The 60,948-nt window shown below is 41.4% G+C and overlaps 4 protein-coding genes across 8 annotated transcripts; 1 reads left to right on the top strand and 3 right to left on the bottom strand.

Annotated features, from left to right (window-relative positions):
• Positions 1–2,288: 2,288 nt before the first annotated feature.
• LOC118365371 (C1q-related factor-like) lies at positions 2,289–13,610 on the bottom strand. The gene is made up of 2 exons (XM_035747542.2): positions 12,650–13,610; positions 2,289–6,587 (listed from the first exon to the last, which is right to left on the bottom strand). Exons 1-2 carry the CDS (start codon positions 13,268–13,270, stop codon positions 6,408–6,410), a joined length of 801 nt encoding a protein of 266 aa, XP_035603435.1. The 5' UTR covers positions 13,271–13,610; the 3' UTR covers positions 2,289–6,407.
• Positions 13,611–25,432: 11,822 nt separating this feature from the next.
• On the bottom strand, positions 25,433–28,168 carry LOC118365366 (endonuclease domain-containing 1 protein-like). Its single transcript, XM_035747529.2, has 2 exons — positions 27,577–28,168; positions 25,433–26,350 (listed from the first exon to the last, which is right to left on the bottom strand). The coding sequence occupies exons 1-2, from the start codon at positions 27,868–27,870 to the stop codon at positions 25,724–25,726; spliced, it is 921 nt and encodes a 306-aa protein (XP_035603422.1). The 5' UTR covers positions 27,871–28,168; the 3' UTR covers positions 25,433–25,723.
• A 673-nt stretch (positions 28,169–28,841) lies between these two features.
• On the bottom strand, positions 28,842–35,218 carry LOC127913865 (uncharacterized). Of its 2 annotated transcripts, none has more exons than XR_008087031.1 (2): positions 29,060–35,218; positions 28,842–28,902 (listed from the first exon to the last, which is right to left on the bottom strand). XR_008087031.1 is itself a non-coding variant. In XM_052487391.1 (2 exons), the coding sequence occupies exon 2, from the start codon at positions 34,029–34,031 to the stop codon at positions 29,652–29,654; it is 4,380 nt and encodes a 1,459-aa protein (XP_052343351.1). In that variant the 5' UTR covers positions 34,032–34,759; positions 34,917–35,218; the 3' UTR covers positions 28,842–29,651. The 2 variants fall into 2 exon arrangements, 1 of the variants encoding a protein (XP_052343351.1); XM_052487391.1 differs by having other exon boundaries at positions 28,842–34,759; positions 34,917–35,218.
• Positions 35,219–41,147: 5,929 nt separating this feature from the next.
• On the top strand, positions 41,148–44,734 carry LOC118365189 (UDP-glucuronosyltransferase 2A2-like). 4 transcript variants are annotated; one of them, XM_035747196.2, is made up of 2 exons: positions 41,148–41,308; positions 42,795–44,734. In XM_035747196.2, the coding sequence occupies exon 2, from the start codon at positions 42,804–42,806 to the stop codon at positions 44,409–44,411; it is 1,608 nt and encodes a 535-aa protein (XP_035603089.1). In that variant the 5' UTR covers positions 41,148–41,308; positions 42,795–42,803; the 3' UTR covers positions 44,412–44,734. The 4 variants fall into 4 exon arrangements, with proteins under 4 accessions (XP_035603089.1, XP_035603078.1, XP_052343367.1 ...); XM_035747185.2 differs by having other exon boundaries at positions 41,148–41,313; positions 42,800–44,734; XM_052487407.1 differs by having other exon boundaries at positions 41,149–41,308; positions 42,800–44,734.
• The last annotated feature ends 16,214 nt before the right edge of the window (positions 44,735–60,948 follow it).

Below are 60,948 nucleotides of genomic sequence, written 5' to 3'. Positions count from 1 at the left end.
TAACCTATAAAGGCGCCATTGACATAGCATCAGACCTTTGAGTAGAACAGCTCTCACTAAGCCTATACTGGGAAACTGAGCTCCACTTACACCTCACACACAGTGCTATCCTGATAAGACCCAAGCCTCACCAGTTGCCAAGCCTCAACATTTGGTAGCTGCAAATGTTAACCCCATGCACTTCCACACACAGGCAAGGAGTGAGTGTGCAAATTATGATTTCCATTTATTTGCCTACAAGGGGATTTCCTATATTTAAATAGTTCAGGAGTTTGAGAATGGATCCCTTGAACATTTAGCCGAATATCTTTGTGCTGGGTAGGTTTAGCCACTGTCAAAACCCAGCTAAGAGGAAGCTGTTTTTCCCCTGTGCACTCAAACACAATCACCGGAGTCTGGAATTAAAGATGGTGCCCGACAAGAGAGATAACAGAACATTAGTCAGACTTGGGAAAGGGGGATGAACGTTCTAAGCCTAAGGCATGGTAGCGAGAAGATAGTAGTTAGCATTGCATTGCTAACTAGGGTTATTTGTGACCTTGCTAATGAGTTGGGATTTACATTGCCACTGCAGTCTGATGGTTAAATGATTGACCATGGTGTGATCCTCGGGGGATATCGTTGTGCTATTGACTGCCTCCTAGTAAGCCACTGTACTGTATGGTCAGTATTTCAAGGAGTCCAGCTGTTGTCTATTAGCCATAGCAATAAAGCTCTGTTCGCTGAGTCAATGTCTGCACAACATCATAAGGTAAAATGTGACATTGTACGAGCTTTGTTCTGCGGGCATTTTTACAGCGTAAAGACAACGCTATGTTAAATCTTGACAAGATTGGCTTCTAAGCCTAGCCGGACTTCCGACTTAGCTTCTTTCCAATCACGGCTCACAATTTAGCGCAGTGGAAGTTGTGAAAGTTAAAAGAGTTTTAGAAAGTACAGATGTTGCCACTTGCCGCTGATGTTCAGTTCAGCGTGTTTGTAGAACAGAAGCTAGTTCTCTCAGAAGACGGAGGGGCTTTTGCCTTTGACATGGTGACATGAAGTCACTAATTTGACGATGTGCTCACATGCCCTCGCCCCCCGGGATAAGTGACCTCTGCATTGGAAAAGGACCCTCAGTTCTAATTGTGTCCAGAGGATTTCTGCTGTCTCTGAGACTCTAAAGAGAAGCTGAAGTTTTGAACCTGGAGGCCTCGGAAGCTCTCGGAATCTCTGAGCGTACTGCAGTTGGGAAGACACAGAGAGAGCTGAAGCACGAGCATGGTATGCTAATAGGCCACCCGCTTTCCAAGAATAGTGAATAGTAAGGTTGAATTTTAATGTAGATGTATGTGTGCTTTTCACAACAATTCTTGACCTTTCAAGAATAACATTTTCAAGCCAACTATAATTTAATATTTATCACCTTCATGTCTTTCATAAACCATGCTGCTTGAACAGTGTATTCAATTTTACATTTGAATTCTAAATCTTGATATAAAATTACATTAGGTCAGTTACATTTAATTGACTGTATTATGATTCATGCAGGATTAATGTTTTTCATTGTCGTGTTTTGGTAGCCACCAGCAAGATAATCATATTTCAAACATAAAAATATTACACCAAAGCAAACTCCTCACGCAAAGGATTTGTCCGGTTAACAGGTATGGTGTCTTAACAACATACAGTGTCGTCCTGTGTGGCTTAGTTGGTTGTGCATGGCGCTTGCAACATCAGAGACCGGTTCGAATCCTGCTGGGGCCACGCAATGCGAAAATGTTTACACGCACTGCTGTAAGTCGTCTTTCATAAAAGCGTCCACGAAATGGCATATGAAAATAAGCCATTTGAATGCGCTTGGTTTTGTTATTGAGGAACCTAATTTCCCACTCCACCAGGCCTGATCTGATCTCTGCCGGGATTTTTGCTCAAACAACACCCGTCCCTCCCTCTTCTTCCCCACTGTGCCTCCCGGCAACTCAACACGTATCTTCCTCACCCATTAGGAAAGGAACGATAGCTTCCCTTTGATTGTGATAGGCAATTATGTCTTTAGTTGTTTGGCATTTAACACAGCTGTGAGCTCCCCTCGCTTTCTCTCTCTCTTTATCTCTCTTCTGATCAGAGTCTCGCTGTGCTGTTTTGATATGACTCAATCTCATCCTTCACCTTCTAGTGTGTGAGAATGCCAACAGCCGAGGTCTGCATGGGTCCTTGGAAGTGCGAAGCTGATCGGACGGACCAATTTCTGATAGATAAAACAGGAGGAGAGCGTGAATAAAAGGAGTGACATTAACCAGGGGACGTGAGAGGAGAAGCAAAAAATCCCATTTATTACCAAAAGTCATGAACGATTAAAGCATGAAATAGAAAAAGCACACAAAACTCCCTTCCACTCCCTGCCATCAATTGCATTGTCATTGGCCGACATCTTAGCTAACTTTCATTGGTTGAAACGGATAACATTGACTAGAAAACAAAATATGCATGCACTATCAGAATCAATGGCTTTTGGTAGATGGATGTGGTGAACATCAAAATGCAAGTACCACTCACTTGTGACATTTTACATCAATATCCTAAATGGCTGCATCATTTATTAGCCTGGGTACCAGTCTATTTGTACTATCATGCCTCTCCTTGTCACTCCTTTTCATGCCAAGGAGTACTCCTTTTCACTCCTTTTCAACAAGGAGTTGGCATAATACCACAAACAGATCTGAGAACAGGTGAATCATGTAATAAGGATATTTATATACACTGAGTGTACAAAACATTACATTTCCACTACATAGACTAACCAGGTGAAAGCTATGTTCCCTTATTGATGTCACTTGTTAAATCTACTTCAATCAGTGTAGATGAAGGGGAGGAGACAGTTTAAAGAAGGATTTTTAAGCCTTGAGACAATTGAGAGATGGATTGTGTATGTGTGCCATTCAGAGGGTGAATGGGCAAGACAAAAGATTTAAGTGCCTTTGAACGGGGGTATGGTAGTAGGTGCCAGGTGCACCGCTTTGAGTGTGTCAAGAACTGCAACGCTGCTGGGTTTTTCACACTCAACAATTTGCTGTGTGTATCAAGAATGGTAGAATGTTCCACCACCCAAGGAACATCCAGCCAACTTGACACAACTGTGGGAAGCATTAGAGTCAACATGGGCCAGCATCCCTGTGGAACCCTTGACGCCATGTAAAGTCCACGCCCCGACAAATTGAAGCTGTTCTAAGAGGAAAGGGGGTTGTGACAAAATATTAGGAAGGTATGCCTAATGTTTTGAACACTCAGTGTATGTCAATTATAGTGGGGTCCATCGTTATTGACATCCTTGATAAAAATATGGGAAAAAACACAGGGTAAAGTAAATAATACAACTACTGAGCTATATTGTGTGCAAAAAAATGACAATAATATTATTTCATACTAATACAATTGCTCAGAGATTTTGCTTAAAAATAGCTTTTTGGCCACACACACACAAGTGGTGGGTTTGGCGTCTACAAACAGAAGCATATGCAGAAAAGTACCTCGTGCCTACAAAATAAATATGGTGCTGGATCTTTGATTTTACGGGGATATTTAGCTGTTACTGTTCCTAAGGCCCTTGTTAAGGTCAAAGGCATCATGAACTTTACCAGAGAGGAAGAGGCGAAGGTCAATGCGAAGGTCAATTTCCTAAGTGAGGCTTATTTGAACAAATAGAAATTAAGTAATGGTTAGGTTGTTTACGAATGCACAAAATATAAGTGGACGTGACATTTCGGCAACTTACCCAAATACGACTTTAAAATCGAAGTTGTGCCTGTTGTCATATAGATAGATAGAGGACTCATCGTGTTTTAGCATGAACATTGCCATTGAGGGCTTTCACCATTTTAAAGTAGTCAACTGGGTGGGGATTCCTATGAGTGAGCAAGCGGCCAATGAAGAAGAAAGCCTCTGCTGTCACAGATGCTATAATGGCACAGATACAAAGATGAGTCCTCTATCTATCTCAATGGTCTGGTATTCACACTCATATCTGCCCTGTCATTGGCTAGAATGGTCCCACCTGAGCACGCCTCCTACCGCCTGCCTTCCATCTTTGAGGACATGTATTTCCATTGTTTGAGTGGTCACTAGAATATTTTGTCAATGTAAAAGCAATCTTTGACTTTACCAAGTACCAGGACATTTTAGTCAAAACCCTGTTTGCATCTGCCAGGAGGCTGACACTAGGCCACAAGTGGATCATCCAGCAAGACAATAAACTGAAACACTAATCAAATTTCACAAATAAATCATTAAAATGTTACACAAAATCAACATTTTGCATTTGCCATCTCAGTCTCCAGACATTTCAGAAAAAGGCTCAGTGTCGTTATCCTCACAAGTCTATTGAGTTTTGAAGAGTATTGAAAACAGGGGAGTCAAAAAAATGTTACGCCTATCTTTTAGAGATTTTTTTTATATTACTTGTTAAACAAAGTCTCGTTCTCTGAGCAATTGTATAAAATAATATAATTGTCCACTTTTTTTGGCATACAATATAGCTCAGTATTTGTATTATTTATTTTATAGTCTTTTTTGCTCATTTTTTATCAAGGGTGTCAATAATTATGGACCCCAGTGTATATTGCATGCACTGAGTGTACAAACCATTAGGAACACCTTCCTAATATTGAGTTGCATCCCCCTTTGCCCTCAGAACAGCCTCAATTCGTTGGGGCACGGATTTACAAGGTGTCGAATGCATTCTACAGTGATGCTGGCCAATGTTGACTCCAATGCTTTCCACAGTTGTATCAAGTTGGCTGGATGTCCTTTGGGTGGTGGACCATTCTTGATACACATGAGAAACTGATGAGTGTGAAAAACCCAGCAGTGTTGCAGTTCTTGACACTCAAACCAGTGATTCTGGAAACTACTACAATACCTCGTTCAAAGGCACTTAAATATTTTGTCTTGCCCATTCACCCTCTGAATGGCACATATAGACAATCCATGTCTCAATGCTCTCGAGACGTAAACATCCTTCTTTAACCTGTATCCTCTCTTTCATCTACATTGACTGAAGTGGATTTAACAGGTGACATCAATAAGGGATCAGAACTTTCACCTGGATTCGCCTGGTCAGTCTATGTACACTATAATTGTATTTATATACACACAGGGTTATAAGTGCAGTACAGGCACTGCTCCAATCAGTGTTGGAGTCAATTCGAATTGAAGGCACTCAATTCAGGAAGTGATTTGAATAAACAATTCTAAAACTTAACCACTTATGGAATAAATAGCTTCTACTTTTTAGTTGATTGAGAATTCAGTAAAAATAGAGGCCCTTTTTTCAATTATTGAATGGGAATTTCAGTTTAGTTTCTGTATTGAATTCCTTCAATTTGAATTGACCCGAACCCTGGTGTTTGCACATTGATATTTATTTACATAGAAATAAATGAATAATATTTAAAAATGTACTGGGTAATATTACAAGATCTCTTATTCATCAGACAACACTGGGTTAAAAAACTCGGTGGGTTTAATGACACGTGTCTTAATTCCAAAATCGCTCTAACATAAAGAGACCCAATGGACCTCAATTTTGACAACGTGAAAAAGCAATGCTAGTGTCAAAAAATACTATTTGTTTTCACCAATACTTGTAAGCTAGTAGCATAATTCACCCAAAATATAAACGTGACTTCCTTACCCTGTAAACAGTCGTTGATTTGGGTATGAAGTGTAAAACATGCTAATTTGGCAGACATTGGCGTGACATTAATCTGAAATGGTTTTTGGACAAAAATACTAAAGGTAGCAATTGGTGACCGCAGCCTGGTAAACAAAACCAAAGCATAGATTGCTGTCTCCAAAGACTGCTTACAGGGAAAGGAAAAACATATCTATTTTGTAATTTGGTTGAACTATCCCTTTAATGTGGGTTTACCATGTAACAATACCAGACCAGGGGTTTAATTCATATTAGTATCTTTTGAAAAACTTTGAGCATTTGATTGAGACTGTCTTTAGTGACAGATGCACTTTTAAGATTCAATTCAAGATTCAACTCATTCCACTGTGCCAGGGGAGCTCAAGTTTTTGAAGGAAAACAGTACTATTTGAACCCAGGTCTGAACGATGGAGGTTATTGATACACAATACAGTCACGTAACCATTGAATTCCAGACGTACATTTGAAGTGATGCAGGTTTAGGTTGACAACAGCGCTGCTTTTCTGCACTGTCAAAATGTCACCCTTACATCAGCGTCATAACTGAAAGAACAACCATAAGTGAACCACTATTGTCGATAGACCTCCCTGCATCTTCACAATGATAATAGGCAACCCATTAAAAAAAATGGAGCTTAATATGGAGAATGAATGAGAGCGAGGAGTGAAAGACAGGAAGTGAATGCCCTGTAAACCATGACCTACGACCCCCTAATCAGTCAGCATAGAGGATGAACCCTGAGAAGGTGCTGTATTTGTTGCTGTTGCCCCCGTGGGCCTTGCCCCCGTCCAGTTTGATGAAGACCGCATCCCCGGCATCCAAATGAAGGATGACACTGTTGCTGGCGTAGTCATAACTCTGGTCCTGGTCTTGGGCTATGGCACTGGCCCTGACCTGAAAAAGATACAGCACGTGTGTAAGAGAGGGGGAGAGAAAGAGAGTGAGTGAAGGAAGGAGAGAGAGGGGGAAAAGAGAGTGAAGGAGAGAGAGTGAGAGAGTAGGAGAGAGAGAAAGCAAGATTTTAACAATGACATTAAAACAGATCACATTGAATTGCACAAAAGAAGTCCTGGGTGTATTTAGTTTTGCTGTACTTTACAGGAGTAAAAGAAAAAGGTATCCATGACCAAAAACGAATAACAATGACGTGCATCTAATTCAAACACCGTTTACCAACGACAAACAACTAATTAGAAACGGCAAAAACAATGGTGGCATTGGTTTTCCAGTGACGCACACCCAGTGAAAAGTGGTTAACTGACTGAAGCACGTCGACCAACGCCACACCTATGAATGTCTTTCGCAAAGACTAATAGATAGTTTTGGGGAAGGGCTGGACTGATTGAATAAGAAGTCAAGTCATCAAGATGTCTGTGTAAAACTGTCCCCCACGGCAAATCCCTTGTTTTTATCCACCGTGAATAAGGCCTATGACTCAATTGGAAAAATGTGCCCTATTTTCTCTACTATTACCCCAGATTTACAGTCAGACCTCCGATATTTCAAGGTTGAACACAGAAAATCAGTGTCCGGTGCTTTCGAGAGAGTTTCAAAAGCAGCCTTGGAGATATTGCTCTTTGCTAAGAATATATTTTTTGGGGACTAATCACAAGGTACTTAATTGTTACCCAGAAATGACCTAATATTGAGATAGAAATATCTGCATTGGACCTTTTAATCACAACTGCGCTAAATCTGGAGCAAAGTGTCTTGAACCGCTTTCACACATTCTGAGTCGACGTCGGAATAAAAGTGACACTGTGTGACTTCAAGGCACTTTTCCAACACTGAAGAACATACAAATAGTTTTTTAAAAACCTATTAGTTAAGAGCTGGTGTTGCCAGGTTGGAGTGCGCTAAAATCTGCCACACTGTAGCCTAGGCAAGATAACTTCTCTGGACTGTTTTGCACTGTCTAATCCAACTAGCCCTCCGGGGGAGACTGTCTTGCTGCCTGTTTCAGAGCGAGGAACAAAACAAAAGCATGGGGTTGTAATTAGTGCTGGCTGAACGAGGATGTAAAAAGCAAAATATCATGAGCCCTGGAGGCTCCTGGGAGATGGCTTGGTCAGAGTGACAGGACGATGACGGATGTCAGTACATGGATGATTGGTGACATGACATGGCTGTACCCTTCCCTCCCTGTCATCAAGAATATAAACACTTGGCAAAATAATCTACTGCAAGGTTCCCCAACTGGCGGCCCATGAGCCGAATTTGTCCCGCGGGTGGTTTTATTTGGCCCCTCAAGTTTTCTGAGCAAACAATGATATATGGTTGGACATAAAATACTGTAAAAACACCAGGAAGTCAGCTCCAATTTCTTTTCATTTTGGAAATCTGTTCCCAGGTATTCACACACATAATAGAGACGTGAGGCTTGAAATTATTATAATTTAGTCAAATATTATATCTGTTTGGGCTTCTTGAGGTCAATTTGCAGTCTACAAATTATTTGTAATTATGCTCTGGCCCATCGACCACCCGCTCAAGAAAAAATCAGCCCATGGCTGAATCTAGTTGATGAACCCTGTGATATATAGTACTGTATTACGATAAGGTTTGTGTAATGTAAAAGGCCCCTTAAAATATTTTCCAAAGGAAGTAAACCTATTGGAGTAGTGGTTAGCAAGTTTACCTATGGGCTGGGGGACCAAGGTTTGTGATCTGCAAGGGGAAATGCACTGTCTCTGTCCACTACAATGTATTTATGTTCTTCACAATAATGAATAATAAGGACTCTGGCAACAGCAGTAACACATAATTATATAAATACACAATTAATGATACATTGTAAAAGTATGACAATTACATAAGAATTGGCCTAGCTATAATAAAAAATATTATAATAATTTTGTAAATGGGCTCCAGAGTGGCGCAGCGGTCTAAGGCACTGCATCTCAGTGTAAGAGGTGTCACTAGAGTACCGGCTGTGATTGGGAGTCCCATAGGGCGGCGCACAATTGGCCCTGTGTCGTCTGGGCTTGACTGGAGTAGGCCGTCATTGTAAATAAGAATTTGTTCTTAATTGACTTGCCTAGTTAAATGAAGGTTTAAATAAAAAAGTATGACAACTACATAAGAACTATTGGCCTAGCTATATATATGTGCCCTTGACCAAGGCACTTAACCCTCATTTTCCCTGTATATCGCTCTGGATATGAGCATCCGCTAAATTACTCAAATGTAATGCTAATCTATAATATAAAGTGTGTCCTATAAAGCTTATGGTGGACTGCACCGTTAAGGTTTCCCTCTGTGTCAGTTACATTTACAATGTCTGTGATATGTCTGTGATATGTCTGCACTCAGAGCAATAAAACCAGAACATTATTGGGTAACTTAAAATCAGATTTAAAAAAAAACTACACCGTGTGGAACAGCGCGGACTGTGGAGACACACACACACACACACAGGCGCAGACACACACATACACAAACACATGCTAACACACGCACTACACACACGTACATATAGATTTTGTGTTGTAGATATGTTGCAATAGTGTGTAATAATGTGTTGTGAAGTGTAATATTTCATTGTATGCAAATTGCCTTAATATTGCTGAACGGCAGGAAACATCCATAATAAAATACAACTACAAAACACTAATCTAAAAGCCAATATTCAATATCTACTAGCCTACACATTGAACGGGTTGATATACAATTTAACAGTTATGCACACTGGCAATGTATCATTGATTATGGTCTGTTTTAATTGAACTATGTCCAGGGGCTGTATTAGAGTGTGTGTGTGTGTGTGTGTGTGTGTGTGTGTGTGTGTGTGTGTGTGTGTGTGTGTGTGTGTGTGTGTGTGTGTGTGTGTGTGTGTGTGTGTGTGTGTGTGTGTGTGTGTGTGTGTGTGTGTGTGTGTGTGTAACTGAGATATTTATATCCTGTTGACATGTCTCAGGAAGCATCATTCAACGATAATCATGTTCCTACAGCTCTGGGGTGAAGTTTAGGATCAGCTGATCTGGGATCAGCTTCCCCTCCCCTATCACTACTTTAACCATGAATGGGAGAAATGCAACTGACCCAGGATCAGCGTCTAGCGGCAACTTCACCCTCTAATCCATTTTTACAGTACATGAAGATACACACGCTCTCTTTCACAATTTCCCACCGCGATTTCCCACCGTCTTCTAGTGATGAACGGACCGTGCCACTGCCAGCCTATGATCACGACACTCATGTATCTCAATTCATCATATTAGGCACCGAGACCCCCATTAAATTGCAAGTAAATGCGAGGCCCATGTTCGGAATGTAATCTTATCGTGGCTGTTCCGATAGGGATCATGAAAGGTGCGAGCAATTTTGTAAGGCTACATTGTATCATTGTTTCTTCTTCAGAGCTCACTGTTGAGCGAGTTCCCTTCACCTTGAGAACCACACGTTTTTAAGTTTAGCACTGTATCCACACATTGTTCTGGTGTTCCTACATTTTGTATTATACAATTGGAATCACCTTCACAATTATTTAAGAAATTAACTCGAGATTTGTATAAACAAATGACGTGTAGGCTACGTTAGATGTCATTGGAGTGTTATACATTTTTCTTACGTGAACTGTTTTGCATTTTCCTTCATCCCTTTGACCGTCATTATTCAAATACATTGATTCAAATACATTACATTCAATGTATCATCTTATTTTGGAAAGAACATGCTGATATTTTCTGCCATCTTTGGCGCAAGATTGCAATAACTATTTACCGATTGTGGACTAAACTGTTGGCATAAATTCTGCATAGGTTTGTTGCATATTATGATGAGTGTGAATGGGCTAGTTGATATACAAGGCGCAGTGCACAGCTGGTGGTGCTTGAAATAGCAAGGCGGTGCTGAAATAGCAAGGCGGTGCTGAAATAGCAAGGCTCCACTGCGTTTTCTTTGCAATGTTCGTGGTCCTGAAACTGTATGGGCTGGCACCGTTTCAAGGGTTACCACAGGTTAGTGAGAAGCATGAGCTGGCGCACACCCCAAAACGGTTAGTATCGGTGCTGGCTAACGGAGCGTAAACTGTACACTATACATTAATGGGCGCTTATATATGTTATAGATAGAGTGTAGGACTCGCTTTATTTTCTATAGTATATGGTTACATTAGGCTAACATCAGTATTATGGGGCCTTCTACTTATTTTTTTAGCTTACAATATTTACATTTACATTTAAGTCATTTAGCAGACGCTCTTATCCAGAGCGACTTACAAATATGTCAAAGTTGAAGTGCATTGCGGTTGTATTCCCCATTATTGTAATCTTGCCGCTTCGGGAAACATTTGAGTGAGGACTGGGCCTATTATACAAGTTCAGCAAACCGAGTGACATTTTGACCAACTAACATGAACTTTAATTTGATCATGCTCTGTAGGTAATGTAACAGTTACATTCAAACTGTGTTTTGTGGATTTAGGCTAGCTAGCCTATGCGGCCTAACAATTGTTTTCTGGAAATGTGTATTTTAAACCATGTATGGCTATAGTGGCGTATGAACGCAATTATAACGGGTTATAGGCCTAGAGCAAACAAAGCCATCATCACAACATACATTAGATTGTAATATGGCATTTGTCCTGGTTTGACTCCCCTAGTGATTTTACCCACGTACGCTACTGCCTTCAAAACGCAGGGCTCACGGTTATTCAAATGACATATTCACTGCAGTTTACAGACTAGAGTTTTGTACTCACTTGAAAACAAAAATACAATTCATCATTGCATTGTATTATTGGATAGGGCGAATACTTGGAGAGTCTGGAGAGCGCACAGAGTGCACCTGTCTTTTGATAATCAGATGTTCTTGTTGTTTTTTACATTTGCGACTAGATTATCTGCAGTAGGCCTCGTCTACCGTATGTAGGCCCACTGTTTCTAAAAGATATAGCAAAATAAATAGCCTATCTCAAATAACATGTAGCCTACCGGATCATGTGAAGACACAATGTATGAAATGAACTGAAGAAGAAAGTCTGAAGTGATGATGAAGACGAACTTTAAGACAAAAATGATATGCCATCTATCCTGTAGCCTATAAATAATTATCCGCAATTTATAAAAAAAAATTTAAAGCAGGTGGTTAAATGTTGACACTATTTGATTGCGATAGTATGCTCTGCCCTCGCACCTTTTTTTAAACATTTTTTTTTTTTTTTTACATTTAATTTGTGGAACACTGAAGCAGAGTTTAAATAACGCGGGCATATTTTTAGGAGAAGGACTGATCATGTTTCCCACTGAATTTGGTCAGGCTGACCTGATTGCATTTACATGGAGCTGGAACACAATGCGAGCTAATCCACCTCTGGAGGTGGTTAGGCAAATCTGTTTACATTTTGAACACGCGCATTGTGCGCATATAGACCTTGCATTAACATGTGTTTCTTGTTATGCGAATGCCAATGTGCATACAGCTCGCATTTTTTTATGCAAGGTTTAAATGGGGTGTGAGTGTGCCCACACTTGTGATTATTTCATGTGCATGTCCACACGAATCATCATTTTAATCGTGCCTACTGTAACCAGCCCCTCGTGGAGTACAGCGAAGGTCTAACACCCTCACACCTACCAGTCTGTTTGAGTTATACTTCCACTCCTTGTCACTCCTTGTCATGGTAAATACACATTGTCTACAGGGAATGGAATGTTACCAAAACAGGTTCTGGATTTCACACTACACCAGGGTTAGGGTCAAATTTGAATAGAAGTCAGTCAATGAAGGAAGTTATTTGAATAAAACATAAAAAAGTGGAAAAACATACACTTAAATAAATAGCTTCCCCTTTTCAGTTTATTGAAAAGTCATTGAAAATGGATGCCCTTTTTAGCCTCTTTCATGGATGACTGACTTTCGTAATTGTCTCAAGAATCATGTGTGCCACTGTATTTTCAGAGAGAAAAGAGGGAAAAGGCAAGTAAAAAGAGTTAAAGTGTGACAGTGTCACCCACCAGACCGTTCTTCATCAGGTCCGCCCACATGCTGGTGCCATCCCCTCCCCTCATCAGCACATTGTAGATGAAGAAGTAGGTGCCGGGGATCTTGCACGTGAACTTGCCAAGCGAGCTGTCGTAGTTATCCCCCAGGTTTGTGACCACATCGTCAAACTTCAGGACCTCGTAACCCTCCTGGGGGTTCCGGAGTCCCGCAGAGAAAGCCACCCGTGGCGTGGTGCTGTAGGTGGCTGTGGCGATGGCTCCTTGGCCCCCCAGACCCAGTATCCCCGTCTTCAAAGCGTCTCCTCTGTCCCCTGGGGGTCCTTTGGGCCCAGGCGGACCGGGCTCTCCGGGTGGTCCCGGGGGTCCGGGTTTCCCAGGCCGTCCGGGCTTTCCCTGTGAACCATGGCCACCATAGGTGGGCATTGGCGGGCCGATGCTGTGGTCAATCAGCTCCTCAGCCTCTGCTTCCGCCTGGAGGCCCGTGGTGGACGTAGCTTTCCCTGTGCCCCCTGAGTCCAGATAGGGATCGCACACCATGCGGCAGGTGCCAAGCATCTCAAAGTGGCTGGCGTCGTCTGTGCCCACTGAGCTGACCAGCACGGGGATGAGGACCACCAGCACCAGGACTAGCATGACCCCCACGGCGGCTGCCACCAGGGTCTTCCTCCCAATGCTGAGCCGCGGAAGGGGCTGCGCTGCCAGCGTGGAGCTCTCCGGGGCGGGAATGGTGGCTCCTGGGTAGTGGGCCGCCGTCCACCTGCGAGACCAGGGATGCGCTTAGGATTCCCGGGAGAGACGCAAGACAGCGCGTGAGTGAGGGAGCAGAGGGAGAAGAGGAAAATTTTTGTGTGGGAAGGGGTAGACAGAGATCAAAATCAGAGGGAGAAGAGAGAGAATGATGGAGAAAGAGAGACAGAGGAAGACAGATATAAAAAGAAGAGGAAGCAAGAGGAAGAGAAGGAGCAAAATGCACTCACACTCACCGCTGACTCAAATGTATATGACTCAGGGTTGGGGGAAAACAAGAGGTGGGGCCTCGTTCCTGGGAGAGAGAGAGAGAGAGAGAGAGAGAGAGAGAGAGAGAGAGAGAGAGAGAGAGAGAGAGAGAGAGATGAGAATCCTCTTTATGTTGCTGAACTGTCACTTTACTGAGAAGCTCTGCGGGTGAAAGACAGAGAGCGAGAGAGAGAGAGAGAGAGAGAATCTTATTTACTGAGCAGCTTTGGGGCTTCCCTGAGGTGAGAGGATGAAAAACAAAGACACACATTTTTCATCCAAACAAATAAAACACCTATTCGTCTGTACATATCTTGGGCTCACTGTGCTTCATTGAAATATACACTATAACACACTATCACAGATTATTGTGAAATAGACACAAATTACTTATAAAATAATTTGTGACAGTATCACAAAGCATTTCATGTGTATTAAACTATTTCCTTTCTTCATAACACATTTGTGTATATTACACAAATTCCAATTTGTTGTGGCTAACATTAGTTAGGCTAGCTAGGTGGCTAATACTAGGGTTAGGGGAGGGTTAGGTTTAGGGGTTAAGGTTGGGTAACATGCAAGCTAAGTAGTTAAAGGGTTGGGGTTAAGGTTATGCTAAAGAGTTAAGGTTAGGTTAGGGTTAAGAGAAGGGTTAGCTAACATGCTAAGTAGTTGCAAAGTAGTGAAAAGTAGTAAGTTGTTGCAAAGTTGCTAATTAGTTATAATGCTAAAGTTGTCCTTGATGAGATTGGAACACGCAACCTTTGGGTTACTAGACTTTCCGTTTTATGCCCACCCATCCTCTACGACCAACCACCATTCACCATTGTTTCTGTAACCTAATGTCTTTACCTGTGATTGAAATGCACTGTATACACAATTGTGTACTGCACACAAGGAAATACACTTTTTTTGTGTGCCTGTCACGAATTTCCAAGAAGCAATTTGTGTCTATTTCACAATAACCTGTGATACTGGGTTATAAAACTCATATAATCTCGGGGGCAGCAGGGAGTGCATCTGTGTAAATATTAAAGATGCACTATGCAGAAATCGCTCCACCATGTCTTGATCTGTGGTTAGGCTATTAGCTGGCTAAAATGAGGCTACATGAAAAGTGCAATACAATTAATAAAACCGTGTGTTAGTGCGGGTTTTTCAGTGAATTAATGTCAATCATGAAGCTCATTTGCATTTCCCTTCGGCGCAGGAAAAATTCTCAGCAACAACAGAGTGATCAAATTTAGATCAACATCTGTAGAACTTAACATAAGTTACTGTATCTTTAACTTTGACCTTAGTAGCGTATAGGGGTGCTATTGTGCCAAAAGGAGTAAATGGATAGAAATATTTTCCAGAAACGACTTTGTTGAACAGCAAGGGGTACACCTCCACACACACCCACAAGCAAAAGTATATTGTTTGACTAAAACAAAGGATTTGTGTGGTGTTCATTAGATAAGAAATTTTTTACAAGCCTAAATTGGATGTGAACAATTGACTTCCATACGGGATCTTAAACAGCATGTCTAGCTTCTTGGCCATTTATTATTAACACTCTTGTCCTTCATGTAAAATGTTTAGTCTAAAGTTTTAAAAAAACATGGGCATTTTTATTTAGTATTATCTTATTTCTCCCTATATAGGCTAATTAGACATTGAAGCAATTCCATCTGGAGGGTGTTTGAGATGTCAGACAGAGCAAAGCCAGCGGAGAGTTACTCAATAATGCTGTCATGGCCTCCGACGTATAGCCTCATAAATGTGGGGGCATAGGAGTCCTGTTTTTCCTATTGGAACATGACATTATGACATGTTTGTAATGGTTGTAATGGTGTGTGTCTGTGAGTACGTGTGTGTGTGTTGTTATTAATGAATAAATTACAAAACGTTTAGAGGAAACTGTGATGGTGTTTTGTGTCGCAAAGATATTACATGTTCAAATGTATCTTATATACAAAAAAGGTCAAGGAGGAAAAGGGTGGTGTTATGGCCTAGTTGACTAAATTCCTTACAGTCACGATTTGGTTAAATTTATAGACGTTTAAATTCGGCAAAATCTGCTCTCAAACAAGTTGTATATATTGCTACATTAGACAATGACTCCCCCTAGTGGTCAAAGGTATACTAGATTAATGTGTGTTACTGCTTGGCTGGAGCAAAGGCCTGCACCCAAAGGGGCTCCCGTAAGGTGAAATACCCAAACCTGACCTAGGTTCCTGGAAGAGAAACAAGAATCACTGCTCACAGACATGCATATAACTTAAGGACAAAAAGAGGACATCAATGTCTTAGGTTTGATATCTTGCCTTCTGATACGTTAGACCATTTATTTTGCCCCAAAATATTGGCATATCACCAAGTATATAAGGGCAAGGGGTCGATTTGGAATGGGCATTAGACAGAATTATTCCATCTACCATTGGCAACATTGTCTTCAATTGCACTGTCAGTTCTACTGTGATAAAATGTTTCTCACCCAACCACCGATGTATCTCATACGAGCACAGGGGATATGGAAACGTTTTTTTGTGGCTCAAGGAGCATTGTGTCATCAACCGGAGGGTGTTTGAGACACAACAGAGAGAGAGACAGTAAAGCCATGGGACGGTGACTCAATAATGCTGTCATGGCCCCCCGACAGTATAGCCTCAGAAACGTTGGGGATTAGAGAGGAGGATTCCTCTTTCCCGTTGGCAAAGAACAACATAGTCCCTGAGCTAAGGACATCCCCTTAAAAGATGCCCTAGCTAAACATGATGAGCATGCAGTATAGCTTTGTCTATGGGACACATTTAATGTTTATTTCCCTTCTTGCATAAAATGGTAACTGCTGGACTTATTCTGAGGCACCTTTTAGGTATGCAATTGATATTTTAATGGTAATAATGCGTAATCATGTACAAAATTATGTATAATAATGTGATAACGCCTCAGACCTTGAATGGGCTCATTCTGTGTGGAAACAGAGCAAGCTGCTAATCCAGACTGAAGAGGTAAATAGAATTACTACGCACACATGAAATGTCTCCTTGTCAATCAATCTTTCCCCGGGTAAGAATGATATGTATTGCAAAATTTAAAAAATACTTCAGCCATTACTAAGAGTGCGAGGTAGGTGGATACCATAATGTGTCCCAAGAGATAATGCATGTCCAACACAGATCATTTATGTGTCTTTTTTATAAATAAATAAATACATGTCCTCTGTTTCACAGGCGCACAGAGTAGGCCTACAGGTTGACACCTGCGCAAGACAATGGATGCATTCTCCTTTTCATAGGACCTGGTCCGTGAAGTTGAATCTACCGACAGTGACTCAGGGTTAGAGGTCTAACAGCACAGCCCTAGAAGTACATGGTACTATCAACTCACACTTGCCAGATATCACATTCTAGTAAAGGTCCAATACGCAGAAATGGATACGCCATTTCCTGGTTGCTAAAATTCCAATAGCTTGTCTAATTTCAGTTTATGTGACAAAACAAGCAATGTATAGCGTATAGAATCATTTTACCTTCTAAACTGCTGTGAAATATCAAATGTATTGTATTTGTAACTTTTTGAAGCTGGCATACAAAACCGAATGCAAAAGATTCAAAAATGAAACTTAGGAATGGGAGGCATGGAAATAGCACAACTAGAACAGCTCTACTGCTTCTTAGACTTTCTTTCAATGAGAATGATGGATTTATAACTCACATTTCTGTGTGAATTTAGTCAGGTTACCTAAACAGTTACATAGTGCATCTTTAAACAACAGCCAGCCAAGTATGTGTTGCCTTTCTGGTTTCATACCTGGCAACCCGAAGCCACAGAACCTGTGCTATGCACAAACAGTACTGGTAGCCAAGTATGTCTTGTAAAGGCTTTAGGTTTCTGACCAAACCTGGCAACCCTCAGATACTGAACCTGCTTAATGCACTAACAGTGACTGGCTGTTTGGGATGTTTGTCTACTTACCTTAATTGTACTTTATGTACCCTGTGATGAACCTGACTATTTTGGCTGTAGAGTATTTTGCATTGTGCTTCTACACCTGCATTGCTTGCTGTTTGGGGTTTTAGGCTGGGTTTCTGTACAGCACTTTGAGATATCAGCTGATGTACGAAGGGCTATATAAATACATTTGATTTTATTTGATTTTGTGGGTTCTCTAATACATAAAACAAGACTAAAACAACATATACATTTAGAAATAGAAATAGGAATGTAAAGGATTATATCTAATTTTATTGATAAACAATGAGTTATTTAATACAGTTGTGTTATTTGAAGAATGTATTTCTATTTTACTATTAGTTCTGTGGTATATTATTTTTGAAATGTGTAGTAATGACAAAAAATCTAATTCACAATACAAATGTACCAATGTAAAAATTATTTTATGCAAAAAGCAGAATTTATCTGGAAAACACCAGTTCCCTCATGATTTACAACATTTGTGAGTGGAATTTGTGTGTTGTACTGGCAAAAAATCCCTAGATTATAGCCAAAGTAATATAATTAAACAATAAGGCCAGAGAAGGTGTGGTATATGGCCAATATACCACGGGTAAGGAATATTCTTAAGCACGACGCAACGCAGAGTGCCTGGACACAGCCCTTAGCTGTGGTATATTGGCCATATATCACAAACTCAGAGGTGCCTTATTGCTATTATAAACTGGTTACAGTACCAACTGTAAAAATAAATGTTTTGTCATACCTGTGGTATATGGTCTGATATACCATGGCTGTCAGCCAATCAGCATTCAGTGCTCGAACCACCCAGTTTATAATAAAACTTAGAAAAAGAAATTGCAGAAATGTGTTACAATATATTAAAGAGCCAGTTGCAGACACACCCTATGTGCCATTTCCTCACCTGTACAGGTTGTCAGAGAACTTACTCCAGTCATCATTCACCATTCCGTTACTATTGGGAAAAACACAACCCAAACAAACTGTAAATGTATCCAATGAGTTTGTAGAGACACCCGCTTATGTAGTTATTGTGTGCTAGGAATATGGAACCAAATACTAAACTTTTGATTACTTGAATAAATTGTGGGCTAGAAACATTGTTGCTATTTTCACAACTGGGCACAGTAGCAGGCAGTGGTGCGAAAGGGCTGGGTTTTGTGTTGAGGCTTGACACCTCACTGGCCAATCAGAACGTGCTCCATGGCTAAACACGTGGAAGTTTCAAGTTGTGTTTTTATGGTCTTTTATGTATTGCATTGTTATCAACTACAAAATGAATGTTAGTTCTTTATAGCCTAATTCGTTAAATAGCCCGCCCCATATTTGCTAAATATGTTGAATATCTTTGCAGTACACATTGTTCTAGTTGCATTGCTTCAAAATGGAAATACATTGTTAAAAATAGGCTACAGCATTTGCACTGATATAGGGGCTATTGGCAGACTGTAAATTGCAGTCTGGACATGGACCTGCCAAACGTAGTCAATAAGCAATATTCAATTCACTAAGCTATTGATAAGGCCTAAAAAGACAGTGTATATTTATAATAAAATTCTATTAAAAATGAAACAACTTGTTTTAAATGGGTTACGTCTAAATACAGTTACAGGCACCATAATTGCTCCGCATGGGCTTATAGCCTAACAAGTATAAGCCAACTTATTTTCACAGGAGCTGTACAAAAATCCAACATAAAGAGAAAGGGGGATTGTCCTCTCACCATTATACTGCTCCCAAATGTAATGTTCTATAAACATCACGGATCCATCTTACATATCGTATTTGCACTTCTCCAGAAATAGCAGACCAAATTGCATTGCCTTCCAACCATGTACGTTCTCAACATAAACCCATGGATTGTGAATCTTTCTAATAAGTTTGGTTTTCTGAAATTAAACGAAAAACGAATCTGTTTTTTTGAAAACAACAACAATGTTTCTAAATTGGATTGAGTCAGAAGCATGGTATCATAAATAGCATCTTTCGTTCCGTGAGCATAAGGCAATGTGTGCACACGTAGGCCTCTTCGGCAAGAGGCATTGCAACTCTCGCCTCTCGCATCTCCATAATAGTTTTTTAGAAGCATATACCCATGTGGGTGATTAAAAGATGAACTGAGGTCCACACTCCAGTCCAGTTGGTGGTGGTAATGCACCTTAAAGTTGGTTGCCAACCGTCATATAAAGTCCAAAGAAGAAGAAGAAGCCTGACGGAGGAGAGATTACTAGAAACTAACTTGGGTTACCCTTTTATCTGTTGATTAATTATTGGAGTAGAGGAACTTGTGCATTTCAAGTAAAATAACAACCCAATGTTTATATCCCAGGACAAATTAGCTAGCAAAAGCAAGCTAGCAAGCTAAATTGCCATAAATGTTTAATGCTTTTCAACCTGTCCCCAAATGAATATAGTTGGTTCAGAGTTTGTTTTGATATTTCAACCAAGCTGTCCTTATTGCGTCTGGTGTGGATGGACAAAATCATCATACTCGCAATGTACGTGCGGTCTAGTCAGCATGTTAGGGCTTACATAAAGCTGTCCAAACAGCAGTCCCAACACCTTACCACTGTTACACCTGTTACACCTGGCTATCAGCGGAGCCGTGTCTGGCAGCGAAACAGTTCATTCAGCCTCATTTCTACCTTTGAAAAAAACATAGCTGATATGGCTGACTTGCTTAAACAAATGTGGTTTCTACTGACAATTGAGATGTATAAACTACGGCATAAGAAGACGACAAGTGGATAAGAGGCAATCCATCATTTTGATTAAGACAATGAGCGAGCTAGGACAGACATAGTCAATATAACTATTTGTCAGCCCTTTTGAAATGTACAGCGACAGAATTCAGGTCATGGGTCGTTCTTACAGTGTTCTCCCTGTACACCAAGTCAGGACCATAGGATAAATAAAGGGGGCATATAAGCAGACAATGAAAGCTCTTACAATATTTGATGATTATATATCTCTAAAACAGGTTATAGGCTACATGTGCACCACCAAGTCAGAACAGTAGGCAAAATTAACAGGGGAAAATATACCAAATTATTAAGGTGAGACACATGGGCTACCATTTTTTTCATGAGCATGGCCTTATTTCTATTACAGCGTATTAGATGACTCTCATTCATATTCCATTCACCAAGTTCAATGTTACAGCGAAAGGTTTAGGCTACTACATGATACTCAAATTTTCCATATACTCATCATTGAGATTTCTACAACCTAGCCTATAAATGAAAGTTTACAACATAGATGCACACAGGTCAAGAGACAAAGTTGAGGTGACAGACAGTGACATTCAATACAGAGAGTTTCTATTGGATAAATTCAGGTATGTTTATCCCCGTTTTATTCTGTTTGCTTCCGTTTAAAACATGTTTTTCAACAGAGTCGGCAGAATGAATATACCCCTGATCACACGTTAACAGAGTTCACTCTCAAAACAGCCAGGTTGTATTCCTTCTCTTCCCTTTGCTGGTGGACTTCAATGCACAACAAATCTGCTGCATATGAAGTTTGTGGAAAACACGTTCCATGCCAAACCTCTACAAACAGCCTACATCACTGTCATCATATTAGCTAAAGTAACGTCATAGTCAGCATAGCTAATAGAACTAGTAGACCCGCAACAGTCATGCAGTAACATTAGTGTACAGTCAGTTAACGGTTACACCGGCGGGTTCCGGTGGCAATAAATTAGTAATACCAAAACTTGACTTGACTTGGAAGAGTTCCAGTGTTGTGTTGGAAAGTCATAGTCAGCTAGCTAACATGGCATCCCTCTGTTTCAGCAGGGTGTTTCAGTAGGCTAAACTAGCTAGCTGCATTTGCTAGCTAAGTAAGTGACAGTGAAAAAAATTACAACCTCTCTCTCTATTTCTCTCTTGCTTCTCCGTCATTTTGGAAAAAATTAATTTGTTCAAAACTGTTCAACTATTGTCTTTCTCTCTCTTTGAGAGAGAATATATAGAGAATATAGAGAATATATGAATGAGTGATGGTACAGAACGGCATAGGCAAGATGCAGTAGATGGTATCGAGTACAGTATATGCATATGAGATGAGTAATGTAGGGTATGTAAACATATAAAAGTGGCATTGTTTAAAGTGGCTAGTGATACATGTATTACATAAAGATGGCAAGATGCAGTAGATGGTATAGAGTACAGTATATACATATAAGATGAGTAATGTAGAGTATGTAAACATGATATTAAGTGGCATTGTTTAAAGTGGCTAGTGATACATTTTTTACATACATTTTTCCATTATTAAAGTGGTTGGAGTTGAGGCAGTATGTTGGCAGCAGCCACTCAATGTTAGTGGTGGCTGTTTAACAGTCTGGTGGCCTTGAGATAGAAGCTGTTTTTCAGTCTCTCGGTCCCTGCTTTGATGCACCTGTACTGACCTCGCCTTCTTGATGATAGCGGGGTGAACAGGCAGTGGCTCGGGTGGTTGAATGACCTTTCAAAACGTTTATTGCAATGCTTGCAGTTAGCCACTGATTCCTTTCAAACCACTCATTGTTAAATTTTGTGATTTACAACTTGTTGTGTAATGTTTATGTCCAATGGCAGATGAGCACTGATACGTTTTCTCTATAATTTCTCTTCATTATTTCTCTTCATATGACAAAGATTAAAAATGAATTTGCCAGTAGATTGTCGACTTGATTCATGATGATGACTGCTAGCTAAGCTTTTGAAAGTATGACGTTGACATGATCGGTCTAATCAAAGCCACTGTAGATATAACGTGATTTGATGTAATTTTATCTGTGGCCAATGACCTTGAGCCTTCTTGGATGGGCACTTCTATTGTAACTCAATGGCAGCACCCAAGCGGCTTGAATTTCTGAGCTCTACCCTTAGATTGGGTGGTGACATAGTGTCCCCATGATAGACAGAACACTGAGCCAATCACGGCGCAACTAGAGAACATTACCAACCCCTACATTCTGTATTTTCTGCTGGCTACCCCCACCACCACAGAAAGCACTGAGCTAGGCTGAAACACTTGCACATTGGAGCTGCCTTACTCAAGAAAGCAGAAAAGAGACCATGTTTGTATGCGGCTTTTTAACTCAATGCTTTTTATTCTATATTTGTTTTACATTGTTGACATCACTGATATGTGATGCATATTAAATGCCAAAATAACATGCAAAACAGGCAACCCCCACACAATTGTTTTTGCAAAAAATGTGGGACTCAAAACAGGTGGGGCCTTGCCTCACCTGACCTGAATGACAGGTCGCCACTGGTTATAATACAGTTGGCATACCATTGCCGTTGATATGGCCTGTTAGTGAATTTGCCACATGAAATGTAAACAAACGAACAGGCAAACAGCCTGGGCTACAAGCGCATTCAGCACCAAAGACAGTGATTGCAATTCCCGGAAAAAACAATAACCAGTCTATTGTAATAATTTGATGTTCCTGAACAGACTTCCTACAGTCACTGACACCTTTCATTCAATGGGCATCGGGCATATTGGCCTAATGAGTGCAAACCTTTCACAGAAGCTGCATGGACAAAAATGTTCAATGTAAAGAAAATACGGGAATGTCTGTTGATTGTTATGCTGCTAGTGATATTTTAATAAAACATTGGTTATAGGCTACTGATTAGGCTACACACAAAAAAAATGAAGGTTCCTCGTGGGTTTTTGAAAGGTGATGGTTCTATGTGAAACCATACTGACCCTTTCAGTTCTTTGCAGTTCAAAAAAAGTGTTCTTCCTCTTTTAGTGGTAATTAAACTGTAGGGGCAGCGGCTCATTCTTTATATTTTGGTGCTTGGTTTGTGAAACCTTAAGTGAGAGTGTCATTCCAGTTGATCTAATCTGTTGTATTATGCTATTACAGTATATATGACTATGGCCAATGATGGTGTCCTGTGAAAAAGTCATGTACGGCCTTGTGTCAAATTAAAAACGTTTGACTAAGTCTTTAGTTCTCAAATCTCTCCTCGGGGACCCCCAGCTGTTCCAGAGCTAGCACAGCTGATTCAACTTGTTAATAAACACAATAATAAAACCTATGGTATTTTAACAACATAGTATGGCTATTAAACCAGAATAAAAAACAATGTTTCTACAAAGAAACTTTTGAGATTGAGGAAGGTTCTTTAGAGAACCATTCTCCTATAAAAATAAAATAAAAGGGTTCTATATAGCCAGTAAAAGCATTGTAACCATAGCAGAATCCTTTGTTGGTGCTATACATAATATATTTTAATGGTTCTTTATAGAACCATAGAAACGTTTTTTTTATAGCACCGTACAGGTTCCATTTAGAACCATATGAGCATGGTTCTTTATAGAGCCTTCTAAAAAAGGTTCCATATACAGTGCATTTGGAAAGTATTCAGACCCTTTTTTCTTTTTCCACGTTTTGCATCGTTACAACCTTATTCTAAAATGGATTAAATAGTTTTTTCCCCCTCTTCAATCTACACACAATACTCCATAATGACAAAGCAAAAACAGGGTTGTATAATTTTTTGCAAATTTATAAAAGATAAAAACGGAAATACCACCTTTACATAAGTTTTCAGACCCTATACTCAGTACTTTGTTGAAGCACCTTTGGCACGATTACAGCCTTGAGTCTTCTTGAGTATGACGCTACAAGCTTGGCACATCTGTATTTGGGGAGTTTCTCCCATTATTCTCTGCACATCCTCTCAAACTCTGTCAGATTGGGTGGGGAGTGTCGCTGCATAGCTATTTTCAAGTCTCTCCAGAGATGTTTGATTGGGTAGAAGTCCGGGTTTTGGCTGGGCCATTCAACGTATTCGGAAAGCACTTTCCCCACATTTTGTTACGTTACAGCCTTATTCTAAAATGTATTAAATTAAAAATGTTGCTCATCAATCTACACACAATACCTCATACTGATAAAGTTAAAATAGGTTTTTGGAATTGTTTGCACGTTTATAAAATACATTGAAAAAAGAAATTGAAAACGGGTTAGCATAACTCTAGCAAAAAAAAAAAACATTTTTCGAAATATTAGCTAGCTGGCTAGTATTTATGAGGCCAGCAAACACATTCCTCACACTCTAGGAATGTATTTCCTCCAACTGTATAATGATAAGGTGCCTCGCAGTCCCAAAACACGTTTTCTGGAGATTTGTGGAAGAAGTGCTGATGACGTCGCCCACTGTATATGCGCTTTCGGTATCCTGACTGAGAAGAAATCCGCACACAATACATCCCTGACCACCACTTGAAGTGTTCAGCCAGATCTGAACTCAATCAGACCACAATGCGACTTTTGTGCATCTAGACCCGTCTTTCCAATGCGATCTTCATATTCTGATCGCAGAAGTCGAATGTGCAGAACAGCATCTCGGAATGCACAACTTGTCTATCGTTGTCACTGGGTGGGCTATTGCATCAGATGACCACACCGGGTTCCACTCCTATCAGCTAAAATTAAGTGCAGTGGGCACGCAATCACCAACCCTGGACAATTGCGGTGTGGAAAAATATTGCCTGGTCCGACGAATCCCGGTTCCGGTTGCGTCATGCTCATGGCAGAGTTAGGATTTGGCGTAAGCAACATGAGTCCATGGCCCCATCCTGCTTGGTGTCAACGGTACAGGCTTGTGACAGTGGTGTAATGGTGTGGGGAATGTTTTCCTTGATACCAATTGAGCAATATTTGAACGCCACACCTTGTAGAATCCATGCCCTGAAGAGTTCAGGCTTTTCTGGAGGAAAATTGGCATCCAATCTGATACTAGGTGGGTGTGCCTAATTAACTGGCAACTGAGTGTATGTCATAACTGTTTCCAATGCTTCAAAATGAGACTCTTGTAGTTTGACATTCAGTGACATTTTATTATGACATTTGGGACACATTTCATGCGTATTACATTATTTTGATACTGTTATATATAAAGTTTGACCATATTTTTGATATCCGTGATTTACTTCTTACCTAGACTGTTGAGCAATCTAGACAATTTTAAGAGCATGTGTGCTAGAATTGAGGACATACTACTTGATATTAGTGCCAAATTAATTGAAAATGTAATTTTGCTGTCTATGCACACATGATCCATTACAATGAACTTGATAATCTATTAGATATGCATATGGTAGATATGGTCATTTTATCCCAGAGCATTGTTCATAAAACACACTGATGACGGTCCCAAATCGCTCATTCAGGTACATCTCCAACGTATCCAGAGGCATACGCCTTACATCGTAACCCCAGAAACATTTGTGACTGCTTTTGTCAATGGGCACAATCTCTTCTGTGCTGTTTGGGTCATTGCGTCCAATAGCAGCATACGTGGGGAAAACCTTGCTAAGATTAACCTTGTTAAGTAGACTCTTGTTGTACTTAGGGCAACAGTAGGCTGACCACATGTACTCCGGCACTGCCACTCGATGACCCTTGATCCAGTGCTTGTTGTCCAGGTAGGGAATAACCCCCGTCACAACGTAGGCCACACCGAGGCAGTAGGAGCCGAGAGTGTGGTTGACCTGTTTCTCCAGTGTCTCCCAGGGCCCGTTGTTGGAGCCAACCTTCTGAGGGACCACGTTGGTCAGGGTGAAGGTGGACAAGCGGTCCTCCTGGGTCCGGTGGTGAAGGCTGGGGTTGAGGTGCCCCCGAGTGTAGGAGGAGTTGGTATAGTCCAGCTGGACGGCCTGGCTGTTCACCACATTCGGGTCCAGCTCACCTAGTGGGAAGGGGGTCATGTTGCCATCCGCTGTGGCGTTGGCTAACTGGAAAGGGGAAATGTTGAGGGTCAACAAAGCGTTAAGGGTTAGAAAATGGGAGTTTTTTAAGAAGCTATCTTGTGTTGAATGTTGCAGTAAGTAGGGGCTTTCCCAACAAGACAAACCATGGCACAGTACATTTTGGCTTCAGTGAACTGAGAAACATAATTGTCTGCAGATGATGAGGCTCTGTGCCAACCACAAATGTGTATGTTCTCGTTTTTTTAAATGAGCATTTCCTCTTTTTAAATCTAGTACAGAACACTCCAGTCATGCTTGTTATTTACAAATAGCATAACAATTTCTTATTTTCAAAATTCAGTGTCATGCATAAACCAGTAGATTGTAACGGCTGTTTAATCACCCTCTGAATCCCAATTTCATTAAAGGGATATTACACTCTAAAATCTAATTTTGTCCGAAGTTTTTCTAACTCCAAAGTAGTCTAATGTAAATATTTGAAAATCTGGAAATTATCTGGTGTTTACCTGTTCAATTAATTTTAGATTATAGAGTATAGCTGGATCTACAAAACAGATGGCTTGGGACATGGATTCATCTTGTCAATAGAATACTTTGTAGTCTGAAAACCCCTAACAAAGTTTGATTATGGGGTGTAATGTCCCTTCAAAGGGGAAGTTCAGAATTTTACAATTTAATGGGATACTTGGGATTTTGGCAATCAGGCCATTTATGTACTTCGCTAGAGTCAGATGAACTTGTGGATACCATTTTATGTATCTGTGTCCATTATGAAGGAAGTTAGAGGTAGTTTTGCGAGCTAATATTAACTAGTGCAGTGACTGGAAGTCAGATTATGGTAGCAGTTGCCCATATACTTCCAGTCATTGCTCTAACGCTAGTTAGCATTGGCTCGCGAAACTCTTAACTTTCTTCATACTGGACACAGAGACATACAAATGGTATTCACGAGTTTATCTGACTCTGGGGAAATAAATAAAGGGCATCATTGCCAAAATCCTGGAGTATCCCTTTAACTTTTAACAGCCACTACAAACATCAGCAAACTTTTGGCACTGCTAGCTAAAAATCAAATCAATAGGAGTGATAGGAGCAACCGTGTATTTTCCAAAATGCCATGGCCCAATCAAATGATATCTGCTCAATTATTTGGTTTTACATACTTAACGGTGACAGACTACTTTCAGGGTAAGGAAACATCTAACATCAAGTTTTATAATACTTAACTTTCCCTTTAAGTAATTTGTTACCTGTGGCTCAAACATCCAGTTTGCTGGGGGTCTTTTCCCTTCTGGCGGGCTGAACATGTAGGCAGAGAACCTTGGCGAGCGTCGTGGGCGGCTGTACAGCGAGGCGAAGTGGTACTGGTTCCCATAGCGCTGACAGATGGGGGTCCCTGACAGACCCTTGGGGGGCCACGACCTGTAGAAGAAGTTCAGACATGGGGCGAAGTCCCCCACATCAGCAGCACAAAGGGACAACCAGCCTGCCAGAGCTAGAAGGGCCAAACCCACAGCATGAAGATATGCCATTCTGGCTAACATGCTGGAGCTGTTGCTGTAGTCTTCCAAAAATGTAAAAGATAGCAACACCCCAAAACAGGACTACAACTAGATGTATTCTTTCCAATTCATGGTGCCCTGTTATTCAAAGCTGATGCGTTTCAATACAAAGGTCTTTCTTACCGCAAAGCCACAGAAAAACAACTAGAGAGGAGACATACGTATCTGCTATAGGTTCTCAATGCGGCACCCCTGTCTCATGTTGTCACACACTCGTGATACTTGGGGATTGGGAGGGTAGGGGTGGATTCATGGTTGACTAAGCGTTTGACTATTAACACTTATGCAAGGAGAGCGAGGGGGTTTTACGAAATCAGCTTCCTTATTAATGGCACATGAGTCTCACTGAAACAGGAAGGATGCCTGGCCGCCTGGCCTCTTATGCACTATGTCTCTCACTAGAGAACGAGAAGAGCTGAACCAGCAAAGAGGGGAAACATTGTTTGTATGCACTCACATCCCCAAAGTGAGTCTGCTAAATGGAATATATTATTCATATTTTGTCAAGTTCGATTATGTTGATTTCATCTAGGATTCAATCAAAGGAGTATTGTCGACAGTGGGTCTTTAAAGGGAATTTCCCTGTTGTTCTTGGAGCACATTCGTGGTAAACACTACGTGTGCCGGCTCAAACGCAAATGACCTTTAGAAATCAAGTACAATGTCGACAATGCCTCTTAACTGAATCACAGGCCTTAGTTAACACAGGTGTTAATCATTGGACAAAAGTACTGCGTTGTTGTCGAAGGTAAATCCACAGTAGCATGTTATCTCATGGTTAAACATTGGCTTGTACTTTTGAGTTGGTTTAAAGTCCAGTGCAGTTAAAAAACTGATTTTCTTGTGATTTATATACACTGGGTGTATAAACGTTAAGAACACCTGCTCTTTCCATGACATAGACTGACCAGGTAAATGTAGCTCCCTTCAGTAACCACGAGCACAACCGTTCCTTGATTTTAACTGGCGGCTTTATTCTGTAGTTTTAGTCAGAATTATCACCTTCCGTGAGAACTATAAAGTAAATGAAAAATACAGTTAAGCACACTCTTACGACCTTATCTTACGAGTGACTTATTAGCTTGGTATAACTCTGAAGTGCTTACATACATAACAGTTTAACCGGCGTTATAACAGGTTCAGATTAACACATGAATAAAGGAACAAATACCTCATTGGCTGCTTATTACAGAAGGGAGGAAATTAAACTTCACACTTATTATTCCTGGCATGAATTCACACTTCATCCTAACATACACTCTTCAACCATTATGAACTACACCCGATGACATGAAAACTTAGCTAACGCAGCGCAGGATTGCCTTCCCTCCAAAGGTGTGTTGCTACAATAAGGATCCCCGTTACAACAGTATTAGCTACGTAGTTCCGCTTGTATTATCATTTCCCCGCACAGCGGACACATAAACAATTCAAACAAAAGACAACGACATAACCTGTAAGTCTAACTGTCAGTTACACTCCCACCAATCACCAGTGATTTCTGTGAAAGGGGTCTGCAGGTTTCTTGATCGGCTTCCAGGAGGGTGACTGTCTTATGGATGGGCCTCTCCAGACAGGTGGGTTTGGTGATGCGTTTACCTCTCTCATCTTCGGTTGAGTCGCTGATCAGTAACTTGAATCTTCTCACCCGGCCATCCTGTCCCGGGTACACTTCTGTAACCTTTGCCAATTTCCACTGGTTGCGTGGTGCAGTATCATCTTGCAAAATGACAATGTCATTAATCCTTGCGTTTCTTCAGTCTTTACTCCATTTCTGTCTGTGTTGGAGGTTTAATGCGTTGAATACGGTTAGCTACAAAGACGTGGAATCTTCTGGCTTCATTGTTGATGTAGCCAAGAACTACCTTCGACTCTGTCCAGAAGTATTCCTGTAGACCTTGTATCTCTAACTCCTTTTTGAGCATGTCACTTGTTCGAACAGCTACCACCGCTGCTGAAAGTTCCAGTCGTGGTATGGTCGTAACCTTGGAAGGGGCGACTCTCGACTTTGCCATAACTAGGGAGCAATGAACTTCTCCTGCGGTGCTGATTGTTCTGAGGTATGAGCACTCTCCATAACATGAGGTACTAGCGTCGGAGAAGTGATGGAGCTCATAACTCTGCACCTCCTTGAAACTTGATGGCAAGTAGCTTCGTTGGATCCTTACTTCAGACAAGTTTTGTAGACCTTGGAGCCAGAATTCCCACTGGGAACGTAGGTCATCTGGAAGGGGGTCATCCCAGTCGATTCTGTCACGACACATCCGCTGCAAGATCTGCTTCCCCACCAGGACAAAGGGTGCCACAAACCCAAGCGGATCATATACAGAGGCTACTGTAGACAACACTCCTCTTCTTGTGAGTGGGCGTTCCTTGACAACTACTCTAAACTGGAACTCGTCTGATGCGACACACCACAGTACACCAAGCGCTCTCTCCATGTGTGGTTCACCCAGAGCCATATCCAGGTCTTTGGCACCCTTGGCACGTTCTTCCTTGGGAATTGTGGCTATAACTTCCTTGCTGTTAGAGATAAACTTGTGCAACCGAAGTTTGCCGATGCTGCAAAGCTCTCTTGCTTCTTTCCCCAGCTGGGCCGCTTCAGCTTCAGACGATACGCTCGTCAACCCATCATCAACATAAAAGTTCCTTTCTATGAACTGGATAGACTTCTCGCTGAAGCTTCCTCGTCCTTCGGCAGCAAGATGTTTGAGACCATAGTTGGCGCAACCAGGAGATGAAGCTGCGCCGAACAAGTGGACCTTCATACGATACGCTGAGGGTTGAGACTCTAGATCTCCGTTCTCCCACCAAAGGAACCGTAGATAATCTTGGTCTTCTGCTTTCACATGAAACTGGTGGAACATGCACTCTACGTCACACATGATTGCAACTGGACCCTTACGAAAACGACAAAGGATGCCCAGCAATGTGTTTGTCAACTCTGGACCGGTAAGGAGATGATCATTCAAGGACGTCTCTCGAAACTTAGCTGAGCAGTCAAAGACGACTCGTATCTTCCCAGGCTTTTGTGGGTGATAAACTCCATGGTGCGGGATATACCATGCTGGATGCTTGTTAATTTCCTCTTTAGAGACCTTCTCAGCATCTCCACAAGCTATAGTCTCTTCCATGAATGCTGTGTAGTCCTTGTAGTACTGCTTGTCTCTCCTTAGGCTCCTTTCCAGGCACTTGAGTCGGTGAACTGCACATGTTTTATTGTTCGGCAGATTGGGTCTTTCTTCCTTAAACGGCAGCGGCATCTCATAATGTCCATTGTCCTTACGTCTGATGCCCTCTTTCATTTTCTTCAGGAACCGGATATCCTCTTGAGATATGAGGTCCTCTTCTGCAGGTCTCTCGTTGAAGTCAGATTCAAGCGTCTTGATAATGTCCAGTGTTGTGATTACCTCTCTTGCATGTGTTCTACAAACATAGTGTACTTGATTTGTGAGGTTGGAAGAAGATTGAAGGCTTGGCATCACCTGTCTAACGATAACCCGATGACTCACTCCAATAGGGTCGCCATAGTCGATACATGGATTTCCATAGCCGACTATGCTCCAGCCAAGATCTGTTCTCTGAGCAAAAGGCTGATTTCCCTTACCAGACACAATTTCTCTTGGAAGGAGAGCCTGGGAGCAGTTGTAGCCAATTAAGAGACCGACATCACAGCTCTGTTGAGGAGCAATCTCCTCTGCAATGTGTTCAAGATGAGACCATGCTCTTGCAGTCTCTGGAGTAGGAATATGATCTCTGTTTGCAGGAATAAACTCTCTCGAGTAGGTCGTTGGCAGAGGGATTTTCTTCTCCAAGTAAAACCCTCTAACCTGCAAACCAGACAGCTTCTGGCAGGGCACAGTGGTATTTCTTGAAGCCATTGTAGAGAGTTTCAGTTGGACTGGCTCCTTCCTTGTATTGAGAGCCTTTGTTGTCTCTTCAAGGATAAAAGTGGTGTCGCTCTGGGTGTCAAGAAGTGCATACACAAGAACTTCACGATCTGGCTCACTTGTGGTTGACACCCATACTGGAATGATTGTGGAGGTGTGAGTGTTAATGTCCCTTACGACTCTGTTAGATATGGCCTCACTTGACGCTCTTGTCCCCTTATCTTGTGAGGTCTTCCTATCCCTTAACCTTTCTTTAGTACGATCTTCGTGCAGGCAGGATGGATGCCTCCTCTGACACGTGTCGCAGGTGTTCCTGTTATCACAATCTTTCGATCGATGGCCAGGCCTTAAACAGCCAAAGCACAATTTATTCTCTTGAACAAACTTCTGTCGCTCTGCGGTGGGCTTATCCATGAACTTCCAGCATTTGTGGAGACTGTGACCTGACTTCTCACAGAAGACACAACTAGTAACAGTATCTTTCTCATCAGAGTTAGTTGCTAATACCCTTGCTCCGGGGTTTTGAATCCTTGGCGTCTTAAGTTTCCCATCTTCACTTGGTTTCAAAGCATGAAGGGATGTTACAGGATTGCAAGCAATCTTGGCTTCTCTTGTGAGAAACTTCACAAACTGACTGAAGCTAGGAAAGATCTCCGTTTCTTCTAAGATGTCTGTGACCTTTCTATTCCATCTTGAAGTTAGCCAATCTGGAAGTTTAGCGAGGATCTTTTGGTTTTCATTACAGTCATTAAGCACCTCCAGGCCCTTATTCTGAGACATAGCAGCTTCACAGCTGCGAAGAAAGTCTACAAGGTCTCTAAGTTCAAGACTGTCCTTGGATCCTATCGTAGGCCATGCATTGAGCTTATCTCTGAAAGACTTGGCGATGAAGAATTTGTTTCCGTACCTTTCTTCAAGAATGGTCCAAGCAGCATGGTAGGCTGATTCTGTTCCTAACATAAAGTAACTTTCGATGGCTTTCTTGGCAGGCCCACCGACATATTTTCTTAAGTAATATATCTTCTCAGTTGTTGGTATGTTCTTCCTGTCTATCAGAGTCTGAAAAGAGACCTTCCAGTCAGTGTACGAGAGAGGCTCTCCATTGAATGTTACTGGTTCTGGTATGGGGAGGCGGCTTTCACTGATTGCTTCCGCTAGTAACCTGAACATGGTCTTGGTGCCATCTTCTTGCTGTGTGCTTGTCACAACATGTTGTGGTGAGAGACTGTGAAATGAGCCACTTCTGTGCATGACTTCTTTCACATACTTGCAGTTAGAGAGTAGTTCTCTCTTCTCGTCCTCTGAGTTTTCATCTTGCTCATACACTTGCATTCGCGCCTTGGCAGCATTTAGTTTCTTGAGCACTTCTAGGTGCTCTAACTCTCTACGCTTGTCTTCTAGTGTCCTTCGTCTGGCAGCATTTTCTACCTCTAACTTGACTCGCAGCCTAGCTTCTTCTAAGCTGCGTTTCACAGCCTCAGCTTCTTGCTCCGCTGTCCTCTTCTTATCTTCATCTTCGAGTCGCTGAAGCTCTTCTAGTTGGCGTTCTTGCTTAACCATTACTTCTAAAGCTGCTTGGTTAGCAGCAACTTCCGCCGCAGCCTCTTGTCTCTTGACAGATGACACGCTTGAGCATCTGGAGTTGACCTTTGAGTTGTTTTGAGACTGGGAGGAAGCACTTGAGGGCTGATAGTTGGGACTTGACTTATGTGAGAGTTCGGACATGCACAAGGAATTGCTGTCCTTCCAGTGCAACTCTATCTGGTTACTTTGACCTTCTTCCCTGCCTTTTAAATGACACCTTACAGTCTTGATAATAGACATTGTAACTGCTTCACAAGTATCAACTCTGCGTCGTATATCGTTGTCGGGAATGTCGATTTGACGCAAATTTACATAGACACGGTTTAGCTCTGTAGAGGTATGGCTAATCTTGTTTAAGAGGTCTTCTAGTAGGTCTTCAGAGCAACAACCTGTCAGTGACAGTTTTGCTTCCTTTACCAGAGCCTTCCACTTCTCATAGCTGACCCTGAAACGTTGTTCGAGCTGTCTCCACCTTTCGTCGCGCAGTTCTCTGCCCTTTTCAGTTAACCTGCGGACCCTCTCACCTTTTCGTGGCTCTTGTTGTGCTACCTCTTCCTGCTGCTCTGTTTGTTCTGATGAAGGCTCGAAGTTTGCGAGGTGTTGCTGCAGCTGCTCAACTTGACCCACCCCATCTCTATCACCTTTAGTGAAACTACCTCTTTCTGACATTCTAAATCAAGTCAAATCAATTCTAGCTAAGGTTTGGATAAGTGAGTAGGTAATTTATACTCTAATTCACTGTAATTTATACCTCAGTACGTGGTATAAACATGTATAATGCTTGAAACAAAGGCTTGAACAAACACCTTACCAAACAATTACACTATTAACTTACAGGTGAAAATATAATTAATAGGTGTACGCTGACCCTTAATGTTTGTGACTATATATATATATATTTAGTAAGTATCAAATAATATTTTTCAGTAATACACATACCAGCGATACATTAAGATAGAAAGAGCAAATGCATAATACCAGAGTCTTTATGAAATAGACAACTATCTCCAGTCCTTACGAATTGTGATCTTAAAGTCTCTTATTAGCTGTTCAGAAGGCTAGGACCACCTTCAAACACCTTGACTTGTACTTGCGTGTCTGACTTTCCTGTTAGTCTTGACCTTATGTTGCCTCACGATGCTTCCTTATGTGGAGATTTTCTTCTTAGTTTGCAGGTAGGTGCAAAACTCTTATCTGGCAGATGACAAGGTCTACCAGGATTTGGGAATCTTGTAGATGTTTTACAGCTGGATGAGATTCTTCTTTCTCTCTTGCTCGTGAAGAGCATTGAGTTCTCACTGTAGCTCCCTTCAGTAACCACGAGCACAACCGTTCCTTGATTTTAACTGGCGGCTTTATTCTGTAGTTTTAGTCAGAATTATCACCTTCCGTGAGAACTATAAAGTAAATGAAAAATACAGTTAAGCACACTCTTACGACCTTATCTTACGAGTGACTTATTAGCTTGGTATAACTCTGAAGTGCTTACATACATAACAGTTTAACCGGCGTTATAACAGGTTCAGATTAACACATGAATAAAGGAACAAATACCTCATTGGCTGCTTATTACAGAAGGGAGGAAATTAAACTTCACACTTATTATTCCTGGCATGAATTCACACTTCATCCTAACATACACTCTTCAACCATTATGAACTACACCCGATGACATGAAAACTTAGCTAACGCAGCGCAGGATTGCCTTCCCTCCAAAGGTGTGTTGCTACAATAAGGATCCCCGTTACAACAGTATTAGCTACGTAGTTCCGCTTGTATTATCATTTCCCCCGCACAGCGGACACATAAACAATTCAAACAAAAGACAACGACATAACCTGTAAGTCTAACTGTCAGTTACAGTAAATCCAGGTGAAAGCTATGATCCCTTATTGACGTCACTTGTTAAATCCACTTCAGTCGGTGTAGATGAAGGGGAGAAGACAGGTTGAATAAGGATTTTCAAGCCTTGAGATAATTGAGACATTGATTGTGCATGTGTGCAAATCAGAGGGTGAATGGGCAAGACAAAATATTTAAGTGCCTTTGAACAGTGTATGGTAGTAGGTGCCAGGTGCACCGGTTTGAGTGTGTCAAGATCTGCAACGCTGCTGGGTTTTTCACGCTCAACAGTTTCCCGTCTGTATAAAGAATGGTTCACCACCCAAAGGCCATCCAACCAACTTGACATAACTGAGTCAACATGGGCCAGCATCCCCGTGGAACGATTTCGACACCTTGTAGAGGCTGTTCTGAGGGCAAAAGGGGGTGCAACTCAATATTAGGAAGGTGTTCCCAATGTTTTGTACACTCAGTATATATCTTCACACTATGAGGTTGAAATAATATTGTGAAATTATGAAACATGTTAATAATGCCCTTTTAGTGTAAGAGCTGATTTAAAAAGGCCACCTGAAATTACAGCCTATTTAGGTAGTATGGCGTTTTGGCCTGCCTGGTTACATTACTCAGCAGTAAATTAGTTAAAAGACCAATAAGAAAGAGAGTTCCAAACTTCTCTGACAATAACAGTTTTAATTTCCCCTAATTCCCACTGGGCACAATTGGGTAACATTTTAGTGAGGGCAATTGATTGATCTTGAGTGCTTTTTCAGTGACACACAACACAAGTATTTTGTATTTTTTCAACTCTGATTTAATTAACCAATATTACAGTGTTCACACACAATATTACATAATGAGACACTTACGCATGCACGCACGTGAGTTAAAGGGCTTTCACACCAAATTGGCTTGGAGTGGTTTTTCCTATGTCTGGCACATTTCCCCCTTAGTTTAGTTAGTTTGGACTGGTGTGAACACTATGGGCACTCGGGAGCGTACTAAACAACGCACCACGGTTCGCTCAAAAAGACTGGTCTTGGTCCGATTCCATGGTGCGGTTCAATGCAGGTGAGAACGCAGTCCAGACCAAACACAGGAAAGAACCAGAGGCGCGCAATATTATTAGTTGTTTGACGGCGAGCATTTGATGAAATGCACACTTACCATAACTTTATATCTCTGATACATTATGTGAGTAGCAGTATATTTATGAGCGCATCCGAGATGTGGGAGATGTGGGCTATTTTGGGTATATAGAATAGCTTACTGAATATAGGCTATTCACGTTGCAGCTTGAGCCGATATTGATCTGTTTCTTCCCGCATGTTATTCGAAGACCAAAACCAAACAAAAATAAAGTTTGGGACACACAAGTGATGCTTCATGATAATCATAGATGGATTCATTTTTATTTGTATTTTTTTCCAGTAAACATATTACTTGCATGGACATGTGGTTTTGTTTAGGCATTTTAGTTCGTGTGACATTGTGAAACCAAGCGGGCCAAATAAAACTAGAATACAACTCTGATTCTAACTATTGATGAGAACTACAGTGCATTCAGAAATGATTCAGTCCCCTTCCCCTTTTCCACATGTTCTTATGTTACAGCCTTATTCTAAAATTGATTAAATACATGTTTCCCTCATCAATCTACACACAATAGCCCATAAGTTCAAGGCGAAAACAGTTTTTAGAAATTTTGGCAAATGTATTAAATATAGAAAACAGAAATTCCTTGTTTACATAGGTATTCAGACCCTTTGCTATGAGACTCGAAATACAGCTCAGGTGCATCTTGTTTCCATTGATCATCCTTGAGATGTTTCTACAACTTGATTGGAGCCCATGTGGTAAATGCAATTGATTGGACAGAATTTGGAAAGGCATACACCTGTCTATAAATGGAAGAAGTTTGGAACCACCAAGACTCTTCCTAGAGCTGGCTGCCCGGCCAAACTGAGAAATCAGGGGAGAAGGGCCTTGGTCAGCGAGGTAACCAAGAACCCAATGATCACTCTGACAGAGCTCCAGAGTTCCTCTGTGGAGATGGGAGAACCTTCCAGAAGGACAACCATCTCTGCAGCAATCCACCGATCAGGCCTTTATGTTAGAGTGGCCAGACGGAAGCAACTCCTCAGTAAAAGGCTTGTGACAGCCTGCTTGGACTTTACCAAAATGCACCTAAAGGACAAGATTCAAAACAAGATTCTCTGGTTTGATGAAACCAAGATTGAACTATTTGGCCTGAATGCCAAGCGTCACGTCTGGAGGAAACCTGGCACCATCCCTACGGTGAAGCATGGTGGTGGCAGCTACATTTTGTGGGGATGTTTTTCAGCAGCTGGAACTGGCAGACTAGTCAGGATCGAGGGAAAGATGAACGGAGAAAAGTACAGAGAGATCCTTGATGAAAACCTGCTCCAGAGAGCTCAGGACCTCCGACTGGGGCGAAGGTTCACCTTCCAGCAGGAAAATGACCCTAAGCACACAGCCAAGACAATGCAGGAGTTGCTTCGAGACAAGTCGCTGAATGTCCTTGAGTGGCCCAGCTAGAGCCCGGACTTGAACCCGATCGAACATCTCTGGAGAGACCTGAAAATAGCTCTGTAGCGACACTGCCCAACCAACCTGACAGTGCTTGAGAGGATCTGCAGAGAAGAATGGGAGAAACTCCCCAAATACAGGTGTGCCAAGCTTATAGCGTCATACTCAAGAATACTCGAGGCTGTCATCACTGGCAAAGGTACTTCAACAAAGTACTGAGTATAGGGTCTGGATACTTATGTAAATGTGACATTTCAGTTGTTGTTTTTTATATCAATTTGCAAACATTTCTAAAAACCTATTTTTGCTTTGTCATTATTGGGTATTGTGTGTAGTAGGTTGATGAGGGAAAAAACAAATGTAATACATTTTAGAATAAGGCTGTAATGTAACAAAACTGGGAAAAAGTCAAGGTGTCTGAATACTTTTGAATGCACTGTATGTGTGAAAACACCCTTTAGTGGGGCCTATTGATTGATCTTGAGAGTTTTTTTTCAGTGACACACAAGTGTGTTAGTATTTTTCTGATCTCTGATCTGTGCATTTGTGTATCTGTGTATGTCCTTTGTGAAATGTTGTAGTCTTGGTTGATTCAATCAGATCAGAGTTGAGAAAAATACTAAACACTTGTTTTGTGTCACTGAAAAAGCACTCAAGATCAATCAATTGCCCTCACTAAAATTCTTAAAGGTTCAATGCAGCCCTTAACTCAATACCAAATCATTTCTGGGTAACACTTAAGTAACTTACTGTGGTTGTTTTAATTTAAAATGGTAAAAAAGGAACAAAAATGGCTTCTTAGCAAAGAGGAATTTCTCAAGCAAGAATTTAGCTAGGACTGTCGAGAGTGCAAGCCAATCTTTAAAGGGATACTTTTATTGTGCTAGCGTTAGCACAATATAGACTTCCAGTCATTGCGCTAATGCTAGTTAGCATTGGCTCGTGAAACCATCTCTAACTTCCTTCATACTGGACATAGTGTCACACCCTGACCTTAGAGAGCCATTGTCGTTCTCTATTTGGTTAGGTCAGGGTGTGATGTGGGTTGGGCATTTCTGTTTTATTTTCTATGTTTCTTTATTTCTATGTTTTGGCCGGGTATGGTTCTCAATCAGGGACAGCTGTCTATCGTTGTCTCTGATTGCGAATCATACTTAGGTAGCCCTTTTTCCCTCCTTTCAGTGTGGGTACTTATCTTTGTTAGTGGCACTTAGCCCTGTAAGCTTCACGGTTGTTTCTTCGTTTGTTGTTTTGTTGGCGACATTTAACAAATAAAAGGAAAATGTACGCTCACCACGCTGCACTTTGGTCCACTTCTTACGACGGCCGTGACACACACATAAAATGGAATCCGTTCATCTGTCTCTGGGGAAGTAGAGTTGCCAAAATCCCTAAGTATCCATGAGATGATATGCTATTGTGGATTTACCGTAGACAAAAATGCAACAATTTCAACATTTGTCCTATGATTAACTCCTGTGTTAACTAAGGCCGCGATTAAATGAAGTAAGCATTTTTGACACTGTATGCCCACACAAACACAGACACACACCCAATGCACCAGCTTGTGTAAATAAAGATTCTTAGTACAAGGGTTATTCCTGATGTGTGTAAATGACAGTGGGGAGAACAAGTATTTGATACACTGCCGATTTTGCAGGTTTTCCAACTTACAAAGCATGTAGAGGTCTGTAATCTTTATCATAGGTACACTTCAACAGTGAGAGATGGAATCGGGAAAAAAATCCAGAAAATCCCATTGTATGATTTTTAAGTAATTCATTTGCATTGTATTGCATGACATAAGTATTTGATACATCAGAAAAGCAGAACTTAATATTTGGTACAGAAACCTTTGTTTGCAATTACAGAGATCATACGTTTCCTGTAGTTCTTGACCAGGTTTGCACACACTGCAGCAGGGATTTTGGCCCACTCCTCCATACAGACCTTCTCCAGATCCTTCAGGTTTCGGGGCTGTCGCTGGGCAATACGGACTTTCAGCTCCCTACAAAGATTTTCTATTGGGTTCAGGTCTGTAGACTGGCTAGGCCACTCCAGGACCTTGAGATGCTTCTTACAGAGCCATTCCTTAGTTGCCCTGGCTGTGTGTTTCGGGTCGTTGTCATGCAGGAAGACCCAGCCACGACCCATCTTCAATGCTCTTACTGAGGGAAGGAGGTTGTTGGCCAAGATCTTGCAATACATGGCCCCATCCATCCTCCCCTCAATACGGTGCAGTCGTCCTGTCCCCTTTGCAGAAAAGCATCCCCAAAGAATGATGTTTCCACCTCCATGCTTCACGGTTGGGATGGTGTTTTCGGGGTTGTACTCATCCTTCTTCCTCCAAACACGGTGAGTGGAGTTTAGACCAAAAAGCTCTATTTTTGTCTCATCAGACCACATGACCTTTTCCCATTCCTCCTCTGGATCATCCATATGGTAATTGGCAAAGTTCAGACGGGCCTGGACATGCCCTGGCTTCAGCGTGCGCTGCAGGATTTTTATCCATGACGGCGTAGTGTGTTACTAATGGTTTTCTTTGACACTGTGGTCCCAGCTCTCTTCAGGTCATTGACCACGTCCTGCCATGTAGTTCTGGGCTGATCGCTCACCTTCCTCATGATCATTGATGCCCCACAAGGTTAGATCTTGCATGGGACCCCAGACCGAGGGTGATTGACCGTCATCTTGAACTTCTTCCATTTTCTAATAATTGCGCCAACAGTTGTTGCCTTCTCACCAAGCTGCTTGCCTTTTGTCCTGTAGCCCATCCCATCCTTGTGCAGGTCTACAATTTAACCCTGATGTCCTTACACAGTCTGTTTGATTGAGTGTGTGGACAGGTGACTTTTATACAGGTAACGAGTTCAAACAGGTGCAGTTGATACAGGTAATGAGTGGAGAACAGGATGGCTTCTTAAAGAAAAACTAACAGGTCTGTGAGAGCCAGAATTCTTACTGGTTGGTAGGTGATCAAATACTTATGTCATGCAATAAAATGCAAATTAATTACTTAAAAATCATACAATGTGATTTTCTGGATTTTTGTTTTAGATTCCGTCTCTCACAGTTGAAGTGTACCTATGATAAAAATGACAGACCTCTACATGCTTTGTAAGTAGGAAAACCTGCATAATCAAATACTTGTTCTCCCCACTGTATGTCTCTTTATTATGTTTAGCAATTCTTTCTATTGCTTTGTTATAGAATGTTGTTTCCCTGAGAATGCCTGTTAGCTGTTTATCTCAGTCACAGCAGGCTATATACCTTGAGGTGGGAAACATTGTTCAGTGCATGGAAGGAAATTGAGGGGGTGGAGTCCGGAAAGGATGGAAATGTTGTTACAGTGGGGAAGAGAGGCTGCCTAGTTGTCCCCCCCCACTCTCTCTCTCGCTCTCTCTCACACACACACAAATCTGCTGTCCCAAGTGAATAGACATTCTTTTCTCCCCTCACTTTAACCTCTCCCACATTATACCACATACCAAGACTGCCAGCTCCAGTAAGGATCAGAAGGGGCTCAAAGTACGCTGCTGCTCAGAGCTTGTGAAGTAAGGTAGGCTACAATGTTCTCTTCCTTCTCTTATCTTGACAATAACTCAATATCTTTGCATACGATATTTGATATAGCCACTGGAACACTTAGGTATTTTTAATTCCTATTTGTGGACTGTTGGATTGTCTCTTCTTTATACATTTACTGTATTATTTTAATGTGCTACAGGACCATTTGAATAGGTAGTGTTGTCTTTTAAATGCATAGTTCTCTGAGTTAAATGTTGAGGTTTACCCCTTTCCCCCCATGGGACTTTGGTGAAGAGGATATGTGCTCGACCATAGTGGTCACTTGGGGACCATGCTCTTGTATGCACATGCTGGTGTTAAGTCCCCCCTCTGCTGCAGTGTATGCCCTAGATAATAGGGAATGTGTGGTTGTATAGGAGATTAGCCACAATATGCATTTCATCGGGACTTTAACCTCAGTTCATCTCTTGACAAAAATACATAGCCTACTAAGGCTGAAATGTGTAATCCACAGTTCCAGTATTTTGCTTAGTTGCGTAAGACGAGAACATCACTAAGTGCAACATTCTCTGCCAGTTACCTTTTTTTCCCCCCTTCTATTTCTTTTCTTTTTACAAGAAAGAGCCAAGTTTTTCCCCCAATCTGAGCATTGTAGCTTTACCATCAGCAGTATAAGGATTACTTATGGACCATGACTGTGTCATAAAATGAAATGAAATAATAATTTCTGCACTTAAAAGCCTGCTATATTAAATGAAGTGCCCTTTAATAAAGACCACATGTAAAATCCAATAAATCAGATTTTTAACATGAATAAAGACTTGCTAAAGTGCCAAAGTTCAACATTTTGGCATGTCCCTCTGTGCCCCCCCCCCCCATGACTTTATACTTATTTTGTTGCTTTGACATAGTGATTGTTTTTAAGGTAAAAAAAAAAAAAACCTGTCCCTCATTTGAAGGTCAACACTGTTATGTGAACTTAACTTTTTCGATAAATGTTGAAACTATTCCTTTTTAAATATTTTTTTTTTCAAAACAAACATTGCACATCCACTATGAAAATCTTAGAGTAAAAGCAGGCCAGCTGCCATTTTCTGGTGTTTTGTGGTGGAAACTGAGCGGGTCGAGCATATCACATCAACCTTGTTACCCAAAGATAGACAAGCTAGAAATGTTGAAAGATAATTATTTGGGTGAAGCTTGCATTCAATTGCCCCTCCTTGTTGCATACAACAATCTTCCATTCCTCCTGGCTGATTATGGCTGATTTAAAAGGACATCGTCAACCCTGTTATTTTCTTTGGAACTGAATAGGCACTTACTATAGTTTTTATTTTTTAAGATGTGAAAAGGTTTTTTCATTAAGTTGAACATGTGCTCTTTCTGACGGAATGTTAAAATTATGTGAAATAAAAAGTATACTTTTTTTCACAAAGTTGTACTACCCAAAAGGGACTAATTTCATGCAATGAACCTAATACATTCTGACATCATTCCCCTCATTCTTCCCAGAGTAGAACAATGAGTGGCCTGAACGGGATGACCGGTTTCGTCCTTGCGGTTTCGGTGGCCTTCCTCGGTGGCCCTCCAGGGGCTCTTGGGGGCAACATCCTCATCTTCCCCTTGGATGGCAGCCACTGGGTCAACATGAACCTCCTGATCGAGGGACTTCACGCCCGGGGTCACCAGGTCACTGTGGTGCGCTCGGCCAGCAGTTGGTACATCAAGGAGTCGTCGCCCCACTACCGCTCTATCTCCATCACTGTGCCTGGGGGCATGGACATTGAAAAACAAGACTTCTTTGCATCCTTCCTCGTCAAAATGCTGCAGATCCAAAGGGAAGGCGCATCGCCTTTGGCTTTTGTGTCCTTCTACTCGTACATGCTGTCGGCGTTGTCAGGAATGCACCAGCAGGCCAGTCAGTTTGTGGTGGAGATGTTTGAGAACAAGGCTTTGATGCAGAGCCTGAGGGATAGCCAGTACGACGTGGTACTCTTGGACCCGGGGCTGCCCGTCGGGGTCCTGGTCGCCCATAAGCTTGGGCTACCCACTGTCTTCAATGTTCGCTGGATCACCAGCGGAGAGGGGCATTTCGTGGTGGCCCCCTCACCCATATCCTATGTCCCCACCGCTGGTTATGTCACTTCGGACAAAATGACCTTCGGCCAGAGAGTTGGGAATGTGTTCATCTACCTCCTCAACATGATCATTGATATGTTGGTGATCAGCCCACACTACGATAGGCTGGTGAAGAATTACTTTGAGCCGGGTACAAACTTCTACCACCTTCTGCAGGGGACGGACCTCTGGCTCATGCGGGTGGACTTTGTGTTCGAGTTCCCCCGGCCCACCATGCCCAACATTGTCTACATTGGAGGCTTCCAATGTAAACCCTCTAAACCTCTACCGACAGAGCTGGAGGAGTTTGTCCAGAGCTCGGGAGAACACGGGGTTATCTTGATGTCACTGGGAACTCTTGTCAAAGGCTTGCCCGTGGAGATCACCTCGGAGATCGCCGCCGCTTTTGCCCAACTTCCCCAGAAGGTCATCTGGAGGCACATGGGCAAGCAACCCATCGGCCTGGGCAACAACACCCTGCTGGTCAATTGGATCCCCCAGAACGACCTCCTGGGCCACCCCAAGGTCAAGGCCTTTGTGTCCCACGGTGGCACCAATGGCCTTTACGAAGCCATGTACCACGGGGTGCCGGTGGTGGGGCTTCCGCTGCTCTTCGACCAGTTCGAGAACGTCTTACGCCTGGAGGTGCGTGGAGCGGCCAAGGTGCTTGAAGTCACCAAGATCTCCAGCCAGAGCTTCTTGGAGGCTGTACAGGAAGTCCTCCACAATCCATCCTACAGGACCAGTATGGAGCGGCTCTCAAGCCTGCACCGGGACAAGCCCATGCATCCTCTGGACACCGCCCTCTTCTGGATTGAATTTGTTATTAGACACAAAGGGGCTGCCCACCTGCGAACAGAGTCTTACAAGATGCCCTGGTACTCCTATCATTCACTGGATGTGATTGGATTCCTACTGGCTGTTTTGTTTGTGCTGGTAGCCATTACTGTGGGTTCAATCTACTTCCTGTGCCTCAGACTATGCAGGAAGCGTAAACCCAAACAGGAGTAACGATTGGCTCTTGAATACAACAGGAAGTGACCTCACTTCTTACCATATGACTGTGAACAAATAAGTTCCCCTTTTTCCTCTCAAACATGTCTGTTGGTACACAAGATAACAACAGGATATCTTCATAAAGTACCAGTGTTTTCTTTTTTATTACACTGTATAGGTTTACATGTATAAAGAGAGCTCACTTTGATTTTTAGCATATATTTTGCATTACCATTGTGCTTTAGCCTTATAACTTTTAAACTCCTATGGTGACTGGGATGACTATGAGCACTAGAGTTTGATTCTTTATGATGAAATAAAATGGTTATAAATAACGATATCTGTCACCTTTATTGTGGTCTACCATTTGCTGGGAGATTTTAAGTCACTGGTGTCTTAGACCTAGGACAGAACCAATCCTAACCTGAGATAAACACATATGATATCAATGCATGATTTATGAAAAGTTATCAAGTTCAAGAATCCAGCCCATTTGGAATAGCAGTAAAAAAATATGTAAATACATACACATGGATGCAATACAAAGGCTAGACTAATGGCTGTGTCAAAATAGTTGAAAATATTGGTGGCATATTTACATTAGGATGAAATTGGAGACTGTATAAAAGTTTGTGGGAGTTTTTTTTAAATAGTCACATGATCCATCCTGCCAGGAGTTAAGCTCTCTCTCTCTCTATGGTGTCAATGTGTCCACAATCCTCCCCAAAAGGATTGTCTAACTTCCAGTAATCTTTGCTCTTCCTCCCCCAGGTCTGCTCAACCAGGAGGTGATGATACAATTCAGTTATTTGGTAACACTTTATAGTGACTCTCATAAATAAGCTTTAACCGTATGATGTATTGTAAACATGGCGCCCCAAGAATTCATATGCCGGGTCTAAAATATTATCCATTTTATCCACTTCAACAGTTTGATATACATTTAAATGATAACATATTATGAAAATTCATAACAACTATTTAAAATATTAGCATAATTTTCTTCAACCTTTTCATAAGTTTCACATTCAACCTTTTAGTGTGAAGAACAAAAGAAAACCATTTATTATATTTCCAAAAATGTATTTGAAAATCCAAAGTTCATCATCAATATAAACGACAACATTAACAATTGTGAATTTTGAAAACATGAACACTAAAAGGAACAAAGTGTTCGTGTGTGTGTGATGCTTACTTATGCTGTGTTGTTGTAGCATTTGCTGTCATTAAATGTGAAGGACTGTATGTTATCAAATCACATCTCTATTTGTAATTGAATTATGCGATTAAACTAACCATGTAACTTTAATTAACTAGGAAGTTGGAGCACCACGGGAAAATGTTTAAAGAGTCTCTATTTCCCAAATTCACTCTTCAGATATTTTCATATCTTATCGATTACAGTCACTTATTAATGTATTATTACCTCATCAGTCATATTCTGAATGTCGCAAACCCTTGGATATCTGCATGAACCCCAGCATAGATCATGAATCAGCGATATACAAATTGGCTTAATTATTTATTTACTAACTTAATCAATCTCAGAATTACATAAACACACACACACAATAGGTCATACATTGGTTACTATGTTATACAAATAAAAAAGTCCCTAGTGGACGAAACCGATATGATGGCTTGGTAGACAAGGGAAAGGGGTGGGGACAGCTCAAGAGCGGGAAACTCAGAGCTGGTAACTACACTCATAGAAATTGCTAATACTTTGACCATGAACAACCACTCATTCGAAAAGAAATTGCAATTGACATATTTACGAGTGTATGCCTTTGTTGTCCCTCTCTGTGATCGCCGGTTCGTCTGCTGGATAGTCAGTCGACAGAAAGCCTCTGGTTTGTCCATCAGAGATCAAAGTCTGTTGTAGGTTGTTATAATGGATACTTCAGAGTACCATTCGGAAATGTTCTTAGGACGGATGCGTTTACCAGACTAAAGTATTTAACAGCTGCAGCCTGAATAATTGGTCTTTAGTTTGTAGATTTCTTCACTATTTCAGAATGGGGATGACCTCCACGTTCTCTGATCTTGTCCTTTGGTTTGTTGGGAGTCCTTTATAAGCACTCGCCTTGGAGGGCGGTTCCATGACGTTTGGGTATAATGTCTGTTCTCACGGAGACGTGGCCACTGGCTAGTTAAAACGTTATATGGTAACCCATACTCTCATTTAGAAGGCTAACATCACATTTAATCTTTTCAAAAGTATTTCTATACTCAATCATTTATTTTATACAACATTCAGATGCAAACACCATAATTGAGAAGCGTATACAAACAAAGAAACAGTAAAGTGTGTCTCCTGTCCTTCATGAGGTCACCAAATGAAACAAACTGGACATGACTGTCCCTTAACCACGGACCATTTCAACTGCTTGGAATACAGAAATACTGTTAAATTATTCAACCTTTTAATGTCAAAGTGTCTCTCTGTGTTCCACCGTTATATTCCAATCTCGAACACTACAGAGCATAGAGGCAGCGTATTTCACGACGGCCATAAAGTGCAACCACTGCAACCTGGTCCTTCAGATCTTCACAGGAGAGTCTTAGTCTTAGTCCAAGCATGTGACGGTGCTCTTTGCAGACGGGTGTGTTGCACTGAGAACACCAGGAGCTCAAATCAAATCAAATTGTATTGGTCACATACAGTACACATGGTGCAACAAAATGCTTGTGCTTCTAGTTCCGACAGTGCAGTAATATCTAACAAGTAATCTAACAATTCCACAAAAACTACCTAATACACCCAAATCTAAGTAAAAAGATGGAATAAGAATGTATACATATAAATATATGGATGAGCGATGACTGAGTGGCATAGGCTAAGATGCAATAGATGGTATAAAATACAGTATATACATATGAGATGAGTAATGCAAGATATGTAAACATTATTGAAGTGGCATTATGAAAGTGACTAGTGATCCATTTTTTAAAGTGGCCAATGATTTCAAGTCTATATGTAGGCAGAAGTCTCTCTGTGTTAGTGATGGCTGTTTAACAGTGTGATGGCCTTGAGATAGAAGCTGTTTTTAAGTCTCTCTGTCCCAGCTTTGATGCACCTGTACTGACTTCGCCTTCTGGATGGTAGCGGGGTGAACAGGGAGTGACTCGGGTGGTTGTTGTTCTTGATTATCTTTTTGGCCTTTCTGTGACATCGGGTGCTGTAGGTGACCTGGAGGGCAGGTTGTTTGCCCCTGGTGATGCATTGTGCAGACCGCACCACCCTCTGGAGAGCCTTGCCGTTGTGGGTGGTGCAGTTTCCGTACCAGGTTATAATACAGCCCGACAGGATGCTCTCAATTGTGCATCTGTAAAAGTTTGTGAGGGTTTTAGGTGACAAGCCACATTTCTTGCTGTTGCGCCTTCTTCACCACACTGTCTGTGTGGGTTGTCACGCTGGTATAAAGGATTTGGAGATATGAGCAGGAATACACAACAGGGGTTTTAAAATACACCCAAAACAAACACGTATACAAAACACTGGGCTGTACCCAAACAAAAGAGCGAGGGTAAACCTCGTTGAACGACACGGGACGATACCCGTAATACACAGTGTATAAAGCACGTATAATAGCTGCACCAACGCCTGGGTACTCACACGACAAATGGACATGGGGAAAAATAACCGACAAGGACAGAGGGGACAGAGGGCACATACAGTTGTAGTTGGACGTTTGCATACACCTTCGCCAAATACATTTAAACTTCGTTTTTCACAATTCCTGACATTTAATCCTAGTAAAACGTCACTGTTTTCGGTCAATTAGGATCACCACTTTATTTTAAGAATGTTAAACGTCAGAATAATGGTAGAGAGGATAATTTATTTCAGCTTTTATCACATTCCCAGTAGGTCAGAAGTTAACATACACTCAATTAGTATTTGGTAGCATTGCCTTTAAATAGTTTATCTTGGGTCAAATGTTTCGGGTAGCCTTCCACAAGCTTCCCACAAGTTGGGTGAATTTTGGCCCATTCCTCAGGCCTCCTTGTTCGCACACACTTTTTCAGCATAGAATTGAGGTCAGGGCATTGTGATGGCCACTCCAATACTTTACTTTGTCCTTAAGCCATTTGGCCACAACTTTGGAAGTATGCTTGGGGTCATTGTCCATTTGGAAGACCCAAGCTTTAACTTCCTGACTGATGTCTTTTAGATGTTGCTTCAACATATCCACATAAATGTCCTTTCCTCAAGGCCATCTATTTTGTGAAGTGCACCAGTCCCTCCTGCAGCAAAGCACCCCCAGACAACATGATGCTGCCACCCCCATGCTTCACGGTTGGGATGGTGTTCTTCGGCTTGCAAGCATCCCCCTTTTTCCTCCGAACATAATAATGGTCATTATGACCAAACAGTTCTATTTTTGTTTTATCAGACTAGAGGACAGTTCTCCTAAAAGTACGATCTTTGTCCCCATGTGAAGTTATCTGTCTTTTTTATGGCAGTTTTGGAGCAGTGGCTTCTTCCTTGCTGAGTGGCCTTTCAGGTTATTTCGATATGAGACTAGTTTTACTGTGGATATAGATACTTTTGTACCTGTTTCCTCCAGCATCTTCACATGGTATTTTGCTGTTGTTCTGGGATTTATTTGCCGTTTTCACACAAAGTTACGTTAGGAGAACGCGTCTCTTTCCTGAGCGGTATGACGGCTGTGTGTTCCCATGGTGTTTATACTTGAGTACTATTGTTTGTACAGATGAACGTGGTACCTTCAGGCGTTTGGAAATTGCTCCCAAGGATGAACCAGACTTGTGGAGGTCTACAATTTTGTTTCTGAGGTCTTGGCTGATTTCTTTTGATTTTCCCATGATGTCACACAAAGAGGCACTGAGTTTGAAGGTAGGCCTTGAAATACATCCACAGGTACACCGCAAATTGAGTCAAATTATGTCAATTAGCCTATCAGAAGCTTCTAAAGCCATGATATAATTTTCTGGAATTTTCCAAGCTGTTATAAAGGCATAGTCAATTTAGTGTATGTAAACTTCTGACCCACTGGAATTGTGATACAGTGAATTTTAAGTGAAATAATCTGTCTGTAAACAATTGTTGGAAAAATTACTTGTGTCATGCACGAAGTAGATGTCCTAACCGACTTGCCAAAATTATAGTTTGTTAACAAGAAATGTGTGGAGTGGTTGAAAATTGGTTTACCGTTTACCTCTTCTGCAGTGACGTTGTTTTGGGTCTGCCTCTGGAATCAGATCATATGGCCTGGGTGGTGGTGCGAACAAAGGATCCGCTTCGGGCAGAGCTTGCATCTCTTCCTCTTCTGGCCCTGGCTGCTCTGAGTGGTGGTGGTATGGTTCTCTTTCATCACCCCACATCTTTTCATTGACTCAGTTCTTCCATGGAGTTGGGATCTCTGCAGCACTCCAACAATCAAGCCTTTATGGTACAGGCAGATGAAAGCCACTCCTCAGTAAAAGGCACATGACAGCCCGCTTGAAGTTTGCCAAAAGGCACCTAAAGGACTCTTGGACTATGAGAAACAAGATTCTTTGTTCTGATGAAACCAAGATTGAACGGATGGAATGCCAAGTGTCATGTCTAGAGGAAAGCTGCTCATCCACTGTGACAAAGTCGTTGGGGATGAACCTTCCTCTACAGTTTGCTAGGAAAATGTCCCACACATACCGGAAGGCTGCCAGGTGGTCCGTTGCTTCTTTGAACACTCTGGTACTCTTGTCATCAAGCCTCAGGTAGTGTCGGATATCCTCATATCTTCTGACCGAGATGGTGGCCTTATACTTTGGATTCTGCAGTGGACCCAAAACTAGCTCCCGTGTGGAGACATCCTAACTTTGCTTCATGCCGGTGAGGAGGGTTAAACTAATAAAGGCCTTTAGTTGCTCTTTGTTGACCTCTCTCCACTCTGTCCCTTTTGCTGTCGCTTTTCCCCGTCCTTCTAAATTTGTACACTTTAGGACCTCCTCAATGATGTTGTCACTAATGAACAGCTCACAGGCAACTTTTAGTGACACAACTGTTGACCCTGGAACAGGCCATGGGCAGCTCCTCAGGATGTTATGGCTTCTGGTCCTGCCTTTAGTGTGGGGGGGGTGTTCACTCCAGTAAGCCCCCTTTTTACTCAGCTGGACTACGAGGTGCATCCACAACTCCAACTTGACCCACAGGCACGCAGTCTGTGTCATCTGAATTGGATACCTCATATTCTGAGTCAGAGGCACCAATGACTTCCTCATCGAGCATCTGTAAAACCATTTTGGTTGTATATCTGGCAACATTCTTATGAGCCTCCTTATGAAACTCCTTATACTCAATGAGTTAAAAAGGACAAATGAAAACAGTGATTAATGAACATTTAAAAACAATATATTTAATACATATTTTATGAAGTACTTTGATTGTATTGTTGTAGCAATAGAAAGGTGAGTTTGACGAGTGCAACGCAGTGAATTCCATAGGAAATACATACGGGTCATATTTTGCCCACATATGAAAACTTGGTACAGCAAAAAACATTTTTTAAGTGAGACTCAGCGATATGACGTTGCCACGGGTAGCACCGCAGATATTCAGAACATGCGCTTTTAGAACCACCCTTACCATTAACTGCCCTCTTATGATTTCCATGTGTCATATATGTTTCAACTGTGCTGTGATGTTTCACATACATTCTGAACCTTTCTAATCGCATAGTATCTACATTGTAAGTTAAAGATTAATATTTGTACTAAAAGCACTATTATATTGTTGATTGATTGACTTTCCAAATCTCCCTAGGGTTCATTTTAGGTAAATGTTGTGATTTTTCAGCGATTCCTGAACCTGTGACCAGAAATAAGCTTCATATGGTTAATACCAGAATAAGTGATATAATAAGTGATATAATGTTGGTGGCAAAATGTTTGTATAATCAAAGAGAAAGAGTGCCCCCCACTGGCCCTTCAACACAACTTCCAGCAGCATCTGGTCTCCCACTAAGGGACTGACCAGGACCAACCCTGCTTAGCTTCAGAGGACAGCCTGCAGTGGGATGCAGGGTGGTATGCTGCATCATTAACTCGACCCGATTCAAGAAACTAAGGATATGTCGCAAGTCACGACTTCACAGGACAGCTGTTTGAATGTAAAAAAATATTTTTTTATCAAAATGCTTTTTTTGTCAGAAATGCCTTCTCGAACATGTGAACTTTCATGTGCCTTAATATCAAACTTGTATGCCATCTGTAAATACGAATACAACTCTTAAATTATGAGCCTAGTTGGTTTAGTCACAGAAAAAGTGGGCAACCTTCCCGCTAGCCATGATTGGCTGAGATTATGAGTGGGCTGGACATGCCAAGAGATGAGTGTGGATTGGTCTTCCATATAGCATGCGTCTCTCTATTTGAGCTGGTCTAGGTAATCCTGTCAAACACTGTTTTTTTTAAATAAAAATGTATCATGTAGTAAAACGGCATAAACCTAATGTCAAAGTTAAAGTGTACTGTTTGGTGGTTAACATTAGCTGGCTGGCTCACTAGCTAACATTATGTGTCTGCTCTCCACTTTCTGGAGGACCGAGTTTTGAAACCAGTGGAATTTGAGTATGATAGCTAAGGAGAAAACACCAGTCTGGATTACATAGTCAAACAAAGGGCAACCATGCATGGCATCAGACACGTCCAACCGTGACGTATACTGGTAAGATAGTCTAGCTAGCTACATTTTCAGATATTACACGCTTCTAATTTTGACAGAAAGTGGTTTCATTTCAAGTGTACTGTTAGCTAGCTAACCTTAGTTAGCTGGGTCACTAGCTAACGTTATGTGCATGATCTTATTCTTCGTATCTCAGACACATTTGCCTGACTAGTTATAGCCATAGAACCTGGTTGGTTAGCTACCTACAGATTCATGCAGGGTAGTAACATCATGAGTTGTGATTATGGTCCATTGTTTAGCTAGCTAGCTATGTGTCTTAACAAAATACTCCACTCTACTTTTGACAAAGTATTTTTATTTCAAGTTAAAGCGTACTGTCAGCGAGCCAGCCAGCTAATTTTAGCTGGCTGACTCGCTAACTATCATTACGTCATGCATTGGGATTCATTGTTTACCTAGCTAACTATCTAGCTACATTTCAAAATACTCTCATCTTAGTGTGCCAGAGCGCAGAATAACTGATGCATTTTTGAACGCTCAACACCCGTTGAATATGTCTGGTGTCAGTAAACGTTGGCAACAAAGTGTCATTCAATTGTTGCCAGCAACACAGTTAGTCACCAATCCTCTGGATAACATGAAAAAAGCCTAACCAGCTCTGCTAGGGGGAGTAAAATGGTCAGAGTGGGGTGTTCTCTCATTATGTGTCAGGAAGTAGCTAGCCAATGGTTTTTAAAAAATGTTTTAACTAGGAAAGTCAGTTAAAAACAAATTCTTATCTACAATGACGGCCTAGAAACAGTGGGATAATTGCCTTGTTCAGGGGCAGAATGAAAGATTTTTACCTTGTCAGCTCGAGGATTCGATTTAGCAACCTTTCGGTTACTTGCCCAACGCTCTAACCACTAGGCTTCCTGCCGCCCCAGTTAGCTTGGGTGCTTGACTGTCGTTGTGAGGTCAGGGCTTTCGGGAACAACCCTACTTATTGGCCAGAGTGTCCAGTGTGCGCTCTGAATGCGAAACACTCTGAATTTACAAAAGGACAATCTGACAGCACAGTTGCAGTCACCAACGCTCTGGATAACATACTGTAACAGCCTAACCAGCTTTGCTAGGGTGAGTAATGTTCAGTGAGCTGTTCTCTCTCTTAGATGTCTGGAATTAGCTGGCAAGCTAGCACAGAACGCATGGATCAACCCTTAAAGAGATGGGTGGGGCTAAGGCTTAAGAGGGTGTGAACGATGCTGAATGAGTGTAGACAAAGAAGTATGTCTACAAACTCATCTCTCGGCATGTCCAGCCCACTTTGTTTACATACTCATCTCATATGTATCTCATATGTATCTCATATGTATATACTGTACTACTGCATCATATGTATATACTGTACTACTGCATCTCGGCATGTCCAGCCCACTTTGTTTACATACTCATCACTTTGTTTACATACTCATCTCATATGTATATACTGTACTACTGCATCTTGCCATCTACTGCATCTTGCCTATGCCGCTCTGTACCATCACTCATTCATATATCTTTATGTACATATTCTTTATCCCACAAGTGTATTGTGTGTATAAGACAGTAGTTTTGGAATTGTTAGTTAGATTACTTGTTGGTTATTTCTGCATTGTCAGAACTAGAAGCACAAGCATTTCGCTACACTCGCATTAACATCCGCTAACCATGTGTATGTGACAAATAAAATGTGATTTGATTTGATGTTGTCAATTTCACTTTTGCTTTTGATGTCTTATTTTTGTTTACAACTCTATACATTTTGCTTTCAATTGTTTGTTTTTTGATTTCAACATCCATTATTTCACCCGCCCTCGAAAATATCATGTTTACATTCTCAACATTATTTTTCATGTTCACGATTTATTTGATTTTGAATTCAATACATATGGTGTGAAATTGACCCCTAAAAGAAGGGCTCTCCAATAGTAGTACCAAAACATTGAAAGACGGTTTTCTCAAAAGTGAGTTTACAAGTTGATCAACTTTCAAAGCAGAATTACTTTCTCATTGTTTCCTCAAATGCAGTGTACATGTATGATATACCATTTTGTAGCTCTGAGTCTCTACTTTTTTCCAATGTAAAAAACAGAAATTCAAATGTTGCTGCATGAGACCGACTGCAGGTGGTGAGTCACATATTTGTATAACATTTAGAAACATGTATAAGCAATCATTTCTACAGACTTTTCATGAACGTTATTAAAAAGTGTTAATTATTTTAATTTGTACCAATTTTAAGTTATAACAGTTTATTAATTTATGAAGAATCTATAAATATTCCATCAACAGTCGTTGTATAAGCCCTTTTTAAACCCTTTATAAAATAAGCCTTATTGCAAAGCGTTATCCACTTGTAAAACACATTGTTACAGTGCATGTCACTACCGCCCAGGCCAAAACCTCATATCATGCCAATGACAAGTGCTTTCTTATCAAATTCATTCAATACATAATTGGTCTCATATACCGGTTAGCGGGAAACACCTCATTTTCAAAATGGCAAATCTCGAGTTCAAGTTTGAGGACCAAATAACTAAATATATTCAGGAGCAAGAATTGGCAACGTCACAAATTCATGACATTGAGAAAATACAAAAGTTTTGAGCAAAAGGGCAAGTTGTATTTTTAAATATTTTTTTTAACTAGTAGCTAACTTTTGATTCTCTCATCTAAAACTAGCTAGCTCGCATAAGTGATTCCATTCCAAGCACAGAGGAGTTATTCTATTTGATAGAGCAATGTTAGATTCCCTACAAGCCTTATATTCAAATAGTAATATACAGTGCCTTGCAAAAGTATTCACCCCCTTGGCAATTTTCCTATTTTGTTGCATTACAACCTTTAATTTTAATTACATTTTTTATTTGGATTTCATGTAATGGACATACACAAAACAGTCCAAGCGAAATGAAAAAAATACTGATCTCAGTATACCTGTTCTGAAAGACCCCAGAGTCTGCAACACCACTAAGCAAGGGGCACCATCAAGCAAGTGGCATTATGAAGACCAAGGAGCTCTCCAAACAGGTCAGGGACAACGTTGTGGAGAAGTACAGATCAGGGTTGGGTTATAAAAAATATCTAAAACTTTGAACATCCCACGGAGCACCATTAAATCCATTATTAAGAAATTGAAAGAATATAGCACCACAACAAACCTGCCAAAAGAGGGCCGCCCACAAAAACTCACGGACCAGGCAAAGAGGGCATTAATCAGAGAGGCAAGAAAGAGATCAAAGATAACCCTGAAGGAGCTGCAAAGCTCCACAGCGGAGATTGGAGTATCTGTCCATAGGACCACTTTAAACCGTACACTCCACAGAGCTGGGCTTTACGGAAGAATGGACAGAAAAAATAAGCAAACATGTTTGGTGTTCGCCAAATGTGGGAGACTCCCCAAACATATGGAAGACGGCACTCTGGTCAGATGAGACTAAAATTGAGATTTTTGGCCATCATGGAAAACGCTATGTCTGGCGCAAACCCAACACCTCTCATCACCCTGATAATACCATCCCCACAGTGAAGCATGGTGGTGGCAGCATCATGCTGTGGGGATGTTTTTCATCGGCAGGGACTGGGAAACAGAATTGAAGGAATGATGGATGGCACTAAATACAGGGAAATACCTGTTCCAGTCTTCCAGAGATTTGAGACTGGGACGGAGGTTCACCTTCCAACAGGACAATGGCCCCAAGCATACTGCTAAAGCAACAGTTGAGTGGTTTAAGGGGAAACATTTAAATGCATTGGAATGGCCTAGTCAAAGCCCAGACCTCAATCCAATTGAGAATCTTTGGTATGACTTAAAGATTGCTGTACACCAGCAGAACCCATCCAACTTGAAAGGAGCTAGAGCAGTTATGCCTTGAAGAATGGGCAAAAATCCCAGTGGCTAGATGTGCCAAGCTTATACAGACATACTCCAAGAGACTTGGAGTTGTAAATGCTGCTTAAGGTGGCTCTACAAAGTATTGACGTTGAGGGGGTGAATAGTTATGCACACTCAAGTTCAGTTTTTTGTCTGATTTCTTGTTTGTTTCACAACAAAAGGTATTTTGCATCTTCAAAGTGGTAGGCATGTTGTATAAATCAAATGATACAAACCCTCAAAAAAATAATTTTAAGGCAACGAAATACTTTCGAAAGCCATTGTATTATATTCTTGACCTTCAAATATTTCTGTATTTAATTGGTAATATATTTGGAAAAACTTCTAAAAACATATTTTCACTTTGTCATAATGGGATATTGTGTGTCGATGGGTGGAAAAAAGTATGTGGACACTTGCTTGTCGAGCATCTCAATACAAAATCATGGGCATTAACCTTTTCACGTGTGAGTTCCAAATATCTCTAACCGTTGCCCCTCCATGAGTTTTCTTCATGCGTGTTATGTCAGAATGCTCTCACTGTTCCAAAAAGTGATTGTTACGCAACAGGACAGTTACCCGTGCTGCCCTCAAACCAAGGCACACTGCCTGCTAATTATTTATAGGATATATTTTTACAAGTCAATTACAAATTATTTTATAACAAGTTTAATTTTCTAACAACAGTTTGAGTTGAGGTGTGTTCTATATATATATATATATATATATATATATATATATATATATATATTCCACCTCCGTGTTAATTTACATAAGAAGTAGCACATTTCACTGTTGCGAACAATTTATATTTGAGGCTTTACTGAGAGCCCAAGCACTTCCCTAGTGTTTCCCCAGATCAAGTATGAAGACATTGTGCATCTCGCGTCAGAACAGGCCTTGCACAAATGTTTTCTGACAGCACATTGTCTGGCTGGCGCCCGCATTGCCTTCGTGGTTGTTTTCCTTACTAATTGTACTTTGGACATATGTGCGTTTCTATCAAATTAAGTGGCTTATTTTCTGTATATTGTGTTGTCGTTTCTGCACACCGCATGTATGTATGGATCTTAATGTATTTACTGTTTTATTCACTTTTTCAAGTACTGGTGACAAATCATGCATTCCAATTCTTGCATATATAGCAATGGACACATATGATGTGTGTAAAATACGTTTTTTGAATGTTGTACTGATTATGATGAGCTAATGCTAAGCTATTTGTTGGCTACGTGTGGCACAATTTTTGTTGACATTATGCAATGCATTCTGGTTGTCATGTAAGCTTCTGTCAGATCAAAGATGTTATAACACAGGATAGTTCACTCGATTGATTTATGGTGCTTTGACTTTGTTTATTTGCATCTTATAGTGAATTGAATTCTGGGATTAGGTTTTCGCCAAGTCAAACATAAGCAAACATGGCTGCCATCATAAAGAATGTATCTGCTGTTAGCTTAGCGGACACTCATTTCATGGCAGCAAGCTTTACACCACTCCAGCCGACGGTTGGCATTGCGCATAGTGAGCTTGGCTTGTGTGTGGCTGCTCCGCCATGTAAACCCACTTCATGAAGCTCCAGATGAACAGTTTCTTGTGCTGAAGTTGTTTCCAGAGGCAGTTTGGAACTCGGTAGTGAGTGTTGCAACCAAGGACAGACGATTTTTACAAGCTATGCGCTTCTGCACTCGGCGGTTCCGTGGCCTACCACTTTTCGCTGAGTTGTTTCCACTTAAATATAACAGGACTTACAGTTGACCGGGGCAGCTCTAGCAGGGCAGAAATGTGAAAAACTGACTGATTGGAAAGGTGCTATCCTATGACTGTGCCACGTTGAAAGTCCCTGAGCTCTTCAGTAATGCGATTCTACTGCCAATGATTGTCTATCGAGATTGTATGGCGGTGTGTTCAATTCTATACACCTGTCAGCAACAAGTGTGGCCGAAATAGCCGAGTTCACTCATTTGAAGTGGTGTCCACTTACTTTTGTATATATAGTGTACATTTTGAATTCAGGCTGTAACACAACAAAATGTGGAATAAGTCGAGGGGTAGGAACACTTTCTGAAGGCACAGTATTTTTTTAAATGACAACTTTACATGTCTGAAATGTGCTTACCTTTCTAATATCTCTGGAGTGAACTGAAAATAGCTGTGCAGCAACACTCCCCATCCAACCTGACAGAGTTTGAGAGGATCTGTAGAGAAGAATGGGAGAAACTCCCAACTACAGGTTTGCCAAGCTTATAGCGTCATAACCAAGAAGACTCGAGGCTGTAGTCGCTGCCAAAGGTGCTTCAACAAGTAAATGGTCTGAATACTTATGTAAATGTGATATTTCAGTTCTAAGGCTGTGACGTCATAGCACTGAGACGGCACTTGTGAAGGTGGTAAATGACATTTTAATGGCATCGGACCGAGGCTCTGCATCTGTCCTCGTGCTCCTAGACTTTAGTGCTGCTTTTGATACCATCGATCACCACATTCTTTTGGAGAGATTGGAAACCCAAATTGGTCTACACGGACATGTTCTGGCCTGGTTGAGGTCTTATCTGTCGGAAAGATATCAGTTTGTCTCTGTGAATGGTTTGTCCTCTGACAAATCAACTGTAAATTTCGGTGTTCCTCAAGGTTCTGTTTTAGGACCACTATTGTTTTCACTATATATTTTACCTCTTGGGGATGTTATTCGAAAACATAATGTAAACTTTCACTGCTATGCGGATGACACACAGCTGTACATTTCAATGAAACATGGTGAAGCCCCAAAATTGCCCTCGCTAGAAGCATGTGTTTCAGACATAAGGAAGTGGATGGCTGCAAACTTTCTACTATTAAACTCGGACAAAACAGAGATGCTTGTTCGAGGTCCCAAGAAACAAAGAGATCTTCTGTTGAATCTGACAATTAATCTTAATGGTTGTACAGTCGTCTCAAATAAAACTGTGAAGGACCTCGGCGTTACTCTGGACCCTGATCTCTCTTTTGAAGAACATATCAAGACCATTTCGAGGACAGCTTTTTTCCATCTACGTAACATTGCAAAAATCAGAAACTTTCTGTCCAAAAATGATGCAGAAAAATTAATCCATGCTTTTGTCACTTCTAGGTTAGACTACTGCAATGCTCTATTTTCCGGCTACCCGGATAAAGCACTAAATAAACTTCAGTTAGTGCTAAATACGGCTGCTAGAATCCTGACTATAACCAAAAAATTTGATCATATTACTCCAGTGCTAGCCTCTCTACACTGGCTTCCTGTCAAAGCAAGGGCTGATTTCAAGGTTTTACTGCTAACCTACAAAGCATTACATGGGCTTGCTCCTACCTACCTCTCTGATTTGGTCCTGCCGTACATACCTACACGTACGCTACGGTCACAAGACGCAGGCCTCCTAATTGCTGGAGGCAGGGCTTTCTCCTATAGAGCTCCATTTTTATGGAACGGTCTGCCTACCCATGTCAGAGACGCAAACTCGGTCTCAACCTTTAAGTCTTTACTGAAGACTCATCTCTTCAGTGGGTCATATGATTGAGTGTAGTCTGGCCCAGGAGTGGGAAGGTGAACGGAAAGGCTCTGGAGCAACGAACCGCCCTTGCTGTCTCTGCCTGGCCGGTTCCCCTCTTTCCACTGGGATTCTCTGCCTCTAACCCTGTTACGGGGGCTGAGTCACTGGCTTGCTGGGGCTCTCTCGTGCCGTCCCTGGGGGGTGCGTCACCTGGGTGGGTTGATTCACTGTTGTGGTCGGCCTGTCTGGGTTGCCCCCCTTGGGTTGTACCGTGGCGGAGACCTTTGTGGGCTATACTCGGCCTTGTCTCAGGATGGTAAGTTGGTGGTTGAAGATATCCCTCTAGTGGTGTGGGGGCTGTGCTTTGGCAAAGTGGGTGGGGTTATATCCTTCCTGTTTGGCCCTGTCCGGGGTGTCCTCGGATGGGGCCACAGTGTCTCCTGACCCCTCCTGTCTCAGCCTCCAGTATTTATGCTGCAGTAGTTTATGTGTCGGGGGGCTAGGGTCAGTTTGTTATATCTGGAGTACTTCTCCTGTCCTATTCGGTGTCCTGTGTGAATCTAAGTGTGCGTTCTCTAATTCTCTCCTTCTCTCTTTCTTTCTCTCTCTCGGAGGACCTGAGCCCTAGGACCGTGCCCCAGGACTACCTGACATGATGGCTCCTTGCTGTCCCCAGTCCACCTGACTGTGCTGCTGCTCCAGTTTCAACTGTTCTGCCTTATTATTATTCGACCATGCTGGTCATCTATGAACATTTGAACATCTTGGTCATGTTCTGTTATAATCTCTACCCGGCACAGCCAGAAGAGGACTGGCCACCCCACATAGCCCGGTTCCTCTCTAGGTTTCTTCCTAGGTTTTGGCCTTTCTAGAGAGTTTTTCCTAGCCACCGTGCTTTTACACCTGCATTGTTTGGGGTTTTAGGCTGGGTTTCTGTACAGCACTTTGAGATATCAGCTGTTGTACGAAGGGCTATATAAATAAATTTGATTTGATTTGATTTGACGTAACAAAATGTGGAAAAAGTCAAGGGGTCTGACTACTTTCCAAAGACACACATCTGAGACAACAGTCATATTTGAAAAAATACAATTTTTGTTCATAGCCAAAACCACTGAACTCAAGGCCTATTTTTTTTATTGTTTCTTTTATCTCAGACAAGTATTGCTGACAGAAAATGTCTGGTGCATCAAATGTCTACAGATTTGACCTTAGTGATGTTTCACAATGTCCTATAGTAGTTGTAAGCACTGCATTGTATTCTATGTATGATTTATACAGTTGAAGTCAGAAGTTTACATACACTTAGGTTGGAGTCATTAAAACTTGTTTTTCAACCACTCCACAAATGTCTTGTTAACAAACTATAGTTTTGGCAAGTCGGTTAGGACATCTACTTTGTGCATGACACAAGTAATTTTTCCAACAATTGTTCACAGATAGATTATTTCAGATATAATTCACTGTATCACAATTCCAGTAGGTCAGAAGTTTACATACACTAAGTTCACC

Source organism: Oncorhynchus keta, chromosome 3 (genome assembly GCF_023373465.1).
Source record: "Oncorhynchus keta strain PuntledgeMale-10-30-2019 chromosome 3, Oket_V2, whole genome shotgun sequence".
Taxonomy (NCBI): domain Eukaryota; kingdom Metazoa; phylum Chordata; class Actinopteri; order Salmoniformes; family Salmonidae; genus Oncorhynchus; species Oncorhynchus keta.
Note: the sequence above shows the minus strand (reverse complement) of the source record. Positions and strands in the feature narration are given on the sequence as shown.

Bases quoted from the DNA above. Each gene is read 5' to 3' on its own strand.
- LOC118365371 (XM_035747542.2), bottom strand. From the start codon at position 13,270: ATGCTAGTCCTGGTGCTGGTGGTCCTCATCCCCGTGCTGGTCAGCTCA. The intron at 6,588-12,649 runs GTGGGTGACACT...TATCTTTTTCAG, and splicing joins ACCTGATGAAGAACGGTCTG to GTCAGGGCCAGTGCCATAGC.
- LOC118365189 (XM_035747196.2), top strand. From the start codon at position 42,804: ATGAGTGGCCTGAACGGGATGACCGGTTTCGTCCTTGCGGTTTCGGTG.
- LOC127913865 (XM_052487391.1), bottom strand. From the start codon at position 34,031: ATGTCAGAAAGAGGTAGTTTCACTAAAGGTGATAGAGATGGGGTGGGT.
- LOC118365366 (XM_035747529.2), bottom strand. From the start codon at position 27,870: ATGTTAGCCAGAATGGCATATCTTCATGCTGTGGGTTTGGCCCTTCTA. The intron at 26,351-27,576 runs GTAACAAATTAC...TCCCCTTTCCAG, and splicing joins ACTGGATGTTTGAGCCACAG to TTAGCCAACGCCACAGCGGA.